Source organism: Equus caballus, chromosome X (genome assembly GCF_041296265.1).
Source record: "Equus caballus isolate H_3958 breed thoroughbred chromosome X, TB-T2T, whole genome shotgun sequence".
In the NCBI taxonomy this organism is placed as follows: domain Eukaryota; kingdom Metazoa; phylum Chordata; class Mammalia; order Perissodactyla; family Equidae; genus Equus; species Equus caballus.
Genome location: NC_091715.1, coordinates 28408154 through 28480242, shown reverse-complemented (window position 1 = coordinate 28480242; position 72089 = coordinate 28408154). Strand labels below are relative to the sequence as shown.

The 72089-nt window shown below is 40.9% G+C and overlaps 1 pseudogene; it reads left to right on the top strand.

Moving 5' to 3' along the window:
• Window positions 1-39243: 39243 nt before the first annotated feature.
• Window positions 39244-40758, top strand: LOC102148295 (zinc finger protein 772 pseudogene; annotated as a pseudogene).
• Window positions 40759-72089: the final 31331 nt, after the last annotated feature.

Here is a 72089-nt window from a genome sequence, read left to right as displayed (position 1 = left end):
TCATCAAAGTACAAATGGTGGAGACAGAGAGCTTCACATGAGTGACATCCCCAGACCACTGAGGAGGCACTGTCACAGTGAATACAGGAATGTCGCTGAAGGCGGGGTAGGGAAAAGCAAGAGAAAGAGATGAGAAGTCAGTGGTGCCTGTGTTTAGAGTGACTGGAAGGCCATACCCAAGAAGTTGAATATCATTCAGCCCCTACTTATTCCAGTATGGATCTCTAAAAAGTTAGGGGCATTTTTATGTGAATGTAGTGAAACTATCACAACTATAAAAACTGAAGTGATTACTTTGTATCATCTAATACCCTTCCCATTATCACGTTTCCCAATTTTGCAACATTTCTCCCAATAGTTTTTTTTGTTTGAGCCAGGATTCAAACAAGATCTCCACTTCTCATTTTGTCCTCATGTTTCCTAAGCATTTTCAATCAAGAGCAATACCCTCTCTACCCTTTTTTCTTCATGATATTGATGTGAATCAGAACCTGGAAAAGTTGCCCTGTATGATGTCCCAGAACCTGGATTTATCTGATTGCTTCCTTGTGGACCCTCTATCATAGTTCCCTAAAATGGAAGCGAGACCTAGAGGTTTGATTTGATTCGGAATTCATATTTTTGACAAGAACACTTCACAGGTGGTGGTTGAGTGTCATGTTCATCATGTCAGGTGTATACAATGTTGTTTCAATGATCTTTAGTGAAAAGGCTGATAAGAGTATAGTGATAGTTAGGGTGAGGACAGCCTGATCCCTTTATGGGAAAAGTTCATTCCTAATACATTGTCTGATGGTTTCATTCACTCAAGATAGTTTCCTGAATCAATTATTGTATTCAAGATTGCAAAGTGGTGAGTTTCTAATTTTATCATTTCCTGCACAATTATTAACTGGAATTCTTCTATAAGGAAGGTCTTTACCTCATCAAATGAAATAAAATTCAGATAGGAAGGGAAGAATAAATGTTTATTCCTTTTTTGTCTTCCTGCTATTGTTCATTGTAAGGAATTGGAACCCTAATTAGTATTTTTTGTTGGAAACTAAAACTCTGCTGTTGTCTATCTTTTTATTTGCTTTCATAATGGCCTTCTAGCCAATTTCTAAAATTCAAAGGCTTTTACATTCTTAATCAAACAAAAAATTACTTGTAGTTGTTTCTATTGCATACCTACTTTGAGATATTTGAGATAATTTGAGAAGTGTAAGAACTTAACTAACTACTGATAACTCACAGATAGTCTTGTTACAATTTTACAAATGTCAACACTAGAAACGGAGTTAGCTACCTACACATTGTAGAGAGCTTTTATCAAATGTAGGTGGATGCTTTGAAATTTTATCCTCTAGTATAAACTTTTATTAAGTACATCCTTATAACAGGTAAGCATAAACAGGAAATGTCATTCAAATATTTGGTTTTCATCAAATAAGAATTCTTTCTTGAATTGTATCTTAAAAATAATAATTAGAACATTAAGTAAATCTCCAGGGTTCCTTAAGCAATGATTACTAATGTTCCTACTAAAAATCAATTTCGAGAACTCTCATCAACTACTGGTGGGAGTACAACTTTGGGAAAGCCACTCTGGAAGACAGTTTGGCAGTTTCTTACACAACTAAACATATTCTTACCATACGATCCAGCATTCGCACTCCTTGATACTTACTCAAATGAACTGAAAACTTACGTCCACACAAAAACTTGCACATGGACATTTATAACAGCTTTATTCATAATTCCCCAAACTTGGAAGCAATCAAGGTGTCCTTCAGTAGGTGAACTGATAAATAAACTATGGTACATCCAGACAATTGAATGCTATTCAGTGCTAAAAGGAAATGAGCTATTAAACCATGAAAAGACATGGTGGAACCTTAAATGCATATTACTAAGTGAAAGAAGCCGATATGAAAAGGCTACATACCGTATGATTCCAACTATATGACATTCTGGAAAAGGCTATGGAGACAGTAAAAAGATCAGTGGTTGCCAGGAATTAGTGGGGAGGGATGAATGGATAAATGGAGGACAGAGGATTTTGGGGGCAGTAGAACTATTTAAGGGCAAAAGAACTATTCTTTTTGATGGATACATGTCATGATACATTTGTCAAAACTCATAGAATGTGCAACACCAAGAATGAACCCTAATATAAACCATGGACTTTGGATGATAATGACGTGTCAATGTAGGTGCAGGATATTGATAGTGGGGAAAGCTGTGCATGTGGTGGGGGAGGGGCAGGGAACTCTGTACTTTCCCCTCAACCTTGCATTGAACCTAAAACTGCTCTTTTCAAAAAGTCTATTTAAAAAAAATTCAATGTCAGCAGTGATACCTGTGGACAGAGTCTATTCACTAGCAAGCTACAAGTTTGGAGTGCATCACTCCTTTCTTACTGTAAAATTAACCCTAAGATATGTAAGAACATTTGAGTTTATGTCTGATAATGAAGAGTAAATGATATTTGAAATTCCTTGCAATATCTGACTACAGTAGGTGTTCAATAGATGTGCATCGAAAAGTCAGTAAGACATCTATACAAATCACTTGGGAAGCTTGTGAATACGAAGATTCCAATTCAGCTAGTCTGGGGTGGGGTCTGAGATTCTGCTTTTTGAACAATCTCCCAGGTAATGCTGATGCTGCTGGTTCCTTGAACCACACTTTTTGTGGCAAGGACCGCTTTACAAACTGATATGTCTCCAAAGAGTATTCCCAATTAGTGCTGTCTGGCAAAGGAAAAATTCCTCTAATGAAATTGGTTTGGAAAATGATGAAGATATGGCCGCCTTCTTGCAGAGCTTGATATACACAGAAATATTAAAAGCTCTGGGTAAAGTAAACTGTTGAACTTTGCATAATTCAGCATTCTACAATCAATCTGCAATCTACAAAGCTATTAATCATCCTAATATTCCACAGTACACATTTCACAGCACACATTTCACAGCATGCTGATTTATACAGGTTAAGAAGATAAAAAGCACACAATTTTAGCATAAAGATAATATTTGGAGTCTAAATTACCCAGCCTCATTTGTCTGATTCTCTTTAAATAAAGGAAATGACCACAGCAGGTTAAGCATAGATAACAGTGACCTCACTTAACTATACATCAGGAGAACAGGCAGGAGACACAAGTGGATTTCAGACTCTCAGTCAGTATGCTTGCTGCAGAATACTGAAGACACAACATCCCAGATTGGGTGGCCAGGTACATGTCAGAGATGATTAGTGAAGGAAAAGAGGGGAGCAAAGTTCTGCATTTTCTTGACATAAACTGTCCGGTAAAGGAGAATGGGAACACCTGTTTCTGCTGAGTCAGAAATGCTCTTTGCCGTATATCTCTTCTTCTCCAAGCAAAGCTACCAGTACATACTTTCCTTAAGGTTACAAGCCAAAGAGGCATGGCTGTCTGGCCCTGCCCTTCTTTCAACTTGATTGGAGCTAGAAGATAGTTATAGTTTTCCTGTGTGTATCCAAAAGAGTAAGTATGCAATTATGTCGGCTTACCTACTGTCAACCAGACGTGGGTAGGCCAATAATATCTTCGGCTACTATAGTCTGACAATGATATTAGCACCTTACCTTCCCACCAAAGGTAAAGAGGGAAAATCCATTGTGAGGAGAGCCCTCAAAGCTATTCCCAACAGACCACAAGAATGAGCTTGAGCTTTACACATAAATACTGTTAGTTTCTAAAGCTGTATGTCTCCTTTTTGGAAAAATGAAGTTTGGTAAAAAGTATTCGAGAAAACAGAAAAAATGAGCAAACAGAAGAAAAATACAGGGTGACCCACCTCATTTTCTAAAATAATGTTTTTGTATTTATTTTTTAAAAATGCACCATAGAAAATACAAAAAGTTAAGCAAAATGAACTATAAAATTCTTCCAACCTTACAAGTATGTTTAAAATTTTTCATAATAAAATTTGGGGACAATAAAAGATAATCACAATCAATAAATTAAACATCACTTCTAATCCTACTACTCAGAGATAATCACTATTAATATTTTGGTGTATTTCCTTTCAGAGATTTGTTTTTCTCTGCATTACACATTATTTCCTTTATATAAATGGGCTCATGCTGTGTAAAGAATATTTTCTATGTTATTAAGTATATATTTAGAATATAATTTTATGCCATGTAGTATGTGTGAATTGTATATAAAAGAATTTATTTGACCATAATATTATCATTTTCACACAGGGTTTCACAGTTTCATAAACAATCAAATCCTTCCTCAAATGACCATGGGAATAAAAATAATTATTTAAATATTTTTCAACTTTGCAGGTGTTTTCAGGTAGCAGCAAATTTTAGGGGAGGATGAGAACATCAACAATAGGCCTAAGAGACTCTGTATGGCTTTTTTAACTGTGTATTTTTCTCATATCGCTATATAGAAGGAAGAGAGAGTGGATTGTAGTGATGAGGATCCATACTTTCTTTAGAATCAGGTAAAACGTGGTTTCATTTCTTGGTTTGTCACTTACTGCATGACTTCGGGCAACATGTTAACATTCCTAGGCCTCAGTTTTCACATCTGCAAATTCTGAATAATAATAGCATATTCCCCATAGAGGTTCTGAGCTGATCAAATGAAATCAAGTTGTACTCAGGCACCATTGTGTACTTGGTGCTGCTTGCCAGGCTTTGCCTGCTCTTTCCTGAAGAACTCAGGCAAGGTCAATCCGGGTAGGTATGAATCAGTGACAGTGTCCGGGGCTCTGCTTAAAATAAAGAGTTTACGGGACCGGCCTGGTGGCGCAGTGATTAAGTGCGCACGTTCCGCTTTAGTGGTCTGCGGTTCGCTGGTTTGGATCCCAGGTGTGGACATGGCACCGCATGGCAAGCCATGCTGTGGCAGGCGTCCCACATATAAAGTAGAGGAAGATGGGCACAGATGTTAGCTCAGGGTCTGTCTTCCTCAGCAAAAAAGAGGAGGATTGGCAGCGGATGTTAGCTCAAGGTTAATCTTCCTCAAAAAAACAAAAATAAAAAAAAAAAATAAAGCGCTTACAATGATAAAAGGATTGGTGATAATGACTGAATCTATAACTTGATTTGAGAGCTACATAAATAATCAAACTACTCAGAAAAATATGTGCAGCCACAAAAGACATATAAGTGGGGTTCCAATATCAACATCCACTTTTCCCTCTGTAAAGACTTGGTAATAACCTGTATACCACGTGGAGAGAGACCCATCTCTGGACTGCTGGCTAGATTTATTTCCCTCACTCCAGGTCCTGTTGACCTTTTTCTATGTGTCCCATTTCACTCTTGAATCACAGAAGCTTTTTCTGGAATGCTACTTTCCTGGTTGAGGGCTCTATTTACTGTATACACAGAGTCTTTTCCCTTTCTCTTATAAAGTGCCCCTGACATGGCCTACAAGGACTGTCTGCATCTTTTGCTTCCTATGGCAATACACTCCATCCAGAGACTATGCAAAATGCAGATTGCCTCCTGTCATCCAGCCAGCCCAGGGCAGATTTCTGCTGTAACTCTTGGTCTTGATCCTTCCTTCAGCTACCTCGGTATTCCAATGCTATATTTTCTAGCTTGTTGCAACGCATATAGGTACATTTTACCTTTCTTTTAGTTAAAAAAATTCATAAATAAATAAAATTAAAATCAATTCCTAACTGGAATCTGAATCAGCTGCATAAATGCCACCAAATCTTCTGCGTAAGTGCCCTGAACATCTCTTTTAGGCAGCAGCCACTCCAGGACTGTTCCCATGGAAACTAGCATGTTCAATATTACCTCAAGTGCATTAGTGCTATGCCTAGTCTCAAAGTCAATTATATTTGGCTGAGGATAATCTGCCTTAACTCCCATTAAATTAGCTCTCCTTTTCATTAATAATGCTAACATTTATAATATCTGATTATAATATATATTCGCATTTCTTCTAAACTACGGAGTCATAGTTTATATTTAAAAGTAAATAGATACAGTACATTTCTAGACAATTTACAACTCCTGTTTTTTTTAATCTTCTCTTAGATTCTAAAAATATTCCTAAATATGTTTAAGAATGTGACTTTTGCAATTTATAAAATGACATGACCTCTCGGTATTTCAAACAATCATGTCCCCACTGCTTTAGAGAGTAATAAACTCAGTTAATCTTCAATATATACAAAAGAGGCAGGCCATGGAACAGTGGTGTCTAGTAGAACTTTCTGCAATGATATAAATGTTCTGTATCTGTTCTGTCCAATATAGTAGCCACCAGATATGAAGGGCACTTGAAATGTGACTAGTGCCACTGAGGAATTGAAATTTTTTATTTCAATTAATTTCCATTTAAATAGCCACATGTGGCTAGTCACTACCACATTATACAGCACAGTTTCTAGAAAACTTCTGATAGAAATGTCTAGCATTAAACACACTCTGTTTAATATCTTACGTGATAACAGTAATGTTTCAATATGGAACCTTGAAGCTCTTTTCTTCTTGATTCAGAGTGCACATTCAGCCATTCTCATTCTGCAGCTCATTATCTCCTATGCATCAGAGTTATTTATAAGGACATACATCTTCTCCAAGAGATTATAAACTCCTAGAGTGAAGGAAGCACATCTTTCTCAATTCTGTACGCCTCGCTGACCTTACTACAGTACATTGCATATTATACGTACTCAGTGTTTGCAAATAATAATGATAGCTCTTTCTCATTTCAGTTTTCAAAACACATTCTGATGGCATACTTCCCTTAGTACTGCTCTGTGACCTGGCATAACTTAGCTCCTCCAGAATTTAAACTTTGTTCTCTGTGCTGTGTTATAAGCCTCCCAGAGAGTACATTTTATTGCTCTGGGAATAATCTAAATCAGAACTCTAGAAGAAAAATCTCAAAGTTTTTATCTTTGCTGTCATGATATATTTTGAAAGAACCAGAGTAGACATTTTTTGCAACGTTGCATCAAGAAAAAGAACTAATGGTGGACTAAAGGAGTCTACAACCAGGGAATTGAAAAATTAGTTCTTTAAATGCACCCTTCCTTTTCTTAGCTCTGTCTTGAGGCATTGTTTTCACTGCTCCCTTGTGACAGAAACACAAGGGAGCACCGGCTGGAGGACTACATGCAACTCAGTATAAAGGCACATTCAGAACAATTCCAGAGAGAAGGAGGCCAGAAGCAAGAATCCGTTTTACCACGATAAATTTTAAAATAACTTCACTAGAGACAACTATTTAGGAAACTCACATTTAGGACTAAGGGACATTAGCTTGAATTATTGATTGTTCCGGATTTCTGGTATCAATACGAAGGAAATAAGGTTTTAAGTTTAAAATAAAAGCTCTAGATAGAATTAACAGTCCAGAAATGGTAACAATAAATCCGTCAAGGATTTTATGAATCTATTTATCTATTTTACAGAAAGCTGGCTTTATAAGGAATTCTGTTTGGGGAAGGAGGGAAGTAAGAATCTAGATTGTTAAAACACACATCACGTTTGGCTGATTAGTTAAATTTTATTTGTATACAATTTCATTTTTCATTTTATTTTTTACTCTGTGGACAAAATGTGTGGGAACTTGATAGTGACTTTACTCGTCTATAGAGTCTTGTGTAGTTACATGAGAATAAGGGCCTTCTATAGCTTAGAAATCAGGGGGCACAGCTAATGAAATTAAGCACTACTTCAAAAATATTTTGATTAGGCTCTCTCTATTCTATTCATTTTTTAGGTCCTAGGTTGTATGTCTATGTTTATCAGAAAACTCTAGGTTTGTTTATGGTAGAAAAGAACTTGTGCTTCCCTTAGCATAGGAGGACTATAAAATCAGAACAGGTATCAAATTTATACACCCTGTCTTTAAATTCATGAACTAGGGTCCCAGGCTTTGCATTTGTCATGTCCTTCATCATTTGCAATTATAAGGTAAGGAAGAATTGGTTAGTGGATGAATAAATCCTTTTCACTAAAAATGTCTTCTGACTATATAAAAACACACTAGTTTTAAATCAGAATGAAGCATATCATAGAGCGCTTCCCCTCAAGGAAGGAAAATCCCTATCAGTTTACTATTTTCCAAATTTGGTTTGGCACTTTGTAGCCTTGAAATTGAAGAAAATGGCCAAAGATTTGCAATCAACCATAAAATTCAGGCTTCTGCTTCATTGTCCTATGAGTAACAAAGGGGCCAGTTGATAAAAATGATTATGGGCTACTCTATTCACTATATCTCTAGATAATGGAATGCGATAACTCTATTACCCATAGATATTGTCTGCACTTTTTGAAAATCACGTAATTGATATTTACTGTCATAAAGGAAAATATTAAAAAATCAAAGCTTAAGATTTTTCCAGGGCCTAAGTCCCTATTCTTTAGGATAAGCACATACAAATCAGCTTGTGAAGATAAATAAACTGTCTATTTAATAGTTAAAAAGTTTACTTGTTTTTGGATATTTATTTATTTATCTTAAGCATGTCAGTTCTACTGTTAAACCTGGATATAGGCTTTGATTCTGCTAACAAACAAACAAAACAGAACAAAAGAGCCCAAGTATATCGACAAGTATTCTATTCTAACAGAAACTACTAGACACTCCAACAAAATCACAGTTGCGCACCCCTATTCCCACGACGATGTACTGCCTTTCACTTCTCATCTTCATGTCTATTCCAGCACTGTGTTTAGAATGTTTCAGTAACAGACCCAGCAGGAAAAGCATGTGGGCTTTAGAAATTACTTTGAGTAAAAACAACAAAATTGCATTAAAAGGGTGTCCATTTATTACAGTTTAGTATGGTAAGAGGTTTAGGGGAGATGAAATAAATATTTCTGCCTTATTATGCTTTTAATTTTATAGTAAACAATGTTAAAGTGTGTACTTTAGCTATTCTACTGATCAGATTCACATTTTACTAGAGGAGTTAGCATTTACGAATTGAAATGCCAGCATCATTTGCTAGTAATATAATAGAGAACGACCATTCCCACTTTATGCCTGAAACAAATCACCACACTGTCAAAGGTCAGATTCACACAAGTGAACTTTTGAGAATATATTTTCCATTCTGCTTAGAAACAGACTCTGTTACTTTTTCCTTTCACGTTTGGGTAGCATCCAAATCTCAGCTGTAGGAGTGATATCACTAAAAGGGCGAAGTAGAAGACCCCGGCCTCCACATCCTCTCACAAAGATCAACAACTAGACAACTATCCACAGACAAAAACAGCTCTGGCAGAGCTCCAGAGTCCTATTAACGAATTTTAGCAACACAATGGAACAAAAAACCCTGAAAAACAATCTCACAAGAAGAGAAGGAAGACAGCTCCATTCTGCCCTCATCAACCCATCCCCCAAGCCAGAACCGTCCAGTGCCAAGAGGGAACTTCCCAGCTAAAAAGAGTTTCTCTCGCCAGGAAAGAATGAGTGGGGTGCGCGACCAGCTTCCTCAGCTTTTGGGGCACTACACAAGGGTCCTGCTTTGGTTTAACCCTACCCAGACCAGAAAGCTGAGATGTATAGAGAGCAAGCTAGGAACAAGGAAGAAAAGCAGGAGATACTAATAGCAGCCACACAGTGGGAGCAACTGCAGTCCACAGCGACCTGCTCTCCAGCAAACACGGCAGATTTTGCCATTGATGAAACCAATGGCCAGCACAGCCACCAGGGACTACCTGCAGATCTCATCAGCTTTCACCGCACAGGTATTTACATTCACTGATGCCGGCCACCTGAGTCCCTCTCTTTTTCCTCTCCACCAGCCCCCGTCAGAACCCAAGAACAACAATGGCAACCAGTTCAGCTTCTGCAGCTGCGAGAGTGCACGACACCCGCCTACATCCTTACAGCTGGCCCCCATTGCCCTGCGAGTGCTCAGAGCTAGCTCTCCAGCTGTGCACTTGAACAAACCTGGCCCAACTCCTGTCACCAGCCTTCACTGCAGCAAGTACACCTGAGGGGACAGGGTGTAGCCACAGGAGAGCATGCCAACAGCCAGAGCCCCCACAGCTGCTTGGGGGCCCAGATTGATGTGGATTAAGGCTGCCCCAGCTAGAGAAGCCCAAGGTGACCTGGCCTACATGCCAAACTATACGACCCAGTGGACTTTTTTATGGTATGAATTAGGACTGCCCCAGGGAGAGAAGCCCAGGGCATCCTCACCTACATGCCGATCTATATGGCCAGATTCGTATCTAAAGTTATATGACCGCACAATAACCAGACCCCATCTGCACTGAAATCATTTAATGACTTTTTACATCATCTTTTCTTTTCTCCACTAAAAATAAGTCACGTACCCATGCCTTATAAAATTAGCCCTAACCCTCAACTCGGGGCAGCAGCAGGAGCTCTGACCGCCCATGGGTCCTGTCCCCACGCACCAGCTCTGCCTGTCCATGGGTCCTGTCCCCATGCCAGCGGGGGCAGCAGCAGCTGCTCTGCCTGCCCATGGGCCCTGTCCCCATGCCAGTGGGGGCAGCAGAAGCGGCGGCAGCAGAAGCTCTGACTGCCCATGGGTCCTGTCCCCATGCTATTCCACACTATTCTCTAAATAAAAGAGCACTACTGCCAGATCTTGAGAGTCTAAGAAATCTTTCTTTTGACTCCTCGGCTCACCGATCCCGCATCAAGATCAGACCCTGTCTTCTGTCACTGGCTTGCACCACTACACTCACTTGTAGTTAGCCCCTCCAGAGGAGCACCTGCACACTCCCACACAGACTACCATCACAAGCCTTCACTGCAGTATGAGTACACAAAGGAATAGTGTGTGGCCTTCAGAAAGCATGCTGGTGGCCAGGGCCCCTGCAGCTGCCAGTGAGCTCTTAGTTGGCCCCTACCTTTGCGGTTGGCCTTGGACCCCCCCACCATGTGTACATCTGCAACTGGCCCCTGCAGCTGGCCACCACAGCTGAGTGTGTGAAAACCAAGAGCTCAGGCCACCTCCACTGCCTGCCTTGGTACCTAGCTGCTGATCCTGGAAGTGCCATGAAGACCTCAACAGCACTTGCAATCACTGTGGACATCCCACAGTGCTCACGAATTGGGTCCACATAATTGCCAATGCTGTGGACCCAAGCAGCCTGAGCCAGAGACATCATGCCTCCCAGGATCCAGTGCCACCACATGCCCCCACACTAGGTGTCCTGCACCACTAGACCCAGAATCACAGCATGCTCCAGTGTGTCCGCTTCCACAGGTGAAAGTCTTCCCTAGCCAATGTCAACAAATTGGATAACCTAAAAGAAATAGATAAATTCCTAGAAACATACAACCTACTAAGCTTGCATCATGAAGAAATAGGAAATCTAAACAGACTAACAATGAGTAAAGAGTTTGAATCAGTAATAAAAACCCACCCAACACAGAAACGTCCAGGACCAGACGGTTTCACTAGTGAATTTTACCAAATATTTAAGGAAAAATTAATGCCAATCCTTCTCAAACTCTTCCAAAAATTGAAGAGGAAGGAATACTCTCAAACTCACTTTATGAGGCCAGCATTACCCTGATACCAAAGCAAGATAAGGACACCACCAGAAAAGAAAGCTGTAGACTAAAATACCTGATGAATACACATGCAAAAATTCCCAACAAAATATCAGCAAACCAAATTCAACAGCACATTAAAACGATCATACACCCTGATCAAGTGGGATTTATCCCTGGGATGTAAGGATGGTTCAACATACAAAAATCACTAAATATTATACACCACATTAAGAGAAGGAAAGATAAAATTAATATGATCATCTCAATAGATGTAGAAAAAGCATTTGAAAAAACACAACTCCTTTCATGATAAAAACCCTCAACAAGGTGAGTACATAAAGAACATACACACAAGAAAGGTCATCTATGTATGACAAACTCACAGCCAGCATCATACTCAATGGTAAAAGGTTGAAAGCTTTTCTTCTAAGATCAGGAACTAGACAAGGGTGCCCACTCTCGCCACTCCTAGTCAACAGTAGTACTGGAAGTCCTAGCCAGAGCAATCAGGCAAGAAAAAGAAATAAATGGTATTCGAATTTGAAATAAAGAAATGAAATTGTCTTTGTTTGCAGATGATATGATCTTATATATAGAAAATCCTAAAGACTCCACCAAAAAACTGTTATAACAAATCAACAAATTAGTAAAGTTGCAAGATACAAAATCAACATATAAAAATCAGCTGCATTTTGATACACCAAGATATCTGAAAAAGAAATGAAGAAAATAGTCCCACTTACAATAGCATCAAAAATAATAAAATACTGGGGCCAGCCCAGTGGTGCAGCGGTTAAGTGTGCACATTCCACTTCGGCAGCCCAGGGTTTGCTGGTTCGGATCCCGGGTGTGGACATGGCACTGCTTGTCAAGCCATGCTGTGGCAGGCGTCCCACATACAAAGTAGAGGAAGATGGGCACAGATATTAGCTCAGGGCCAGTCTTCCTTGGCAAAAAGAGGAGAATTGGTGGCAGATGTTAGCTCAGGGCTAATCATCCTCAAAATAATAATAATAATAAAATACTTAGGAATAAATTTAACCAAGGAGGTGAAAGATCTGTACACTGAAAACTACAAAACTTTGAGGAAAGAAATTGGAGAAGATACAAACAAATGGAAAGATATCACATGTTCATGGATCAGAACTAATATTGTTAAAAGGCCCATACCACCTAAAGCCATCTACAGATTCAATGCAATCTCTATCAAAATTCCAATAGCATTTGTCACAGAAATAGAACAAACAGTGCAAAAATTTGTATCAAACTACGAAAGATCCCAAATAGCCAAAGCAATCCTGAGTAAAAAGAACAAAGCTGGAGGCATCACACTTCCTGATTTCAAGCTATACTAGAAAGGTATAGTAATCAAAATGATAAGGTACAGGCATAAAGAGAGATACATAGATCAATGGAATAGAATCAAAAGCCCAGAAATAAACTCTCACATATACCTTCAACTAATATTTGACAAGGGAGCTAAAAATACTCAATAGGGGAAAAAACAGTCTCTTCAAAAATTGGTGCTGGGAAAATTGGATAACCACATACAGAAAAATGAAACAGTACCTTATGAGGCACCACTCACAAAAACTGACTCATGGGCCGGCCTGGTGGCACAGCAGTTAAGTGCTCACATTCCACTTTGGCGGCCTGGGGTTCGCCAGTTCGGATCCCAGATGTGGACATGGCACTGCTTGGCATGCCATGCTGTGGTAGGCGTCCACATATAAAGTAGAGGAAGATGGGCACAGATGTTAGCTCAGGGCCAGTCTTCCTCAGCAAAACGAGGAGGATTGGCAGCCGATGTTAGCCAGGGCTAATCTTCCTCACAAAAAAAAAAAAAAAAAGGACTCAAAGTGGATTAAAAACTTAAACATAAGAACTGAAACCATAAACCACCTAGAAGAAAACATAGGGAAAAAGTTCCTTGACATTTTTCTTGACGATCTTTTGGATAGAAGAGCAAAAGCCTAAGCAACAAAAGCAAAAATAAACAGGTAGGACTGCATCAAACTAAAAAACTTCTGCACAGCCCAAGGGAACCATCAACAAAAGGAATAGGAAACGTACCAAATGGGAGAAAATACTTGTAAGTCATGTATCTGATAAGAGTTTAATACTGAAAATATGTAAAGAAATCATAAAAATAGCAAAAAAGCAAACAATCTGATTTTTAAAATGCACAGAGGATCTGAACAGGCATTTCTCCAAAGAAGACATACAAATGGCCAACAGGTACATGAAAAGGGGCTCAACATCACTAAGCATCCAAAAATGCAAATCAAAACGACAATGAGGTATCACCTCACACCTGTTCAAATGGCTAACATCGAAAAGTCAAGCGATAGCAAGTGTTGGCAAGGATATGGAGAAAAGGGAACCCTTGAGTATTGTTGGTGTGAATGTAAGTTGGTGCAGCCAGTACAGAAAACAGTATGGAGGCTCCTCAAAATATTAAAAATAGAACAACCACATGATCTAGCAATCCCACTTCTGGGTATACATGCAAAGGAAATAAAAACTGGCTCTCAAAGAGATATCTGCACTACCATCTTCATTGCAGCATTATTCATAATAGCCAACATGTGAAAACAACCTAAGTGTCTGTCAACAGATGAACAGATACAGAAGGTGTGGTATATATTTACAATGGAATATTATTCCGCCATGAGAAAGAAGGAATTCCTGCCATTTGTGACAACCTGAATGAACCTCGAAGGCATTATGTTAAGTGAAATGTCAGACAGAAAAAAAAGAAATCCTGTATAATCTCACTTATATATGGAATCTAAAAATACTGAACTCAGAAACAGAGAGCAGAGTGGCGATTACCAGGGGCTGGGGTGTGGGGTAAATAGGGAGATGTATTCAAAGATTACAAATTTACAGTTATAAGATGAATAAGTTCTGAGGGTGTAATGTATGGTATGGTGATTATAGTTAATGATACCATATTAAATATCTGAAAGGTGCTAAGAGAGTAGATTTACATATTCTCATCACAAAAAAGAAATGGTAATTATGTGATGTGATGGGGTGTTAGCTGTCAATTTAGGAAAAAAAGGCAACTGCAAAACAAAAGGAGAGTGTTTATTTGGGGTCTTAGAATTGCAATTCGGGGAACAGAGGTGCTGGCAGCAGCCAGATAAGTGTCCCCCTAAGAAGTTAAAGTCGGAGGTTTTTATTAGCAAAAAGGGAAGCTTAGAACAATTACCTCAGTTGTTTATTAACAATTACGATGGGAGGGTAAATTTATGTAACAGTTCACTGGCTTACTTAAGGACATCTTGTTGTGACCAGAAAAAAAGTATATTTTTGCACAGTCCTCCAGAAAGTCCTTTCTCAGCAAAAACTTCCCTTTTGGCAACCCAGCAAGGTCAGCACAGTTTCAAATTTTTAACAAGATGGAGTCTTGTATAAAATGGAGTCACTGCTGACAACTCGTTTCACATTCCCCCCTTTTGCTCATGATTTTTCCAGAAGAAAACATCAACAGAGCGACATTAGTTCCTTAAAGCCAAAGTGGCTTGATTACTTGCTCGGGTGCCATCCAGTCCCTTGATGGGGGGTCTTGTGAAAGAGTCAACAGTAATTTTCTCTAAAACTTCTGATCCATAAAATTCGTCTCGAAAAAGGCTATCTAACATGGTCATCTGGGCAAACATAAGCTGCATACTTGAGTGAATTACAGTAGAGGCTGCAATTTTTAGTAAGCACTTGATTAACATAACAAATCATATTATTAAGTTTAACAACAATAATCCAGTTTGTAATACCATCCTTAACCATAACCCTATTCCTGCTGGTAAGCAGCTAAAGAGATGGAAATAATCCTCAAGTCCTGGCATGTATCCTATTTGAGCCAAAAAATTGATATTATCCTTCATTGTTTTTAGTTCCTGTGTCACCTTGCCAGATGGTTAACATAAAAACAACATTCTACACCTGTGTATAGGGCACAGGTGCCTTCTTTTTGGGCCATTGAGATATCTAGTGCCCTTCTATTTTGTAGGACAAATTCTGCCAGTCTATCAATTTGAGTTTGTTGTTATTTAAACCCTTGAACAGAAGCACTGAAAGTGGTGGCCATGACAACTGGGAGGTTGCAGACTGCTCTTTCAAGATCCATTACTCCAAACCAAGGAGAAAATGCTCTGGTGAAAACATGACCAAACCCCTTTCTATCCACAACTGAGTTATTGGTCGGCATCCATCCAAAATTATAACTGTCCCAGCTTCGCCGAGGTCTCTTTAATTGATATGAGAAGGATCCTAGATTTGATATGTGAGCAGGGGAGGGAAGAATCTTTCTAATGGTGGTGTCAGGGGCAAAAGCAACAGCTCCAGAATGCCTTTCCATTTTACAGAGACAGTAAATGTTTGTTCCACATAGGAAGAAATATCCAGAACCTTATAAGGATAAGGCATAAGTAGGTCCCCTTGCCCAGATTCATTTATTAGCTACCAAAGAAGAAACCTCATGGTCAGAAATATAATCACCCTCACAGAGTACATGATAATCTGTTATACTGGAATTGTGTGAGTGACTGTAAGAGCATCTTATATTTCTATATTCTTGAAGCAGCAAATGAGTTTGATTCTTGTTAAATCAAATTTTGGCTAAGATATGGAGAGTCTCTGGGGAAAAGGCAGGTGAAACTAAGCTCCTACTCTTCTCCAGACTTTTGATCAATTCCCTACATTGTTCCATTTAGGGGGAGCACATTTGCTTTCCAGTGTCCCATTCCATTGTCTATCGCATTGTGCCACCATAATGATACATCATGAGTAATTACATTGTAGTCACATAGACTCTAACGAGGAATGAAGTCATATCATCTGGATCATATAAGAGTGTACAGTTACAGACATTCAATGGAAGGCAACCTAAAGTTTTGGGAATTCCATTAATGTTTTTGAAACAAAGGGAAAGGTTTTTGGTCAGTGGCAAAATTGGAGTAAGGGGTATTCCCTTATGAGCAGGAGGTACTCAGTGAAAGGTGGCAATGCTGGGGGCTTGCTTCCCAGAGGGAAGCTTGTAGGTGCATTCAAAAACCCCAGAGGAGAAACCAGCATTTTGACCAGGCAAATTTATCCATCCTTGCAAGGATAGTGGCCAAGTCACTAATTCAGGTGTATCATGAGTTTATTTGCTCTAGCACAAATCCAGCAATCAGTGAGGTTTGCAGAACTGGAAAATTTCTGCAGGGTAGGAATAAAAGGGTGTGACAAGGCATGACAATTAGCAATGAGTTATGAGAAAAACTAAAAGGCTAACCTGAGACCCAAAATTACCCCTAACAACAACAGCCACTGTAAGAAGAACTTCAGAAAAATGATTTTATATGTCAACTAAGCAGGAGGTTCAATACATAAGGCAATAACCAGAAGTTTTTTTGATTTCATAGGGTTTTACCACCATCTAAGAATTCCTAATGCGTGCATTAGAGCAAAAAGCATTAATATACCTATCAAGACAAACAACAGCCCAAATCCAACAATCCTTCATGTCCAGCTTCCCAAAGGATCTGCAGGATGCTTTCTAGGTTAAGATGCCAAGCATAAACCCCTTCTTGGAAGGGAATTCTTCACTTCGTGTAAAGAGATCCACAAGAAGGAGTACAAAGGTACAAGTTACAAATGGGGGTCACATGCTTTCAGTATATAGAAAAATAGATAAGAGTTCTCCTAATAGGATGATTAAGAGAAAGGTACAAAGGGAATAAATTGTTCAGTGGGAAAGGACATAAAAATATACAGGCCTGGTCCAGAACCTTGGGAAAGCTGTCTGCTCAGCTGTCATCTGCTTCAGTTCCTGGAAATCTTGACTTTTGGGTCACCGGTTGATGTGCAGGTCCAGTCAGGGTTTGGTGCTTTCTTTAGATGTGATTTCTTGGAGTGTGGCGATGCAAGGGTTGGTTAACGGTACCTGATAAGGTCCCTTTCAACCCTTGTTGCAAAGACACACTTTACCAAATTGCTGTAAGTTACAGATAGCTTAAAAGAGAGGAGACAAAGGAGTTCTTTAAATCTGGAAAATAAAATATCAAAGTAGTCAGTTTCCCATTAGGATTTTGGAAATGCCCACCCAGTTCAGCGCCATGATCTTAAAATTATCAAAAACTTGGATTCTAGAGTACTTTTCCAAGTCTTTTCCATGAATCTCCTTGAAGATGAAGTACTTTTGCAGGCACAATTTTTTTGCCAAAGTATCAGAGTAAAACAATAACTCTCCATAAATGACAAAAGACTTAAAAATGCCCATTATTAAAGATTTGATGCCAGTTCATTATAATGCAATTGACAAGAGAATTTAGTTATTTTTGTGGCATACAACATTTTAAGATAATTATTGGAGTTACGATTGATAACATTATATTAGGATGTATCCGATTTCCAGGGATTTCACATAACTTCTGGAACACATAACATATATCTATATAGACACAGTGTAAAGAAGGCTTAGTATTACTTATTCGATAAAGCTTCCCATGTAATTTAACATATCAAATAAGCCTAACTAGTTTAATATCTCTCAGGTCAAAAGGTTTATTTAGAATTTGATTTCAGGGAAGTTTGTCAAAAATATCAAAAGGTTTTGGAAACTTGACCAATAGGATCACAGATTTTTATGAAACAGTACTTAATTATCCATTTAACTCCCATGGATAGAAAGGCAGCACAGAGACATCAGAATAGGGAGGAGCTGAGGCTGAAGGTGAAAGCAAAGCGGTCTTGAGATGTTTTTCTTGAGAAGGCAAGTGCTCAGAAAGACTTCTATTAGCTGTAGTCAATTTAGAGAAAGTATCTCATAAGGAAGCAAGTTCAGACTCTTGAATTCTTTCGGAGGCCTCAGCATACCAATCAAAATAAGCTTCCCTTTCCACTTGCTTAGTTTTGGATCCCTTATTTTCCAACCATGCATGCAAATAAACTAATTTAGGTATTTCAAATGAGCCCCATTGGGGCCAAGCAAGTTTTAAATCATCCTTGGTATACCAGTGCCATTTCTCTAAAAATCCACATGCAAAGGACCCATAATTTTTATTTATTTGTTATGCTGAGGAAGATTTGCCCTGAGCTAATATCTGTGCCAATCTCCCTCTATTTTGTGTGTAGGTAGCTGCCACAGCATGGCCACCAACAACTGGTGTAGGTCCACGCCCTGGAACCAAACCTGGGCTGCCCAACTGGAGCACACCGAACTTAACCACTAGGCCACAGGGCTGGCAAAGAGCCCATAATTTTTAAACATGAATCCAGTGGGAGTCTCAAACAAAGGTTGGTTAAGACTGTGTACTTCCCGTTACAAGTACGTACTCATCAAAAGAGAATGTAAATTCTCTTAAACCGATTCCAAAAGACAACTAGAATAAAAACTAGAACCTCAACCAAGGTGGGCCGTTTGGGAACAGCAGGACTCAGCACCTGGGCCTGGGGCCATCAGGAAGATGACAGAGCACAAGAGGCTCATGCAGATACCTGGCTTGAAACCAACTGTGGCGCTGGAAATAGGTGGAAAGTTGCTTCGGGTCCGACTTCAGACACCAAATATGTCAACTCAGAAAAAAGAGGCAACTGCAAAACAAAAGGAGTGTTTATTTGGGGTCTTAGAATTGCAATTCAGGGAACACAGGCTCTGGCAGCAGCCAAAAAAGTGTCCCCCTAAGGAGTAAAATTTGGAGGAGGTTTTATTAGGAAAAAGGGGAGCTTAGAACAATTACCTCAGTTGTTTGTTAAGAACTACGATGGCGGCCGGCCCGTGGCACAGCAGTTAAGTTCGGACGTTCCGCTTCTCGGCAGCCCGGGGTTTGCCGGTTCGGATCCCGGGTGCGGACATGGCACTGCTTGGCAAGCCATGCTGTGGTAGGCGTCCCACATATAAAGTAGAGGAAGATGGGCACGATGTTAGCTCAGGGCCAGGCTTCCTCAGCAGAAAGAGGAGGACTGGCAGTAGTTAGCTCAGGGCTAATCTTCCTCAAAAAAAAAAAAAAAATTACGGTGGGAGGGTAAATTCATGCTACAGTTCACTGGCTTACTCAAGGACATCTTGTTGTGACCAGAAAAAGTATAGCTTTGCACAGTCCTCCAGAAAGCCCTTTTTCAGCAAAAAACTCCCTTTTGGCAAGCCAGCAGGACCAGCACAGTTTCCTATTTTTAACAAGATGGAGTCCAGAGCACAAAATGGAGTCACTGCTGACAACTCATTCCATGTAGCTAAGGCTATGGTGGTAGTCATTTTGCAATATACAAGTACATTAAATCAACCTGGTGTACAAGCATACCTTGGAGATACTGCAGGTTTGCTTCCAGATCACCTCAATTAAGCAAATATGGCAATAAAGTGAGTAACATGAATTTTTTGGTTTCCCAGTGCATATAAAAGCTTTGTTTACACTATACTGTAGTCTATTAAGTGTGCAATAGCATTATGTCTTAAAAAAGCAATGTACATACCTTAATTAAGAAATATTTTATTGCTAAAAAATGCAGATGCTGTTGGAAAAATGGTCCCATCAGATTTGCTTGACACAGGGTTGCCACAAACCTTCAACTTGTAAAAAACACAATATTTGTGAAGCACAATAAAACAAGCTATGCCTCACACCTTCAACTTACAAAATGTTACACGTCAGTTATATCTCAATAAAACTGGAAAAGAACAAATATCATCTGTACTATGTAAAGACATTACAAGTCTAAAATATAAGAAAAATTGAATTCTTTTTCTCTAATAGGATAAAATTTTAAAGAACAAAAATACATTGGAACGATTAACAATGTACTTTCTGCCACTGATATCCTTTATCACAGCAAAGCATGAATAATTATTGCAATAAAATTTTTGTAGAAATATATATATGACATTCACATTAATGTCTAATGAATCCATTATGATTGGTGTTATTTTGATGAATACTAATTCACTTCAGAAGGCTAAGCTACTCAATTCAATAATATGTTTAATTAATGCTAAGCTACAGTGGAATTCTTATGAGATTAAATATGATAATTACATGATATCAAATATATCAATATTGATCAGTGCCTTGACATTGAATATGAGTAGGTGAAATTTTTATGATCAAATATGAAAAAGTCAGTAAAAATTATTTGCAGTATGTTTCAAATTACTACAAATCCATGGCAATATCAATAAATATGGAATAAATCAACATTTTACACAATTTAGTAACCTAGATTCGTATGCCCCTTTATAACAACAACAATGATGATGAATTATAGTTAACATCCTTTGACCACCTACTATGTGCCAGGAACTGTTCTATGCTCTAAGCAATTTACATGAATCAACTCATTTATGAGAAATAATTCTAGAACTCCCTACCTAATTTATATACAATTAAGAATACTATAGTGATGCTCCTTTGCAAGAAATGAGACCCATAACTCTTTATGAGCAGATATTGCACAGTTGTACCTGGAATTGAAGACTCGTCAGTATCACCATTAAAATCATCAAAGTAGTGAATGTTCATCCTCATTCAGAAAAACGTATTTTTAAAGAAATACTGAGACTGATATTTTCATTGTTCTTATCATGCAAAGAAAAAACATCTTTATAAATTACAATAGGGATAGACTCTACATTTCAATGCGATATTTTATTCATGCATTTTTATAAACTTACACGTAAGTAAATATACATCATATCCTTGGTTTCCCCATGTTTTTAGTTCTCGTACCACCTTTTAAAGTAACATTTCCCAAGATTCCAGAGTAGGTTCTCATTTCGTACCTCACAATTTCCTAGTTGATATGCATATCCACTCCCACAATATCATCTTATCCCTCAGGGCAGAACTTTCAAACCCTGAACTTTAGCCCTGACTTCTCTCTCAAGTTCCACATCCTCATGTACAACTGATTCTTTGACAGCTCCACCGAACATTTCTCAAGCACCAACTTAACATATCTTGAATTAAAAGGACTATTTTTCCAACCTTCAAATTTACCAATTACATTAAGTAATAGCAAAACAACAATATCCCACTATTCTCTGTCTTCTTTCTCTTTGTTGATGCCATTAATATTCTTTCAATTACCCAGGCCTAAAATTTAAAAATCATATTTAACTCTTCCTTCTCCCTTAACCCCCACTTCTATTCAGTTATCAAATCATTTGAATTTTTTGCCTCAACTCAATCAAATAAACAACCCACCTAAAAAACCTTCAGTGGCTTCCCTTTTCCTAAAGTCCACATGTTTCATTTGGGGCTCTCCATATCCTGGCTTCTACTTCTCTTTCTAGAACCATCTCATGCCACTCCTCTCCAAGTACCTTTCAACCAAATATGGTCTTCTTCCAAACTAGCTAATTTTTCTTGTTTCCATGACGTTGTTCATACTGCTCCCTTGGCCCGAAATCCCTCCCTTCACATTCATTTGTGCATTCATCAATTCATTTAGTGAGTACCTACCTACTCCATGCAAGATGCTGTTCTGGATGCTAGAGATGTGATGATGAAGAAAACGACGTCCCTACACTAATGGAGCCTGTATTCTAGTGAGAAGACAGAAATTCGGTAAGTGAACATATAATAAAATGTCAGGTATGAAAAACACAACAAAATAAAGAGATAGGGGTTATTCCCTCCATTCTAGCACTTGGGGAGGTATTCCCTGAGGGGAGCTACATCTGAACAGTAGTCGGAATGAAACAAGAGAGCTAGCCACATTATGTTGGGATCTGTATAACGGTAGATACAAACGCCCTTGACAGGTGCATGTGTGAGATATTAGAGGAATAGCAAGGAAACCAGTGTGGCTGATGCACCGGGAGTGAGGGGTTTTAAGAAAGAAGGTAGGAAATGAGGTCAGAGTAACCAGAAGCCAACCCCCCAAGGCTATGGACTATGATAAAGATATGGGTTTTATCCTCAGTGTGATGGAAAGTATTTGGAGGATTGAGAGCAGAGGAGTGATAATGATTTTACTTATTTTTCATGAGGTTCGCTTTGCAGGTGTATAGAGACTGTGGGGATAGTGGAAAGAGTGAACATAAGAGACCAGTTAGGAGGCTGTGGGACCAGCTGTGGCTTAGGCTGAGGAAACTGGGGTAAAGAGGTAAGAAATGAGAAAATTAAAGACTAATTTGGGACACAGTAACAAAGAGATGTGCTGATAACTGGGTATGGGAAAGGAAAGAATAAGAGGAATCCTGGATGACTCCTAGGTTTGGGCCCTGAGCAATGGGGTAAATTATGGCTTGTGCCATCTTCTGAGATAAGAAACACTGGAGAAGGAGCAGATTCAAATGCGGAATCAAAAGGTCAATTTTGGACATGCTAACTCTGAAATAGGCATTAGACAGGAAAGTAGAAATGTCTGCTAAGCCTTTAGTTATGAGTCTGGAGTTCAAGGGAGAGCTTCAGGCTGGAGAGCTCCATTTGAATCACCAGAGTTTTTGTGCCATTTGGGGTCAGTGAACCGGATGAGATCACTCCATTCAGTGATTCTCAACTCTGCCACACATTAAAATCACTGATTGAGCTTTAAAATAAAATACTGATGTCCCAATCCCCAGACCAACTGAATCCGAGTCTCTACAGGGGGACCGGGGTACTGGTGAATTTTTAAATCTCCTCTTATGTGCAACCAGGTTTAAAAACCACTCATGTATTGAAATGGCGTGGATAGAGGTCTGAGTACTCAGCTCTGGAGGATGCCAAAATTTAGAGATCTGTAAAAGCAGGTTGCAACAAAGGAAGCTAGAAACAAGTGGCCACCGAGGCATGGGGAAAATCAGGAGAGTAGTGTAGTGTGCCATAAGCCAAGAAAAAAAAGTGATTCAAGAAGGACAAATGAACTCAATCAAATGCCACTGAGAGTTCAGTTAAGGTGAAGACTGAGAGTTGACCACCAGGTTTGTTACTGAGAAGGTAGCTATAACAAGTGGATTTAAACAATAGGTAGGGACTAAAGACTGATGCCTTGCATTCAAGAGAGTAGAAGGGGAAGTAAAGAGAGCAAGTAACAGCAACTTTATGCCATATCCATCTGTCAGGGCTTTGCCTACTTTCAAGGCCTAATTAAAAGACCCAGAAGCCTCCTCTACCCTCACCAGTTGGAGGCACTCTCTCTATTGTTCAATTTCCACTTGCCTTTTTCGTTGAGAGACCAACCTAACTCTCCTTATTTATGCTCTTTGTGGAAAAGGATCACATTGAGTTAATCTTTCTATGCTCTGCAGTAAAGGAGTAATAGGTTCTCAGTAATTGTTGGCTCAAAATTTAGGAAAGAGGGGCTGGCCTGGTGGTTCAGTGGTTAAGTTTGCACATTCTGCTTTGGCAGCCTGGGGTTCGCCTGTTCGGATCCCAGGTGCAGACCTACGCACCGCTTGTCAAGCCATGCTGTGGCAAGCATCCCACATATAAAGTAGAGGAAGATGGGCACGGATGTTAGCTCAGGGCCAGTCTTCCTCAGCAAAAAAAAAAAAAAAAAAAAGAGGAGGGGATTGGTGGCAGATGTTAGCTCAGGGCTGGTCTTCCTCAAAAAGAAATTAGGAAATAAAAAGCTTTGAAATATGCTGGAAAAGCAGTGAGTGTTACTGAAGTACTAAGTGAGCAGCGTTCTATGTCACATACCAGAAAAGGAAGATGTTGAAATTCACTCGGCTATTTCGAGTAAATGTGAAGTATTGGGAGATAAAGGCAGAAGCAAGCAAAGAGCTGAAAAAACAGTTTCCTTAATTATCTCTAATGCTATCTTTGTTATTGTGCACTACGAGGTACTAAATGACAGTTATATGACAAGCCATTGACGCATGCATAGATGATAAGAAACCATGCATCCTCCTCTTCCTCATTCATAGCTGGCAAGGCTCACCTGAATTGCCAGCCCTGCCTATAATAAGGTAATCACCCAGAAAATGCTGATGCTGTACTTAAGGAGCTGCATGGGCATCATTTTTGTTCATTTTTATTTTTTTAATAATATAAATTTTACAACACAGAAGATGTTTGTAAAATCTGCCTACGTAAGTCAGTGAAAAATAGCAATATGGAAGACATGGAGATCCCTTAGAGTGGGTATATATTCTGTCACAAAAACATGGTGGGTATTGGATTTGCAGTGGTTTTGAATCCCCCAGAAGTGCTTAGTATTTAAATAATTTCCTCTTTTAGTGGTCTCTAGTCTATACCTATTCACTCGACACAATAACAATGTCCAGTTTAAATGCTTTATAAATCAAATATGTCTCAAATATATGAACTATACATAGTAAGAGACCTTGGAAGATTTCGGTTTTTAAAAGTCTTACATCAACTTACATCCATCAGAAGGGCTATAATTAACAAGACAAGAAATAACAAATGTTGGGGAGGATGTAGAGAAAAGGGAACTCTCAAACAGTGCTAGCAGGAATGCAAACTAGTGCAGCCACTATGGAAAACAGTATAGAAATTTCTCAAACAATTAAAAATAGAAATACCATATGATCCAGCTATTCCACGACTGGGTATGTATCCAAAGAACATGAAATCAACAGTTCAAAGAGATTTATGCACCCCTATGTGCATCGCAGCGCTATTCACAATAGCCAAGACATGGAAGCAACCCAAGTGCCCATCAACAGATGAATGGATGAAGATGATGTGGCATATATATACACACAATGGAATATACTGGGCCATAAAAAAAGACAAAATCGTGCCATTTGCGACAACATGGATGGACCTTGAGGGTATTATGCTAAGCAAAATAAGCCAGACAGAGAAAGACAAATACAGTATGATTTCATTCGTATGTGGAAGGTAAGCAAACACATGGATAAGAAAAACAGATTAGTGCTTATCAGAGGAAAGGAGGTTGGGGGAGGGCGAAAGGGGTAAAGAGGCACATATGTATGGTGACAGATAAAAACTAGACTACCGATAGTGAACACAATGCAGTCTATACAGAAACTGATATATAGTAATGTATATCTGAAATTACACAATGTTATAAGCCAATATGACCCCAATAAAATAATTTTTTAAAAGTCTTGCAGATCTTGATTTCCCCTGTCAACCTCCTGAGGCTATTAGCTCCCCACAGACCTGAGTACAATTGCCTCAGCTGTCATCTTTGAGCTTTCTCCCCACGAAATCAACAATGTTCCCCAAACTGACGAATAAGCCCCAATGTGTGGAGCAAAGATGATTTCTTCTATCTTCCCTTTAAAAAGTGAGGGGCCGGCTCCGTGGCCGAGTGGTTAAGTTCGTGTGCTTCACTGTGGCGGCCCAGGGTTCGGATCCTGGGCGCAGACATGGCACCCCTCATCAGGCCACGTTGAGGTGGCAGCATCCCACATCCCACAACTGGAAGGAACTGCAACTAAGATATACAACTATGTATGGGGGGGGGGAGTAGATAAAGCAGAAAAAAAAAGATTGGCAACAGTTGTTAGCTCAGGTGCCAATCTTTAAAAAAAAAAGAAAAAAAAAAGAAGATTGGCAACAGTTGTTAACACAGGTGCCAATCTTTAAAAAAAAAAAAAAGTGAGATACATGAAAACTGAGCCAGAAAAAGAATATTTTCCCCCCGTGGAAAAAAACTGAGATTTCTTTTTCTTTTTTCTTCCCAAAGCCCCAGTACATAGCTATATATCCTAGTTGTAAGTCATTCTAGTTCTTCTATGTGGGACGCCTGCCTCAGCATGGCCTGATGAGTGGCGCTAGGTCCGTGCCCACGATCTGAACCAGTGAACTCCAGGCTGCCGAATTGGAGCATGTGAACCTAACCACTAGGCCACAGGGCCAGCCCCAAGAATGCATTTCTTATGAAAGAGCTCCATGGAAAAGAAAAGTAACTGCTAACTAAAACTACAGATAAAACTTAACTTTCTTTTTCTAAATCAAGATAAATACATATTACTTATTTCAACATATGTTTATTTGCAAGACTATGTTGAATCTGGTTAATGATGAAGGACTATATTTTCTGAATCAGAGCCATGAATTTGCCTTCTGGTGTTTCTCAGAATGTAGATAAAATTATATACTGCACAACACAGTGTTTACTATAATTATAGAGAAAGAAAGGGGAGAGTATTACTAATTAGAAATAATTTTCAAGGGCCAGCCCCATGGCCAAGTGGTTAAGTTTTTGCACTCCACTTCAGCAGCCCAGGGTTTCGCCAGTTCAGATGCTGGGCACGGACCAAGTACTGCTTATCAAGCCATGCTGAGGCAGTGTCCCACATAGCACAACCAGAAGAACCTACAACTAAAATATACAACTACATACTGGGGGGCTTTGGGAAGAAGAAGAAGAAAAACAAAACTGAAAGAATTTTCAATGCTTAGACACGTATCTATTATAAAGGACATAGCTATTCCTAAGAACAGAAAACACCCACAAAGCCAACAAAGATATGACTTTCAAGCACTTTTTTCTGGTAAACCTTCACATGAAAAGAAAATCTTAGGCTCCTGTGAAAGACTACAGTATAAGTCACTGCCTCACAAAGATCTTAAGTTCTTTCTGCTTTTATTAAATCTGTGGTTTTTCATAATATTGAAGAATCACTTGCGTATCTTGGAAAACACTTACTTTTTATCCAGTCCAGCCTCAAAATCAGTAAGGAATCCCCCTAAAGCAACCTTGAAAGGTAGTATTCATATAGCACCTTCTTGAACCTTCCCAGCAACATGTAGTTCATGACTTTGTTAGGCAGTTTGATCCATTGTTAAAATCTGTAATTGTTAGAACATTCTACCGCAAATATCAAAATCATGAGTCTGAGTTACAGTTAAGGAAGCCACACCAGATGGCATAGGCCTTCATCCCCTAACATGATCCTAAAACTAAGGAAATATCCTCAAGTCCTTTGTTGTCAAGGAAGTGCAGTCAGGAGGTCCTGAGATACGAAGATTCTTTTTTAACAAACCCTGAACTTAAAACTGTTGCTTGGATTTTTTCATTTTGTTTTGTTTTTTGAACATTGCCATGTGATAGAAAAATGATTTATTAGAACAAAATCCATGAAAAATCATATAAAATAAACATTTTCTGAAAGACATCCATAAGACCACCTGAGGACAAATGTACAGAGGTGCCTCTGAGAAGCCAGACAGATAAGTTACCAATCCCAAGTGGAAGGCTGGAAGGGGGCAGGTGGGAGATGAATTTGCAAGTAAAAACAACTGTACGATAATGTCTTACAGTTTTCACCATATAGGTCTTTCACCTCCTTGGTTAAATTTATTCCTAGGTCATTTATTCTCTGTTGCAATTGTAAACGGGATTGTATTCTTGAAATCGAAAAAGATATTTAAAAAATGGAAAGATATTCCACACTTATGGATTGGAAGAATAAACGTAGTTAAAATATCCATATTACCTAAAGCAATCTACACATTCAATGCAATCCCAATCAGAATCCCAGTGACATTCCTCATGGAAATAGAACAAAGAATCCTAAAATTTAGATGGAACAACGAAGTCCCCAAATAGCCAAAGCAATCCTGAGAATAAAGAACAAAGTTGGAGGTATCAAACTCCCTGACTTCAAAATATGCTACAAAGCGATAGTAATCAAAACAGCATGGTCGGGGGTCCAGCCTGTGGCACAGGGGTTAAGTTCACACATTCCACTTCAGCTGCGTGGGTTCACTGGTTTGGATCCCGGGTGTGGACATGGCACCGCTTGGCAATCCATGCTGTGGTAGGTGTCCCACATATAAAGTGGAGGAAGATGGGCATGGATGTTAGCTCAGGGCCAGTCTTCCTCAGCAAAAAAGAGGAGGATTGGCAGCAGATGTTAGCTCAGGGCTAATCTTCCTCAAAAAAAGAAAAATTAAACAGCATCCTGGGGCTCCATGGCGGAGTGGTTAAACTCAGTGCTTTGGCAGCCTGGGTTTATGGGTTCAGATCCCAGGTGTGGACCTACACCACTTGTCAGCCATGCTGTGGCAGCGACACACATAGAAAATAGAAGAAGACTGGCACAGATGTTAGCTCATGGCTAATCTTCCTCAAACAAAAAAACAGCAAGATTAGCAACAGATGTTAGTTCATGATAACTCTTCCTCAACAAAAAAAAAAAAAAAAAAAAAAAAAAGCTTGGTACTGGGAGAAAAACAGACACACAGATCAATGGAACAGAATTGAGACCCCAGAAATAAAACCACATATCTATGAACAGCTAATTTTCAACAGGAGAGCTAAGAACATACAATGGAGAAAGGAAAATCTCTTCAATAAAGGTGTTGGGAAAACCGGACAGCCATATGCAAAAGAATGAAACTGGACCACTATCTTACATCATATGCAAAAATTAACTCAAACTGGGTCAAAGAATTGAACATAAGATGTGAAACCATAAAACTACCAGAAGAAAATATAGGCAGCACACTCTGACATCTGTCTTAGCAGTACCTTTTTGAATACCTTGTTTACTCAGGCAAGGGAAACAAAAGAAAAAATAAACAAATGAGACTACATCAGACTAAGAAGCTTCTGTGAAGCAAAGGAAACCATGAACAAAATGAAAAGACAACCAACCCACCAGCTGGGAGAAAACATTTACAAATCATATATCTGACATGAGGTTAATTTCCAAAATACATAAAGAACTCATACAACTCAACAACAAAAAAATGAACAACTCAATCAAAAAATGGGCAGAGGATATGAACCAACATTTTTCCAAAGAAGATATACAGATGGCCAACAGGCACATGAAAAGAAGTTCAACATCACTAATTATCAGGGAAATGCAAATCCAAACTACAGTGAGATATCATCTCACACCCATCGAAATGTCTATAATTAACAAGAAAAGAAATAAGTGTTGGAGAGGATGTGGAGAAAAGGGAACACTCATGCACTGCTGGTGGGAATGCAACCTCGTGCAGCCACTGTGGATAATAGTGTGGAGAATTCTCAAAAAATTAAAAATAGAAATACCATATTATCTAGCTATTCCACTTCTGGGTATTATTCAAAGAACATGAAATCAGTAATTCAAAAAGATTTATGCACTCCCATGCTCACTGCAGCATTATTCACAATAACCAAGATGTGGAAGCAACCCAAGTGCCCATAAATGGATAAACGGATAAAGAAGATGTGGTATATATATACACAAGGGAATAGTACTGAGGCATAAAAAAGACAAAACTGTGCCATTTTCAACAACATGGCTAGAGCTGGAGGGTATTAGGCTAAGCAAAATAAGTTAGAGAAAGAGAAATACCGTATGATTTTTCTCACGGACAAAATACCATATGATTTTTCTCATGTGAAAGGTAAACACATAGACAAGGAGAACATACTAGTGATTAACAGAGGGGAAGGGGGGAGGGCAAAAGAGGTAAAGGGGCACATATGTATGGCGACAGATTAAAAACTAGAGTATTGCTGATGAACACAATGCAGTCTATACAGAAACTTAAATATAATAACGTAACCTGAAATTTACACCTTATAAGCCAATGTGACCTCAATAAAATAATTTTTAAAAAATTGTACAGCAACCACCAAGGGTGGGTGTGGATGGAGAAAGATGTCCTGGAGAAAAGAGAATGGCCACTACTTGCTTCCTAGAGACAGGCTGTGAGCAACTGTGCAGGGCATGGGCATGTGGGGGAATACAGGGGATGGGGAGATGGGGGGTAGGAGAGGGCTACACGGCCACCGGGATGGGGGCAGACCTGAAAGGGGGAGACTGGGAAAGGGGAGACGGGGGACAGGAGGTAGATAATGGGGGAGACAGTGGGGGGAGATGGGGAAGACTGGGGGAAGATGAGGAGAGAGGGGGGAGGGGTATGGGGAGGAAGACCGTGTGGTAGAGGGGAGACAGTGGGAAGGGAGGGAGATAGGGAAGGGGGAGAGGGAGTGGGGGAGGACTGGGGGGCAGACAGAGGAGGGGAGATGGGGGAGGGGGGAATAGGGACAGGGATAAGATGGGGAAACCAGGGATGGGAGAGAGACTGGGGGGTGGGCAGAGGAGGAGATAGGGAACAGGGGACGGAGGACATGGGGGACAGGAGGGGAAAGGGGGAGGGAGACAGGGAGGGGAGGAGGACGGGTGAGGGAGAAGGGGGGTGATGAGGGAGGGAGACTGGGGACGGGAGAGAGGGAGACACCTAGGGGATGGAGACTGAGGAGATGGGAGAGAAGGGGGGACGGGGAAGGGGTGGTGGGGGGACAGGGAAGGAGGGAGAAAGAGGGGAAATGAGGATGGGGATGAGAGATGGGGGATGAGAGAGAAAGGGGCAACAGGGAGGAGAAGGGAGATAGCGGAGACAGGGGACTGGGGGGTAACGGGAGATGGAAGGGGATGGGGAGAGGAGAAATTGGGGGAAGGGGGAGATGGGGAGGAGGGTAGGGAGGAGACGGAGACAGGGGATGGGGATAGAAGGAGATGGGGGACAGTGGGGTAGACGGGGGAGACGGGAGGAAGGGAGGGAGACAGGTGGGGGTGGGAGGAGATGGGAGGACTGGGGACAGGAGGGGTGACAAAGTGCAGGAAGAGACAGGATGGGGGACAGGGATGGGGGTAGATGCCTGGGTGGGGGAGACAACAGGGGAAGATGGGGAACAGAGGGAGGGGGAGATGGGGGACAGAGGAAGGGGGATACAGAGGAGGGGGGGAGATGGGGAAGGGGGAGCGGCGTGGCCGAGACAGGGTGGGAGGGGGTAAGGGGAAGGTGAGGACGACCGCCTACGACGGAGGAGAGATGGGGGATGGGAGGAGAAGGGGGGCACAAGGGGGAGATGCGGGGACGGGCAGACGGGGTACAGGGGTAAGGGGGGAGATGGAGGAAGATGAGGGAGGGGGAGATGGGAAGGGGGAAGATGGGGGAAGGAGATGGGGATGGAGAGATGGGCAAAGAGAGGGCAGACTGGGACATGGGGGTAAGAGAGGGAGAAGGGAGATGGGAAATTGGGGGAGGGGAGGACTGGAGGGGTGACAAGGGGATGACGTGACTGGGAAAGGGAGAGACGGGGGACAGGGGAGATGGAGGGGGTGTTAGACGGGGGAGACATCGGGGATACGGAGGAGGGGGGAGGAGTGGGGGGATACCGGCAGAGGAGAGGGCAATGGGGGCGACTGGTAGGGGTGAAGGGGAAGAGAGGGACACAGCAGGGGGTGATGTAGACAACGGGGGATGGGGAAGGAGGGATAGAGGAGAGCCACGGAAGGGGGCGGGGGGGGGGTGGGAAGACGGGGGGAGGGGCGAAGGGGAGACCATGAGGGGGAGAGATGTGGGATGGGAGGGGGAGAGATGGGGGATGGGAGAAGAGGGGGACAGTGGGGAGATGGGCTGACAGGGGAGACGGGAGACTGGAGAGAACCGGGGAGAGAGGGACTGACAGGGGAGACAGACGGCGGACTGGGGAGAAGGCGGACTGGGGAGAACCCGGGAGATGCAGAAGGATGGGGGAGGGGAAGATAGGGAAGGGGAGAGAGGAAGATGGGGGAAGGGGGCAGATGGGAGGAAGGAAATGGAGGATGGGGAACATAGGGGACCGGGGGCAGCACACGGGGGGAGACGGTGGGGGAGGGGGACGGGAGGGGGACGAGGGATATGGGGGAGGGGGCAGGACGGGAGGGGTGACGCCACGCTGCCGTGAATAGCCTGGAGACATGGGAAATGGCGGCTGGAGACAGGGGGGGTGCGGACGGGTAAATGGAGGAGCCAGGGAGATGCGGGTGACTTGGGCTGGGGTGAGAGAACCAGACGCAGGAAATGGGGGGCACTAGACGATGGGGCAGGAAGGAGGAGGAAGAAGAAGGAGGGGGAGGAGGATGGTGGGGAGACAGGGCGGGAGGGGAGAAAGGGGAGACGATGGGGAAGAGATGCGGGATGGGAGGAGGGGAAAGACGCGGGGTGGCCAAGAGGATGGGGAGGACGGGGGTCGGGGAGAAGGTGGCGGGGACAACGTGAAGGAGACAACAGGGGTAGATGGGAGACGGGGCAGGGTGCGGACTGTGGGGGAGACGGGGCGGGGCGGGGGGGGTGTCTGTGGGGGAGACAGAGGAGACGGAAGGAAGACGGGGGGGCTAGGACTAAGGATGGGGGTGGGGTGTGAGAGTGGGAGACGAAGGAGGGGGGAAGAGATGACGGGGGAGACGGGAGACGGGTGAGGGGGGAGACAGGAGAGGGAAGATGGGGGAGGGCAGGCAGACCGCAGGGGACACATGGAGACATGGGGGGAGACGTCAGGGGGGGACCGGGCGATGAGGGAGGTGGAAATGGGGGTGACGAGGGGAGTCAGGGGACAAGGGGACGGGGCAGAGGCCGAGACAGGGTCGGGGGCCAACGGGGTGGGGGGAGGTGGGGTGGGGAGATGAGGGAGGCGTGGGGGGGGCGAAGGGGGAGGACGAAGAGGGGACGGGGGATAGAAGATAGACGAGGAGGGAAGATGGGGGAACTGGTGACGACAGACAACGGAGGGACTAAGACTAGCACCTCCTTTATAGGAACACACCAGGCCCCTGGGGTAGGGGCTGGGCAGGGACGCCACTGCCACTCATACACACAGAAACATGAGGTGGGGGAGAGGCACAGGCACACAGGAGTCGTGCACTCTACTCCACATCAACTAACTGTAAGCACAGAGACAGGCATCACTCACTATGGCCCAGACTCGCCCCCACTGGTGTCTGGGTCTGGGCCTCAGTGACCTCTCCCCAAGTAGTTGGTCCCCTCTCGCAATCGACACACACACATGCAGTATTCGGGGAGCACTTATACCCAGCTCATTTGTTTCATCTCCTACTTCACCATGGCACTCAGTCCTTAGCTTCATAATATGTGCGTGTGCAACGCGTGCATACATACATAGATAAATGTGGGTATATACATGTTGAAGTTGTAAGAATATTTATTATTTGGGAAAGCTTTGATTTACTTCAGGTAATTGGTGTATGGAAACAGCAACTGGATATTACATTTATATATGCAGTTTTAAAATTGTTCCAAGGTGTTTTTAAATAAGACCAAGCATTTTCCAAAGTCCTTTTAAAAGTGATTGTTAAATTATCTAGATTCCAAATAGTAAAATAATAAGATTTTAAAGTGGAACCTAAAGCCTATGGAAGAATCAAATGTTTTCATTTCTGACTGTAATAAATTAAACATTAGTGTTAAAAAACAAAATTAACCTATTACGTATTATTTTCAGAATATAAAGGCCACCTTCAGAATTCATGCACTGACATGGACATACATGCAAACAGCCTCACATTTTACATCTCATTAGTAGGACAGTTTAAGGGCAGTAACTATTTTTTCTTTTACTTTCTCCTCATAGCTTCTAGACCAGTAGTTTGACTTCAGTGTCCTCCTTGTTGATGCTAAATGAATGAAGCTCCCAGGAGACTGGCTGGTGAGCTCTTCACTATGGTGCCACTGTGACCTGCACAGCTATTTGTGCTTCCCCTGCTCTGACTCTGTGTTGGGGAGAGGGACTTATGTCTTTACTCCTCCCTCCATCAACGGGAGCACTGTTCTTTCTGGTATGTAGAGGGCAGGCTGTATGCATCCTGCTTTATGCAAGGTTGTATTTGCAGTGTGTGGGGACTTTAATGATTGCCCATAAATTTCAGCCAAAAGTCCACAGGCAAATCCAGCCTTAATCATCTACCATGCTAACTCAGAGTCTGTAATATAGGTATGAAGATTTACTGTGTGACTGGACCAAACATCGAGTAAGCTAATAGCTTTATTACTTTCTGGTAAAACAAAACAAACTAAATCAATTTGTTTTCTTCCTAAGAGCTCTAAGATTTTTTGAAAGAATATAACCAATGTCCCCTAGAATCTTTGCTGAAAAATCAAAGAATCCTGTTTCTATTCCTTACATCATTGTTCTGTGTTAATTCCCTTGGGCTATACCCTAGGATGAATTCAGAAAAGAAGTTTCTGACCAGTATAGTGGCACTCTCCCGTCCTGTGAACTGAACACTATTTCTTTTAAGGCAGCCTAAGATGGAGGCAGACGGGCTGTGGCATTAAGCATTGCCAGATGTTTCCTGGCTTATATTCTGAGAGTCATCACTGCGACTCCGCTAATTCTCAATGGAAGTGTACTCAGAAATAGCTAAGCTGCAGTTGTAGTTGGCCACAGTTCCGATGTGCCCTTAGAGCTCTTCACCCAAAATCACTGCCAATTACGGCAAGTGACTGCCTGGTCTACGTCCTGGGTCTGAGAAAATACCTTTGCTCTCTCTTATGTTAAACAGTGATCATTTCTTGCCTCATAACTTCTAAAATTATCTTTCTATTTCCCCTTATACCCAGGACCTTGGAGGGTTCTATTTTTGTAAAGTCAATGCCTTTTTCTAAATATGTTATCTTTTTAGTCCCTAAAAGATGTCTTTAAAAGGCTCTTAGGACAAATGTCCTTGCGGGAAAAAAAAAGACATAGCCTTTCTTTAAAACAACAATTGCTTTAACTCTATCCAAAGTGAAAACATATGTGGAAAAATTACTGATTTTATTTGGTAGTAAATTACATTAATATCCAATTGGCTGGAAAAGCAATAAGCCACCTTAAATTGCATATCTTAGCTGTATTAACTATAAATCTGATAGTTTCAAAATGATGTCAGAGAACTTTTCAGAGTCCTTGATAACATTATTTATCAATGACTAAAAATACTGGTAGAAAGTATGCTTTATCTCCTAACTACTTTCCACCCCTCTGCTATAAAGCAGGATGGTGGTTTTCTTAGCACTGTCAAAAGAATGCAGAGTATAGACCTTATATGTTCCTAATAATACCATAAAATAGTCTGAGTAACTTTTTTAGATAATAATATTTTCAAATCTTTATGCAATTGTACTCAGTCTAAAATATGAGATTCATTTTCCTACAAGCTCAATTAAATATGCAATTAAAAGTTACTCTGCATGTCATCCTCCCATGACTGTCAGTGCAAATTCTCCAGGGTCATCATCTCTCCACCGATTTGTGCATCGTACAGAATCATCCATGCGAACTGTATTCCAAATGGCTTTAAAATATTAAAAGTTCCATTTTACAATTTCTTCTGCTCAGTGATCAGTGTGGTGAATCTCCTTCATTTTTATAAAGGTCATAAAGTTTTTTATTCTTCAAAGTGCCTGATTTTGTGGGTTGTGGCAGGAGAAAGGAGTGAAGTGTCTGAGAGACGGCAGGTCGTGAGAGAGAAACAGTGCAGTCAGCACCAGAAAAGTGACAGAATTCTATTTAAGAAGAAATAAACAAGTTTCCCCTCATTCGAGATATTTCTTTCAACCCTTTGACTATAACTTATTCAGTCAGATGGCCATGGTGCATGAGTCAGCAGAAATGGAAAGAGGGAGACATTAAACTAATCAAATTTTCTCCTTATAATTTAAAACATCTAGGTTCAGAGGAATAGGAATAACTTTTATTCAGTCAATATATTTAGGAAAAGTTATGACCAGTCGAAAAAATGTAATAGCTTCCCTCCTACTTTTCCACTTCCCCATGGTGAAAAAAAATCCCTGATTTGGAGAAGACTAGTGATAGAAGAAGTATGAAGAGTGGGAAAAGTCTGTGAGAGATTGGAATTAGGAAAAAAGGAGGCAACCTGAAATGAACAATAGACAGAAACAGAGACTAGTAGAGACCAGCAACCTAAGGGGTGATTTAGATATCTTATTGTTGGTAAATGGTGAAGATTTAAAACAAACTCCATGTCGGATAATCAGCCCTAAGTGAAACTTTCCATTCTAAGTTTAATTAGGCAAAACTTAGTAGAACTATAAAGAGGAACTGAAAGTGGGAAAAAGTAACACATCTATCTCAGAAACCATCAATTCAAAGAACTGGGTGAAGGACACAAGTGACCCAACACCAGCCTTAAGCTAATACAGCTATTATATGTGTACCCAGATGAGGGAACTAAAATTTATTTTCGAGCGCTTGCAGAAATTTACACAAATGTGAATAAAAGCAAAAACAAAGTTTTAAGTTTCTCCAAAACTATCATATGAGTCAGAAACAAAATACAGTCAAATAATATTAGAAAAATCAGTGACAAAAAGGTAATGTATACAGCACACTAACCTAAATATTTCAAAAAATAAATGCACCATTTTGAATAATTTGTAGGTAAAAGTGGAACTCAAAATGGAAATTACAAAATTTTTGTAAATAAAAATCCATAATGAACCACACTACATTTCAAACCTGAGTGTTTCAGCTAACGCAATAACAAAAGGGAGCTATGTAGCTTTAACTGCATTTACTAGAAGATTAGAAGGCCTGAAAATAAATGAATTAAGATTTCACTGAAAGAAGGTAGAAAAAGAACAAGAAAATAAAACACTCTAAATAGAAGAAAAATAATTATTCAACAAAATGACAAAAGGAAAAATACAACCATAGATTCAATTAACAGATACATAAATTTTTTACAAGAATAATAAAACTTTGTCTAGTGTGATTTTATCTTTAAAGAGAAGGAAGGCGTAAATAAACAACATCGGTTATGAAAAATGAGTAACTGTTAAGTAATCTATTACTTATGATTAAATACCATAAGATTCAGCAATCCCATCCAAAAGAAAGAAAATCAGTATCTCAAAGACATTTCTGCACTCCAATGTTCACTGCAACATTATTCACAACAGCCAAGATAGAGAAACAACCTAAATGTCCACCAATGGATGAACAGATAAAGAAAATGTGGTGTATGTATATACACAATGAAATATTATTCAGCCATAAAAAAGAAGGAAATCCTCCCATTTGTGACAATATGGATGAACCTGAAGGATCTTATGCTAAATGAAATAAGCCAGAGACAGAAAGGCAAATACTGTACATATTCCCTCATATGTGAAATCTAAAAAAAAAAAAAAATGTCAAACTCATAGAAACAGACAGTAGAATGGCAGCTGCCAGGGGCTAGATGGTCTAGACAGTGAGGGAAATAGGAGGATGTTGGTCAAAGGGTCAAACTTTCAGTTATGAGACGAATAAGCCCTTGGGATGTAATGTACAACATAGTGACTATACTTGATAATACTGTATTGTATAGTTGAAATTTGCTAAGGGTGTAGATCTTAAGCATTCTCACCATGCACGCAAAAAAGATAACTATATAAGGTGGTGGATGTGTTAAGTAATTTGATTGTGGTAATCATTTGACAATACTATACATATGTCAAATCTTCACATTGTACACTTTAAACATGTACAATTTTATTTGCCAGTTATACCTCAATAAAGCTGGAAAAAAGATTAACTAAAGGTAAAAACAATATAATACAATGATTGACATGCTAGGAATAAATATGAAAATCTGGATAATCAGAAAAAAATTCTAGGGAAATATAAACCACCAAAGTGGCCTATTGAGAAGACAATCATAAAATCAAAGAAAGGATAGCTAAATTTCTTCAACCACAAAGATATCAGACCTATTAAACTTCTTTTTTTAAAAGCTAATTTCAATTGTATAAAAATGGTTCCAATATATAGAACAGAAAATAGATAATTCCTCACTTTCTGAGTTTAACAATGTGGCACCCGAGACAGAAAAGTACAAGAAAGTAAAAAGTATATTAATCATAAACACAGAAGCAAAAATTATAAATGGAGCATCAGCAAATCGCAATCAGCACTTCACTATAATAATGACATCATGACCAAGGGTTAAATCTCAAGATTGCAAGGATTGCACAATTTAAGAAAATTTACCAATAAAGTTAATTCACTAAAATAATCTATCTAAATGAGAAAAAATATATAATCAACTGAATATATGTCAATATACCATTAAATGATACCTAGCAATCATTCATGATAAAAAAAATCTTGACAAACAACTTTCATAAATGGATCTATCAGATAACTATAGCAAAGTACAGTCTAAGATGCAAAGTCTAGAATAATTTGCTTTAAGTTCAGAAATAAAAGAGTCACCTCTTGTTACCACTATTAATCAACACTGTCCTAAAGGTTTCACACTCTGCAATAAGACGAAACAAAAAAATAAGTGGAGAATAGATGTAAAAGTTAGAAATAAACTATTATTTGCAGAAGATATGATCATCTATATAACCAATCCAAGATAATCAACTAACAAACAATTAGAAATAGAATTCAACAGTGCCTGAATACAAGATCAACACAGAAAAAAAAATTAATAGATACCCAGTGGAGCAACAACGAGATGCATAAAAAACAAAAAACTGATTCATATTATCAATACTTGCTATGAAGTACAGGTGGGACTGAAAATAGCACTATGAAATTTGGAATGTAGACATTTGGATGGACTTGAATGACGCTCAGAATTAGGAACTTTAGAATTACCTCAAGTCATCTCTGCCAGCCGAAGCCGCCTTTCCTCTCTCCGGTCTAAGAAACCCAGCCGCTCGTGGGTTAAAAAAAAAAATCTTTACGGCAGCGTAGGGGCGGGACTTCCGGTCTCGGCACATTGGAACCGGCTCTTTTCTTCTTCTTTGTTTCCGGTCTATCCCGGAAACGTGGCTGGGAGCGCTGGGCGGAGGTTGCTTCTCCGCTCGCTCTTCCACACCGAGCGGAGTTTGCTTCCCTGCAGGCTCTTCCACACCCAGGAGAGGACAGTTTCGAGGTTGGGACCTACTTTCATGCTTTGCAGGAGCTGTGATGCCCCAGCTCTAGCTTCCTATCGGTGAGATTTGGTTTACCCGGACTGTGGTGCAGACAACCTTGCTGTTGCACAGACGAACTTTTGCCTCGTGTTTGCTGGCACCCACTTGGGCGCCCCCTACAGGGGCCTCAGTACCTTGATGATGGTAGACGTAGCCGTACAGACGGAGCCCCCTGAGGGGTTTGTGTCTTTAGATGATGTGTTAATATTCTTCTCCCGGGAGGAGTGGGAGTTACTTGATGAGGCTCAGAAACGCCTATACTATAGAGTGATGCTAGAGACAGTTGGACTGGCGATCTCAGTGAGACTTGGAAATTCCAAATTCCCTGAGATTACTCAGCCCGAGCCAGAGAGAGTTTTCAGGGTTCCTGACTGTGTAGACACAGCTCCAGGCAAGACAGAGATGACCTGGGGGAACCTTAACACTAGCTCTTGGCATACAGTGGAGGCTGAAGATGCATCTTCTGAGCAGGGTGTTACTGTAAGAGTGTCACAGGAGAGCTCTCTTGAGGTGGGTCCTTCCATCCAAAACAGCCACCCATGTGACATGTGTGACCCCATCTTGAAACACATTTTGTGTGTGGCTGGGCATGAGGAAACATCCCCTGGGCAACCACCGTATCCCTGTATGTCATGTGGGAGATCCTTCTGGTTCAGTGCAAACCTTGACCAAATACAGAAGGAGCAGAGTGGAGAAGTATTGCCTAGAATAGAAAATGTCCGGACCATCTCTGTGGAGAGCTGGGAAAACGAAATGTCAGAGGACTTCCCTTTCGGAGAGGGTGAGGAGGACTTTTTGGCCAGCTCTGGACTTGCTCAGCTTGATGCCACTGAGGATGGGAAGACTCCACACAGGAGCGCTGAGAATGAGGAGGCCTTTCACACTGGGCAAATGGATTACAAGTGCAGTGAAAGTGGGGAAGCTTTCAGCCACAAAGATGAATTTGTTCAGCACCAGAACATCCACATGGGAGAAACGTATGATGAGTGCGGTGAATGTGGCAAATCATTTAGCCAGAGAGCCTACTTTCTATTACACAAGAAAAGTCACCTCAAAGCAAAACCTTACAAGTGCAGCGATTGTGGGAAAGCATTTTGCCACAAATTCAGCCTCAAAGTGCACCAGAGTCATCACACAGGATTCAGGCCTTATGAGTGTACTGAATGTGGGAAATCCTTTATCAAAAGATACCAGTTCGTTCAGCACCAGAGAATTCACACTGGAGCAAAACCATACAACTGCAGTGAATGTGGGAAAGTCTTCAGCCGAAGAGACACACTTACTGAACACCAGAGAATTCACAGTGGAATAAAGCCTTTTATGTGTGGCGTATGTGGGAAAGCCTTTCTCCGTAAAAGGGCGCTTGGTAAGCATGAGAAAATCCACACTGGAGAAAAGCCCTATGAATGTGATGAATGTGGGAAATTCTTTCGCCACCGTTCCTGCCTTTCAAGACATCAGAAGATTCACAGTAAAACAGAGCCTTCTGCCTATGCATGCGCTGAATGTGATAAAACCTTCATCACTAATTTCAACCTTATTCGACACAAGAAAATTCACACCAGAGCTCTTAGGCTTGTGGGTGAAGTGAAAGTGGAAAATTCTTTGGTGGCAACTTCAGCCTCATTCTACACGGGAGGTGTAACACCGGAGTAAGGCCTTATGTGTTCAGCAAATGTGGGAGAGCCTACAGAAGATGCTCTCACCTTATGTGGCATATGAAAGTTCACAGCAAAGAAAGGCCTCATGAGTGGAGCAGTTCTGGTGATCCTTTAGCTACGTTTATTTTTTTTTTAAAGATTGGCCTTGATCATCTGTTGCCAATCTTTTTTTTCTTTCCTCTTCTTCTCAAAGAAGAAGGTCGTTCTGGTTGTATTATGTGGGACGCTGCCTCAGCATGGCTTGACGAGCTATGCCATGTCTGCACCCAAGATCCAAATTGGCAAAACCCTGGGCTGCCGAAGAGGAGCGTGTGAACTTAGCCATGGGGCTGTCCCCTGAAAATTATTTCTAATTAGTAATAATTTCCCCTCTATGTCTCCCTAGTTATAGCAAGCACTGTGTTGTGCAGCCCCCTTTAGCTGCATTTTGAAGTTTGTTTAGCACCAGAATCTTCACACTGGAGAGGCTTTAAGAAAGCAGGGAACGTGTTTTCTCCTTGCTCTATGTTGCGTGACTCACAAAAGAGAAAAACTCTGTAAATAGCATTTGAGATGGAGCCAACAACCAGAAGTTGAACTTCATACATCCAGGTATCCACTCTGGAGACATAACTACAAGTGCCAGGTATGTGGGAAGCTTTCCAGGGCTACTTTACACTTTTCAACCTTCCCAGAGCCTTCCCCTGGCCTGAGTTATGTCATTACCAGTGTCTGTTGCAGACACCATTCCACTTCTACCAGCAGTCTGGGCCCCACACTGTATGTCATTCACCCCAGTGTACTCAGGTGTGGCTGACCTCTACTCTCTCTCCTACTTCCTGGAGGGAATGATGAGTGAGCTGCGCCCACTGGGGATCCTCATTCCCTCTCTGCTGATGGTTTCAGTGTGGACATGACCCAGCTCCTGCTGAAAAGATATGAGCTGGAATCTGCTGCAATTTGCCAGAGGTTTTTGTTTTCCATGGACAGCATTGACTCTACTTGAGATAGCTGAGATGGATTTCTCCAGTCTCTGAGTCACCTGACCTTGGAACTGCCTGCCCCACACTGATCTGATTTGTGCAATGAGAAAGCCTTATTGTTAAAGCATTTACTGTGTTCTGTTCACTGTGTGGGGTTGATTGAGAAAAGAAATGGGCTTTCAGAAAATAGGTCATGACTCAACTGAGCTCATTTCTTCCCTTCACACCTACAAGGGCATTGATTGCTTTCCACAGTTAGGAAGAAAGGTAGGACTGTGGACTGAGCTAAACTTCTAGAATTGTGCTGTAATACAGTAGGCACCAGTCACATTTGACTATAGAGCACTTGAAATGTCACTGCTGTGAGCTGAAATATGCTATAAATATAAAATGCACACTGGATATCCAAAACATAGTATAAGAAAAAGAGAAAGAATGTAAAACGTCTCCTAACAATTTTTATATTGGCTGGATGTTAAAATGATAATATTTGGGCATATTGAGTTAAATAAAATATGTTATTAAAATTATCAAGAAAAGAAATGGGTTTTGCTAGTGTGAAGAGAGGAACACCTTTTGTGGGGACCCTAAACTTTATGTGTCTCAGAAAATAGCAGAATGGCAGAACAGCTGTCAGCCTAATTTGGCATAGTTGGCAATGCTTAGAAGCCTTCTTAGGAAAAAAACTGTTTGGCCTTGTGGGGCTGATCCTATGACTTAGATGTCAGGATCTCCTATGAGCCTAAAGCTCACCCTGATGAAGGGGCAGTTGGTATGACAACCTACAGTGCTTCTGGGAACAGCATGAGTCAAGTCCCTCTTTCCCAGGGGATGTCTCTCATTCCTCAACATTATTGAGGTGTAGCTGTCTCCTGAGACCTACCAGAAGTTACGACCCCTGTAAAGTATAAAATCTGGAAGGCAGATAAGACCTACAGCGGCTAAATGGGAAACATAATTGATATATTTTTTGTTCTAATGCCTAGCATGTTGTCATCTTTCCTGGCATTCAAATTTATTGAAGGTAAAGATTCAAATTCTTTTTTTCTACTTTTTCTTTTTTTTTTTTGGTGAGGAAGATTGACCCTGAGAGGTAACATCTGTGCCAGTCTTCCTCTGTTTTGTTTGTGGGTCACTGCCACGGCATGGCTCAGTGAGTGGTGTACATGCATGCCCGGGATCCGAACCCCTGACCTTAACCACTACACCACTGGGCCAGCCCCTACTTTCTAAAATTCTTTTTTTCTACTTTTTTTTTTGGTGAGGAAGATTGACCCTGAGAGGTAACATCTGTGCCAGTCTTCCTATGTTTTGTATGTGGGTCACTGCCACGGCATGGCTCAATGAGTGGTGTACATGCATGCCTGGGGTCTGAACCTGTGAGCTTAACCACTACACCACCAGGCTGGCCCCTACTTTCTAGAATTAGTAAGGCTAACTCTGGTAAATATTGTTTTACTTAGAATCCTAAAATAGGTTTGATTATATGTTAGAGAGAAACAAATCTTTCAAAAAATAAAATTAACAAAGTACACATTTTAGATTAAAAAGACACCACAATATAGAAATACTGTGTACAGAAACATTGATTAGTTAGTAGGGAGTGGTGGAGATTGCAGCAAACTAAAAGTTGTGTCTGTTCTGAAGGGCATACACAAATTTCGTGTAACTACGACTCTGGGTTAAAGGTGTACAGAAATTCTCAGGACCTGCAGACCTCTTTATCTCCTGTGGCTGAGGTCAGTGTCACCAAATAATCTAAAGGTTTTCTGGATTCCTCTACCTCCCTGGGCTGTTTACCATCACTGCACAGGCAGGAACCCCAGGGCTGAGAAGAGAGATGCTGCAGTCTTGGCTGGGTCTTATGACCCAGTCAGTGTTTGGGTGGATATGGTCTTACTTGTTCTTCAGTTTTTGCTACCACTGAGGCAGGACTGACCCTACCAAGATATGGGAGATGGTTGAGTCAGTATAGGATTGATTTTCCAAGAGAAATGGGAGATCCAGATTTTTTTTAAGTTTTTTTTTTTTTCTGGAAAGATTCTCGCTGAGCTAGTATCTGTTGGCAATATTCCTTTTTTCTCTCTCTCTCTCTCTCTCCAAAGCCCAAGTATGATGGTTGTATTTTTTTTTTTTTTAGATTTTATTTTTTTTCTTTTTCTCCCCAAAGCCCCCAGTACATAGGTGTATGTTGTTTTGTTGTGGATCGTTCTAGTGGTAGCATGTGGGACACTGCCTCAGTGTGGCCCGATGAGCAGTGCCATGTCCGTGCCCAGGATTCAAACCATCAAAACACTGGGCCACCTGCAGCGGAGCTTGTGAACTCAACCACTCGGCCACAGGGCCAGCCCCTGATGGTTGTATATTTTTGTTTTAAGTCTTTCTGGGTCTTCCAGGTGAGCTGCCATCACAGCATGGCTCCTGACAGTCTAGTGGCGTGGTTCCGCACGTAAAACCAAATTCAGACCACCAAAGTGCAGTGTGCTAAACTCTAATCACCAGGTAATCAGGGCTGGCTCTGGGAGACCCAGATTTTTATGTGAAACCATTTTGTCTCTCAACAGCTTTATTGATGTATAATTGGAATATAATAAACTGCACATATTTGATTGTACAATTTGATGAATTTTGACATATGTATTCACCTGTGATACTGTCACCACAGTTAAGGTTATGAATATGTCATTACATCCAAATGCTTTGTCATGCCCCTTAATAATCTCTTCCTTTATCGCTCCCTAATCCCTCACCCCATGCAACCATTGATTTGTTTTATTCCACAATACATTGGTTTGAATTTTATAGAATTTTATATAAATGTAACACAGTATGGGCTTATTCTTTTTTCTGTTTCTTTTTGGTAAGCATAATTGTTTTGAGATTTTAATTACTATTACCAAGAATATCAATAGATTATTTCTTTTTTTTTTTGCTGAGTAATATTTCACTGTGTATGGATGTAATACAATTGTTTATCCATCAATTGTTGATGGACATTTAGGTTATTTCCAGGTTCTGGCTATTAAAAATAAAGTTTATTTGAAAGAAAAAAACAACGAACCTTTAATGATTTCACAGAAGCAGTGGCCTTGCAAAAGAAAGGCAACTCCTCAGGAGCAAGCCTCACCACTCATATTGTGTCTACATTGCCCTGAAGAGTCAGGTTCCAGCATGGCCCAGGGGAGAATTTCAAGATCTAGGGAGGAGATAGCACTTACAGCCAATGTAATTGCAAGTTCTTTCTAATTTTGTATAAGCAAGAAATCAGGCAGTATTGTGGGAATGGATTTTAAGTTTGCTGGACCGGGGAGAATAGAAAATAAGGTTAAATCAGATAAAATTTATCAAGATGGATAAACTTACCTGAAATTTGTCATTTAATGGGCAAGGTGAAGCAGCTAGAAGTGTATCTAAGGGTTTGCTAAAGCCTCGATTGAATGGTGTCTTCATAAGAGTTCAAATGCCCCAGGATTTCCTTGGCTAATTTTTCTGTATCTCAGAGGTATGACTCCTGCAAATTACATTTCCAAGTTTTCTTGTCCTTTGGCTTCCATGTAGGTTCAGCAAGTGGGAGGCACTTAAGGGAGGCTGGAGGGCAGGAAGCGGGAGAATCCAAGTTTCTTCTCCTCCCTCTGTGCTTCAGCTGGCTTCTCTGACAAGTCCGCATCTCCTTCTTTGCACTAGTAGCCCTTGCAGAGAGTTCTGCCATGGTTCCAGCAATTACCAAGTGATCTTGGGCCCTGGACACCCTTGACACCACCCTAGTTTTGTCCCTCTAGCCTAGGGGTGGTACTTGCTTCCTGTTGATACTAATCTCTGTGTTGCCTCACACACCCCACCCCCGCTCCATTTTGGATTCCCAAGAAATCCGTCAACTGGGTAGCCAATTCCCTGAATTAAACTCCCTTTAAATACTTCTTTAAAGTATTTTTTCTGGTTATATCCTAGCTAGTAAATAATTATATTTTAAAAAGTGGGAGGAATAAGAAATATGGGAGTAAATAGTCTTTATCATATTTTCTGCAGAAAACAGGTTATTCAAAAGGTAGTTGATGAGAATTTAATGAAAGAGTTATTTATAGAGTTGAGGGAAGGATTGAGGAACCCAATAGAAATGGCGATGCACCCAGAGACTAACAATATCAGGAAGCTGTTCCCAGCCTTACAAAAGAAGGTAAGGGAAAGAGCAGTGTTACTGGCACTGGCAAGACTTGTAACTGTGGGAAAGGGCCCTCCAACAGGAGTCGTGGCCATAGGTTGGGGAACACAGCCACTATTAAACTGTAAACTGGCAGGGAAGCATCATCAGGGAGGGGAAAAGGCTCCTGACCTCTCTTGGCTCCTGATCTTAGATCTGCCAGTACCTGTCATTGGCAAAATGCAGTTACAAGCCAAAGCTCAACGGGGTCTGGTGATCCAGTCCATAGAGGTCAGCCTCCGAGGGCATAGAACAGAGCAGAGAGAGACAGAGATTGGATCCAGAGAAGCAAATAGAGATTGATCAGCATACTCAACTTCTTTTTCTTTTTTTTTTTGAGGAAGATTAGCCCTGAGCTAACTACTGCCAGTCATCTTCTCAACTTCTGAATTGAAAGTTGAGAGCACTTGCTAAAACTGATACGAAATAGCTGTAAAAGCATGTGACTAGGGAAAAACACACTGTATTTTCCTTTACTTGCACACAACACTCCTGACACCAGATGTATGGATTTTTTTTCCACCCCGCAGTGACCAATTCTCCAACACCAGCTGAGTGTCCTGCAATTCAATTCAATTCTGATACTAACTGGAGGTAGCACAGACTGCACGTTAAGGGCTTAGTCCCACAAAACTGCCCCCCACTTCAGATACCACTTGCAAGCAGTAGGTCCCCAAGTTGCTCACAAATTCTGTCTGACTTGGCTACAAATCAGAGGTTCCCACAATCCCTTCCTGGGGTTTGATAATTTGCTACAATAGCTCACAGAACCCAGGAAAACAGTTTATTTACTAGTGCTGATTTATTGCAAAGTATCTTTTAAAGCTCACGGATGAACACCAGATGAAGAGATACATAGAGCAAGGCCTGGAGGGATCCTGAGCATAGGGGCTTCTGTCCCTGTGGAGTTGGGGTGTGCCACCCTCCCATCATGTGAATATGTTCACCAACCTGGAAGCTCCCCGATCCCCATACTTTTGGGATTTTTATCGAGGCTTCATCATGTAGGTGTGATCGATCATTAACTCAATCTCCAGTCTCTCTCTCCTTCCCAGAGAATGGGGAGGGGGGCTGAAAGTTCCAAGCTTCTAATCATGGCTTGGTCTTTTTGGTTAATAGCCCACATCCTGAAGCTATCCAGGAGCCCCTCCAAGGATTACCTCGCTAGAACAAAAGAACACTCCTGTCACCCAGGAAATTCCAGGGGATTTGGGAGCTGTGTGTCAGGAACTCGGATCAAAGACCAAATACTAGAACAAGAGATGCTCCTAGTGCTCTTATCACTTAGGAAATTCCAAGGGTTTCAGGACCCCTGTGCCAGGAATAAGGGGCAAAGACCAATATATATATTTTATATTATTTCACGGTATATTATATATAAAAATGATATAGCTAAAATGATCAGTTCTGAGTGAAATGTAAGAGCAAGAGAGGAGTTTTTTTTAATAAGCCATAATGAATTATTTGATTATGTAAACTATATATGTGTGTGTGTGTGTGTGTGTTTGTATACATATTGTTTTGTGTGCCTGTCTCAGCCTAACCATAACCAATGTTGTGGCTGGACTGGCCCTTGTGGTTCTTATTATGATTGCAAGATGCCCTTTGGCAATAACCTTCAGGAAACTTGGGGACAAAAAGTTTATTACTTATAAGTCCTGGAAATTAATGGCACACCTAGGGTCACACAGTGAGACTGCAGGTAGAGAGAAAGAGAGAGTGTGCAGGCCTGGGGTCCTGCCTTTTTTTTTTTTTTTTTTTTTTTTGAGGAAGATTAGCCCTGGGCTAACTGCTGCCAGTCCTCCTCTTTTTGCGGAGGAAGGGTGGCCTTGAGCTAACATCTGTGCCCATCTTCCTCTGCTTTATATGTGGGACACCTACCACAGCATGGCTTGCCAAGCAGTGCCATGTCCGCACCCAGGATCCGAACCGGCGAACCCCAGACCATCAAAGCAGAACGTGCACACTTAACCACTGTGCCACGGGGCCAGCCCCTGGGGTCCTGCTTTTATTGGGGTTGAGGGTGGGGTCCCTAGAGTTTCAGGAGTTCACTCTTTATTGGTGAGTTTAAAACATGAGAGTGGGAATTTAAAGCTCAGGAAGAGAAAAAACAAGTAGCCCAAATGGTCAGTTATGGAAATCAACCAAGATCTCTAAAACAAAGGAGGCGGGGTGGGGGGGGAGGGGCGTGGGGGGTGGAGGGAGGGTGGGCAGGGCCTGGCTCTTTATCTGGTCATAGCTGGCAATGTGTTTATTCCAGATAGCCACTGTGAAGCGGATGCCTCTTTGAAGTGGCTGGCTCAGCAATCAAAGCTTAAGTCAGGCACTTGCAATACAAAAAAGAAAAAACCAACTGTCAGGGCTTACACTACACATATGTATACACTATATATATAAATATATACATATCATGTAATTTAATTAAAAACTAAGGTTCTTAGAACAAAGAAAATTGAAAACATTTTGGTGCCTGTATATAGGAAGTATTTGAGTGTCAAAGGTTATCTGAGTATATTTGCGGGTATGTGGGCATGTTCACAGACTAAAAAGAGGAAATAGAAAGCAGGAGAGATGGGGAAAATTTTTGAAAGATGAGAGGTTGTCAGAAAGCAAAGAAAATATAGGAGGAAATTGGGTCAAGAGCGCAAGTGTGGGGCTAATTCTTCCAGAGCAGCAAAAGGGAGATGAAGATTAATAATATTCATGAAGATTATGGGCAAATTGGAGGCCAAACATTGAGAAATTTGTTATCTGAACATGCCCATTTACTGGTTAACTAGATGTTATATTCATCAGCTGAGAGTGAAGGGAAATGGGTAGAAGGGGACGTAAGGACAGTCAAGGAGTGGTGCAGTAGCTGAGATGGAGACAGAGTGACCACATAATTTATCTTCCATAATGGGACACTTTTGACAATGTGTTAGTTTCCCGTAGCTGTTGTAATAAATTACCGTAAACTTGGTTGCCTTAAAAAAACAGAAATTTGTTCTCTCACAGTTCTGGAGGCCAGAAGTCCTATATCAGTTTCATGGGGCTGAAATCAAGATGTCAGCAAGGAGGCAATTGTCCTTGAGATAGAGGCGGGAAGCTGCTGGGCCACACAACACACCTGCGTGTGCCTCCTGGTGGATGCAGCCCAGCACCAGGGTGTATGGATCTAGTCGTTCTGCAGTAAGCAGTCCTCAGAGCCATATGCAGTAGCCCTAGATAGACATCAGGTTCATAGAAGATAAGGCATTAAAAGTGTTTGCGAAGAGATTTGGAATTCAAAGAAGAGAGGTTGAATTTGAATCACTGATAAATGCAGATACAGAAAATGTGGTGGAAATAGCTGATTTCAAATTTCCTAATGGATGTTTGTTATGAACTTAAGACACCACAGAATTTTCTTCATGATCAGTGGGCACCAAAATTTCCAATGCAATATTTTCCCAGTGTTTCTGCTAGCTTCTTCCTCTTGCCTTATCTCGGTTCCTCCACTGCCCAGATTTCTGTGGGGGGATCACAACCTGGTATAAGCTATAATCTCTTCCCAATGGGAACATTGAGATCTGACTTTTTTCTTAGATTGCCTATTTAAACTCAAATCCATTAGATAATTTCAACTATTTCAACTTTATGCTGTGCAGATGCAGCTTAAATGTGAATTTCCTAATTGGAAAAAAACAATTAAAATAAGAAAATTAAATATAAAGCAGACGTATCCTTCCTTCTTTTTCTTTTTAAATTTTGTATATACTGCTCCCCAAGGTTCAGTTGAACATATCCTAAAAGGAGCAGAAATTAGTTTCCTTAATGAAACAGGCTGTCCTATTTAAGAAAAATAATTTCTTCAGTTCTCCTATTCAAAGGGACCTATTTAGTTAAAGAACGATAGGGAATGATGAAATTATTTGGGGTGAAAAACAAACCCGGCCCTGTTAGAGATGCTACTTCAAGAATAATATATAATCTTTATTACTCTGTTGATAGATAGTTATGACAATATATAAGCATTGTTTTGAGTTGATAACAGCATTCTGTCAGTTCCAGGATGTATATATTGTATCATGTAGTTTCTTGATTTAATGCACACGTAAATAAAAAACAAATCAAGGCAAAACATTTTTTATATGGAAATGAAAAGGAATGAAAAAATAGAGGTAAGTAAACACGCTTTGCTCAACCCCACTTAAAGGATTGCATTACATTGTAAACATTTCTATTAGATTTTAAGCCTGTTGATTGGTGAGCTACTTTTGCTATTGTTTCCCTTGGAGATGCACCAGGTATGCACACGCATAATCCAGTTCATGTCTCATAAGCACAAACACTTAAAATTGAGTGAAAACAAACAGCCTTCAAATCTCAGGACATTTGGAAAACAGCATGTGGAAAAGAAATTACAGTATGGATTTGGCAGTAAAATAAAATGACAGAAGAGGATTCTCTCATCTATTCTTCTTCAGCTTGAGGGAGATCTAAATTAAGAAGGTGGTAAAGAAGGTAAAATGAGCCAACCATAAACACAGCAACCTATTTCAAAAGCATTTCATTCTGAAATGTGCCCGTGATTCATTTATCTATCTATTCTTCCAACATTTTTCCATAACTTGTAAATTTTGAAAGTTTGCCTTTGAGACGAGTTACTGACAATGAGCTCAATGTCTTTCAATTTAGGAAAATCGAGTCTATGCAAAGTGGCCTGTACTTAGAACTTTGCATTTTGAAAGGTAGCAGGCCGTTAGAAAAAATGAAATCTCGCCTCTATGGTAATGGAGTTGGAAGCCTCCCATGCGACAGTGCTAATAATAAGATTCTGCAGCAATTTAACCCACAAAGTCAAGCAATGACCTGTCAGAGTGATTCTGCTTCACTGGGGGTGTGTTAATGTGTCATTTCTTTGGGTTTCAGAAATAACAGACTTACTTCGCTATAAAAATAAAACAGAACTCAACTCTGGTTTTAAATTACTAAATTATTTCATGACTATTTTATGAAATATTGTTTAGAATTAGATTCCTGGGGACTGCTTTAACGTGTAGGGTTAACTTTGTGCAGCTCCTAACAGTATAGCTTCTATTGGCCAAATGCCTTATTTTAATCTATTGTTATATAAAAATGCTCCTTATGTTGATAGAGCACGTGTGTAAATTCCACTTTCTAAGTTGACATTAAAACATTATTTAGCCTTCTCATAATGAGAACAGAAGTTGATCATGTTGCTGTTCAGGGAAAATAAGAAATAGTTTCTTTTTCTTTTCCCTTCTTCTCCCCAAGGCCCCCCAGTACATAGCTGTGTATTCTAGTTGTGAGTGCCTCTGGTTGTGCTATGTGGGACGCTGCCTCTGCATGGCTTGATGAGCAGTGCCCTGTCTGTGCCCAGGATCCAAACCAGCGAAACCCTGGGCCACCAAAGCGGTGGGAGTTCATGAACTTAGCCACTCGGCCACGGGGCCAGCCCCAGAAATAGCTTCTATATTCGTGAATATTAACTGCAAAAGAGAAAAAAAACAAAACATGGTAGCACACGAGTTTATATCTTTTTTTTTAAAGATTTTATTTTTTCTTGTTTCTCCCCAAAGCCCCCCGGTACATAGTAGTATATTTTCAGTTGTGGGTCCTTCTAGTTGTGGCATGTGGGATGCAGCATCAGCATGGCTTGATGAGTGGTGCCATGTCCGCGCCCAGGATCCGAACCAGCAACACCCTGGGCCTCCAAAGCGGAGCGCATGAACTTAGCCACTCGGCCACGGGGCCGGCCCCCAGTTTATATCTTTAAAAAGTAGATATATTCCACCAAGCTCTCAAGGAAACACTATTTTCTCATTGCTATTTTATAGAATGGGTGGTGGCTACATTCAAAATTGAATGATTTTAATGAGACAATCAAGATAACAGCCAGATTTATGGCCTGCTGGGAGGTTATGGTTTTGAGAATACCTATTTTTATCCCCATCTCTCCTTCTCTGTCACTCACTGTCTCATTCTTAACCCTTCCTGTGTCCTAAAAGTTTCTAAACATTGGGCTTAACCCTGTCATTTTTGTTTTCATCTTATAAATTTTGAAATTTTATAAAGTAGGATTGTCATCACATATTTTCCATAGTTGCTGCCATCTAGTTTGTGATGCTCTAATCTGTGATGAACAGGCTTCATTTGTGAAATAATTTATTAATATCATGCCTGTTGTAAAATTAATTGATTGCCTATACCAGATAAATTTTATGAATTCGAAATTCTGGGTTAAAAGGAACTGAGGTGGAGTGAATTACTCAATCTACTATATATGAGGCCTACAGTTGTTGTCGATTTTTAAATAGCAGCTTTAATGACAATTCCAAGCTTGTCTTCTTAAAATTGTGGAGGAAATATTAAGGATAAATGTCTAACTCTTCTCCTTATGATAAAACACAGGCCTGGGGCCTTAGGCTATAACTGGAAGAGTGGGGATAAACTACACAACAATAATGCCTTCAGGATCATTTTACACCTAAAATTTTATATTAAATATAATTGTTTTATCAAATCAACTCATTTTATATACAAATACAAAAACGACATGTATATTATTCTCCTAATTCAGATTTTATGCAGGCGTTCCCCATTAGCCATCAGGAAGTAAAACTCCAATAGAGCTGGATTGAAAAACTGATCCCCTGTACTCTGTATAGTAAAGTCAGTTTATTTACCAAAGCACAGAAGAGAATTGATATTCTGAAAAAGTAGAGGTACATCTTGGACAATGTCATTCAACATAAGTGTCAATGCACTAACCACTGGATAGGAGAAACTCCTAAAACCTACATAGCCTTTTTATTGTATTGCAGAATAAGAAGGGAGGACCTATGGTCTCCACTTGATGTATTCTCTTCTTTTCTAATGCCATTGAAGTGTAATAGAATAGCTATGGTTGGGCTATTTTCTGCCTGTAATAGAATCTTTGATTTATAAAGGCACTGAATCAAGCATTAGCCTTATTTCTCAGTGTACACACACAAGTCATTTCAACCAGAACTGAAGGGCTACAGCCATGATAGAACACAGCAGCTGTTTAACACCACACGACATAACCATGCATATGAAAGAGCAGCAAGGGTTCCACTTTATTGATTTAATTTCAGAACGTTTACACCTTACAGTGGGAATCATACCAAGATTTTTTTCATTTTAGGGGACATCACTGGTCCAAGTTTAATGAGAGTCTATCCTCAATAGAATTTAAGGGTCATACAATTTCCAAGTTAGAAAATTCTTTAGAGAATCTATTCCCTTCCCCCTCGACTTATACATTAAGAAACCAAAGCCCGAGGGGCTGGCCCCGTGGCCAAGCGGTTAAGTTCGCGCGCTCCGCTGCAGGCGGCCCAGTGTTTCGTTGGTTCGAATCCTGGGCGCGGACATGGCACTGCTCATCAAACCACGCTGAGGCAGCGTCCCACATGCCACAGCTAGAAAGACCCACAACGAAATATACAACTATGTACCGGGGGACTTTGGGGAGAAAAAGGAGAAAAATAAAAAATCTTTAAAAAGCTTCAGTTTCTCAAGATACTGTCCTGTTTGAGACCATTTCACTCTTTAAAAAAAAAAAAAGAAACCAAAGCCCGAAAGAGGTTAAATGATTTGACCAAGATCACATGGCTAGTAAACAGCTCTGACTAGAGCCCAATTCTGAGCTCCTTAATATTTTTATAGCACGATTATTGAAGAGAAAAATATTATGTAATTCAGTCCTTTGTATGTTCCACACAAAATCTGATGTTCAAAATGTACATTAGGAACCAGTTATTAGCAATTATGTGGCATGAAATAGAACGGATGGGAATCAGTGGCGTTTGTCTCACTGAAAATTCCTATAGATTTTCTAGGTTTGAATACTTGACCACATCAAGAAATCCAACACGGTGAAAGTGGATTCAAGGAGGGACACAAGGAACATTCGTTCTGAGTAGGATTTCTTTAAGTAATTTTCTCAGTTCCCTGGGTCCTTATTTTGCTAGTATTCTAATTTCACACAATCTTAGTTAGACTCATCAACGTACTCAAATCTGATGGAGAAAAAGAAACATTTTTTAAAAAGTAAAAAGTGGTTTAAGAAAACTGTAGCAGAATAAAACCATTAGCCAAGTATTCATATTTTCCGAAGCATTCCATAATGACTGACGTAACAGATAGTGGCTAAGATCAAGTGAAAGGAGCGGACTTTATTTTAGCTTAATTGGTCATTTCCGTTAAAGACTATCCATGCCCAGGTTTGACGTTAACACTAGAGGCACCAAGCACATGCCACTTTCAGCTGCCATAGATGAAAAATCCTGGTTGCCTGGAACCCAAGCTATTGGCACTGTGAGCACCTGGCAAGTCAAGAAATACCAAAACACAGAGAAAAGGTTAAATGTCTGAAAATATAAGCAACAAATAATTCCAAAAAATGTCTAATGCTAAAACTCAACCTTTAATGCCTGCTGTGATTGGTAGATGACTGATCTAAGGGGTTTAAAAATGTACCCAGAAGCCAATTAAAAGTAGTGGAGGTCCCAGAAAGTGAAAGGAGAAAGCAAAGCCAGATCAGGGAAAGTGAGAGAGGTGCCCCCCCCCCCACCCACAATGTAACAATATTTTAAATATAGAAAACACCGTTACTTGAATGTGCCCACATAAACCATAAATGTTCACTATTAAAGAATTGCTTATAACAAATTGAAAATGACATGAATATGCATCAATGGGTAAGTGACTAAATGAATAACTTCACATCGATACTCCGAAATACCACCTTTCTATTATAGTGAATGTGGTAGAGCCAAATGTATTGACTTGAAAGGATATCCTTGATACAGTGTTAAATTTAAAAATATACACATAATAATATGTATTTTATCATACTAATTTCATAAAATCTGTTTTCTTAACGCCCAACCATTTAAGGGTATATTTGTTTTTATACATGTGCATGAAAAAGAAAAAAGGATGAAAGAAAACACATTATATTCCAAACAATGGTTACATTGCAGGGGTGGAATTGGAGTGTGGTGAAAGGGGAGATCACTGACTTCACTTTAGACCCTCTGATAGTATCAACATAATGAGCATATGTAATTTATTCAATTAAGTGACGAGTTTTTCAAAACTGAGATTCAAAATAAGTTTCTAGAAACACATACTATTTCCTTATAAAGACCCAAATAAAATACTCGGCAACTCCTATATAGACTACTAAAATGCAAATACTTAACAAAGATATATATATGGACATACAACCAAGAATAAAGAACAATGAATTGAAAATCAATGGTGTTGTTTAAAAGTTAATAGTCTTAAACTTTGGTTCTCTCAAGCTCTTTACAACCGTGGTCTTAAGCAAGCTTTAAACAACACTCCCTTTATGGAGTCTCTGTAAAATGCAAGACAAAAGTTGAGCAAAGGGAGTTACACATTTTTTTGAGATCCCTTTGAACCGAAAGCCAAGATATTTGATAAAACAGTGATGAAATGCAAAATTGTGCAATATTATTGCGTGACCAGGACCTTAGTAAGTCTGTGTAACAGATCCGTATGAACTGGCCTGACCGAAGCAAGTTAACATCAAGTAAGGAGACTTAACTGGGCTTTGAAAGTTTCACCTCCAGACTTTACATTGAAAAATCTGGGAAACTGATTTCATGTTATCAAATCCAATAGATATTTTGCTGGATTTTGATGCTCTATTTGGCACCAATTATCACGTTTCTTTGGTTAAACTATCAACTACCTTCAATTTCATGGTATCATTCTCATTTCTCCTGTTCCTCAACCTAACTCCGACTGTTCTCTCTCTTTTTTTTTTTTTTTTTTGAGGAAGATTAGCCCTGAGCTAACTACTGCCAGTCCTCCTCTTTTTGCTGAGGAAGACTGGCCCTGAGCTAACATCCATGCCCATCTTCCTCTACTTTATATGTGGGACGCCTGCCACAGCATGGCTTTTGCCAAACGGTGCCAAGTCCGCACCCGGGATCCGAATCGGCGAACCCCGGGCCTCCAAGAAGCGGCACGTGCGAACTTAACCGGTGCACCACCGGGCCAGCCCCCCGCCTATTCTCTTTTGAAGTCTATAGTGAACTTCCCCATCTCCTGCTTTATCTTTCATATCCCAAGGGCTCCATCCAGACCATGGCTCTGTCTATTCTATATGCTGTGCCTGAGTGAATTCAACCACTCCTTTCTTCCTCATAACTACCATTTAAACACCAATGGCCCTTGGTTCTAATCTCATTCCAGAGCTTCAGATTTATATATCCAACTGTTTGTTGCACACATCCACTCAAATGTTCCATAAAATACTCAAACTCAGCATGTCATCTTCCTTCTTCTTCACTATACAATACTTAGACCTGCGCCTCTTCCTTTGTTCCATTTTTCAGCTAATGCTTCTACCATTTATAAATTTAGCCAAGCCAGAAACATGTTCTTCCTAGATTTCTTTTTCCTCCACACCTTCAAAAATATTCAAAGTACATCCCCAATTCATTTATTTCTCTCTTTCTTCTCTGAAAACACCCTAAGGACCACTGTAACTTTCACATGCTATGGTTCAATGATTCCAAGACTGGCTCAGATCACATCTTACAAAAGTAAAGACTGGAATTACCTATGGCAGCGCTTCTCAACTGGAGATGATTTTGCCTCTCATTGGACATTTGACAATGTCTGGAGACATTTTCGGTTGTCACAACTAGGGCAAGGAGTACTACTGCCATGTAGGTGGTAGAGGCCAGAGTTGCTGCAAAACATCTTACAATGCATAGGACAGTCCTCCACAACGAAGAACCCTCTGACCAAAATGTCAGTAGTACCCGGACTGAGAAACTCTGATCTATAGTTTTATGCACTAATCAGAGGGCTTCTTAAGCTGATATTCACAGATTGGATTGTAGAACCAGTGTATAGCCGTTCTCAAGAGCATACCCCAATATTATTCTTATATGACTAATGTTTGAGTCACGGAGATCATTTATTTTGGGTCAGTATTAGTAGTATTGTAGTGGACACACCCTAAGAGGCCCTCAATGAGTCATACGTTGTATAATCCCCTCCCCTTGAGGTCAGCTGGAACCTGTGACTTGCTCCTGTTACAGGCTCTTAACATCAGCCCTGATATCAGTTCCCCCACGTTGAACCCAGCATATATGGGGTTAAAACTAAAACCCACCACCCCCTTTCCTGCTGCTTTAGCTCCACTCATATGTAAATACCTGTTTCTTTAAACTTGGACTCCTTGAGCTTTACAACTAAATGGGAGTTACAAATTGTTAAAAGCCCAGGGGGCCTGGAGTTGGAGGCCCACTAAAGTTTAGCTAATCATGTGTCCTTGAGTTTGCCAGGAAAGCCGCTGTCTCAAGAGTATCAAGGAGCGGAGGCTTCCCAGACCTCAACTCCTCACTCCCGGCGCTTGAACCCGCCTCAAACAAGAAGACGAGACAATGGCGAAGGACGCCCACCTGCCATCCTCCTGTCTCACCCTCCCCCCTGCCTGGCTGCAAGCAGCCTCTCAAGGCCAAACGCAGGCTGGTGGGAAAGCACCCAGCTGCACAAGCTACATGTTCCCCCCTCCCCTACCCAAAACCCCAAATAAAAATCCCTACCCATTCCTCATCGGGGAGCTAGCAATTTTTGAGGCATGAGCCCTTGCTTTGCTCCCTGTGCCTGGCATGGTAAAAACCTTTCCTCTTCCACTCAAGACTCTGTTCTCGTTATTTGGATTGGCATCGGGTTCAGAGACCGAACTTTCGGTTACACTCCCAGCCAACTGAATACAGCAAAGGTGATGAGACCGTCACTCCCTTGATTATGTTACACTACATAAAACTCCCTCTTAGCGCACTGGAGCAAGAAGGGGTCTCCTGCTGGCCTTGAAGAAGTAAGCTGCTGTGTTTTGAGAGGGCCATTGACCAAGGAACTGTGGGGGCCCTAGGAACCGAGGGTGACCTCTAGCCAACAAGCCACCAGAAAGTAGAAACCTCAGTCCTGAAATCACAAGGAACCACAAGGAATTGAATTCTGCCAACAACCATGTGAGTTTGGAAGAGGACGCCAAGCTCCAGATCAGAACACAGGCCAGCCTACACCTTGACTGCAGCCTTTGGAGACTAAGAGCAGGGAACCCAGCTAAGCTGCGCCTGGACTCCTGATCCACAAAAACTATGAGGTGAGAAATGTGTGTGTTGTGTTAAGCCATTATGCTTCCGATAATTTATTGTGCAGCAATAGATAACTAATATAAGTACCATTAGGGGGAAAAAAAGGAAAGAAACACAGGAAAAATGAACACAAATACCTTGAGTTAATATAATATAATTTATAAGTTTTTTCTTTTCTTTTTTTTTGAGGAAGATTAGGCCTGAGCTAACTGCTGCCAATCTTCCTCTTTCTGCTGAGGAAGACTGGCCCTGAGATAACATCCGTGCCAAGCTTCCTCTACTTTATATGTGGGACGCCTGCCACAGCATGGCTTGCCAAGCGGTGCCATGTCCACACCCGGGATCCAAACCGGTGAACCCCAGGCAGCTGAAGTGGAACGTGTGCACTTTTAACCGACAATTTATGTTTGATTTTTACATTTTCTTGTTTTCTTTTCTAGTCATTGATTTCTTTCAAACCATTTGCTTCTTTGTATTTGGGGAACTAGATTAATACACATATTAATCTAATATATATGCCTTAAGATTTTCCCAAGTTTTCACTTTAAAACTCTAGCAATGAGATAGTTGTGGTGAAGAGAATTTTGGCCGAAGGAATGTAATTAAATAAAATACTTCAGCAAATGGAAGGCTGGGTGTGATGACGTATATGATAAGGACATGATATGAAGTTCTTTGCTTTTAGCTTTATTTAATAATTTAGATTTGATAGCCATTTATTGTAGCTATTTTCAATACGTGGTATTAAATTTCAAATGGAGGCGATGACTCTTTGGTGCAAAATAGTTTTAAAAAATAGTCAAAATTGCAGGTAACTTGGCAAAGGATGGCAAATATGCTGAGGAAACATAAATAATATAGAGCTACTTTGTGATTAGTTTAGCACCCTAAAATAGCCACATTCACTACAATGAGTGAATTATGTTGAGTATTGGGAGATTTCCTCAAATTTAAAACACTTTCTTCTTCTTCTTCTTTTTTTCGGTGAGGAAGATTGGCCCTGAGCTGACGTCCTTTGCCAATCTTCCTCTTTTTGCTTGAGGAAATTTGTCCCTGAGCTAACATCTGTGCCCATCTTCTCCTATGTTGTATGTGGGACACCACCACAGCATAGCTTGATGAGCAGTGCATAGGTCCTTTCCCAACATCGAACCTGCAAAGTCTGGGCTGCCAAAGCAAATTATGTGCACTTAACCACTATGCCACCAGGCTGGCCCCTAAAACACTTTCAAATTTTAGATATCATAACGTTTTATTTTATGTCACGGACCCTGACCCTCTAAAGCAGGAATCAGCAAACTATGACCCGTGGACCAAATCCAGCTCACCACTTGTTTTCATATAGTCCACAAGCTCAGAATGGCTTTTACATTTTTAAATGGTTGAACAAAACGAAAAGAAGAATAATATCTAATGACATGAAAATTGTGATAGTCAAATGTCAGTGCGGATAAATAGCTATTGGAAGCCAGCCACACACATTCATTTACATATTGTTAATGGCTACTTTCGAGCCATACCAGTACAGATGACTAGTTGAAACAGAGCTTTGATGTAGCCTGCAAAACTTAAAATATATACTCTATTTCCCTTTTTAGAAAAAGATTGCTGATCCTTTCTCTAAAATGTTCTGTTTTGAAAACCACCCCTAAAAAGAAAGAATGCGTGTATATATTTAGTATGTGTAATGTATATGTTCATACGTGAGTGTATTTGATATATTATTTGTTCAATACTGGTTAAATATTATGTTTCATAAATACAGGATGTGATTCTTTTCTACAGCTTGACTCTTGAGGAATCTAGGGTACAGGCTTCAAGTTTGAACTCTGTTATTTTTTTCTTGATCCCTTTCTTCACGGACGGTTCACACCTCGTCCTGAGTGTTCAAAGCCTCCAAGCCACTCCTACCACCCACAGCCCTGCATCCTGCATTACACTGTTCAGGAATGTTTCACGCTGTCTGGGTGATTTCTTTACAAAGGCCCTGCAGGGGTGAGGAGTTGTAAATCATTACTTGGCATTTCCAAAGGGTTAACAAAAGGTATTGAGATTCTGTTAGCATTGCTTGAGGAGGACAGGCCAGCTCTCATCTTCGTCTTGAAATTTTGATAGCAGGATGTCCCTATAAAACGGAAATAAGCCCAAAAAGAAGATTAAGATGCCATTGGTAGAGGTTAGAAAACTCCAATAAAATTACTTTAAGAACCATGCAGATAGTATGGCTGCTTTTCACATGTGAAAAAGGAAGAACGGAACATCACAGGAGGGAATCAAATTGCTGTATTATTTACTGCTGTGGACATTAGGCTGCTATGCTTTTGACAAAATGATTCTAAAACATATTTGAGGGGCCAGCCCAGTGTGTAGTTGTTAAGTTCACATGCCCTGCTTTAGCGGCCCAGGGTTCGCAGGTTTGGATCCCAGGTGTGGACCTACACACCACTCATGAAGCCATGATGTGGGGGCATCTCACATATAAAATAGAGGAAGATTAGCACAGATTTTAGCTCAGTGACAATCTTCCTCAAGCAAAAAGAGGAAGATTGGTAACGGATGTTAGCTCAGGGCCAATCTTCCTTACACACACACAAAAAAATCCCCACAAAACATATTTGAGGTTTGTCTGATATTTATTTTCTCAGACTTCCTTGACACATAGACTTCATTTGTAATTTGGTTTGTGAAACATTGAGACATAAAATACATTTTAAGATACATTTTTTGCAGATATGCATTTAAATTTTTATTCCTCCCTCCATTTTCCAACCGTAATTTTACTAATATCTGCGATATGTGAAGATAATACAAAAAACCAATTCATACATAAATGAAATACTTTATAGAAACTTTACACAAGGCCTCTGCTCTAAAATCCCTGGCCCAATAGAAAATACTCTGCATCAACATTCCTGTCGATGTTTGTTGGGAAACAGAAATGATTGGGTTCCTGTAAAGGAATGGTGTTACATTGGTGCTGAGCCAGGCCCCTAGAATTATTTCGATCCTACCTAGCCCAGCAAGATCCTCCCTATCACCTTCCCAAGGAAGGTACATAAGAGATGCAGACAATAAAGAGATCCTTTATTCTTCGATGGGGCTTTGGCCCTACACCTCAAAGTAGGGCACTACTACAAGACAACCTGGACCAGGCTCCATCATCCTCTGGTCCAGATGAGGGATACTTAGAGCCCAGAATCAAAGCAGACCGAGTGGTCTTCTGGCTTCCATAGCTCCACAATCAAGAGCTTTGCTCACTATTTCAACTAGAAAAAAGGCTGCACCTGATTTTCTTTCATGTTAAATCCTCGCCCTTATACCGCACTTCTGTAAACAAGAAAAGACACGTGAATGGAGAAAAAGGATAGAGCTTCTCAGACGAGGCCAAACCATATGGCCGAGGAGGAAGAGAGAACATGAGGAAGGGAGAGAAAGACCAAGTTCATTTGAGAAAGCCGTTTAAGTACTTAAAACGCTAAATCCAATAAAGGATTGGCCCACCAAATGAAGATCACAACATTTTATTGAAGAAAGAATAATGAGGAAAAGAAACCCTGAGTTAAGGTGGGCAATGGTGATTTACTAATTAGGAAGTTACCTATTATTTTGAGATTTGAATATTTCTCCTTTTAATAATCCAAATTATGTCTCTCCTTAGTAACTTACTCTCAATGATGCATAAACAGGTAAAGCCAATGCAATAGTTGTTCATGAAGTGGCTAGAGTTACAGGATTTCCTCCCTTTACCACCTCAGGTGGAAAAATTTGTCACTACTCCCTCCCCACACACATACACAAAGAGGTAGCAAAAGGTAACATTTGAATGCATGCAGGAAACCACAGTCTTTTAGAGGGGACTGATAGCAAATCTACCCAGCCTTTACTCTTGAGGGAGATATTATCTTTTTTATTCTGGATGGCAAAAAAAATCTGTTTCCTGTCCCACAGGGAGACACTATTTCTATCCATTCTAGTCCAAAAAGAAAAAGCTGATATAAGATGTACAAAATGTTGGGGGGCCGGCCAGGTGGCACAGTGGTTAAGTTCACACATTCCGCTTCTCGGTGGCCCGGGGTTCACCAGTTTGGATCCCGGGTGTGGACATGGCACCACTTGGCAAAAAGCCATGGTGTGGTAGGCATCCCACGTATAAAATAGAGGAAGATGGGCATGGATGTTAGCTCAGGGCCAGTCTTCCTCAGCAAAAAGAGGAGGATTGGTGGTAGTTAGCTCAGGGCTAATCTTCCTCAAAACAAAAAAATAGATGTACAAAATGTGAGCGATCCGTGGATACTTGTCTCCCAAATATATGTATGTATGTATGTACACACACACATATATATAATATGTCCACTTTTCACAGTCACAAAAGTTAATTTTTGCACACATTGGATCAATTTTAATATATTTTGTGACATGCTTTTTTCATAGAAATCTTTCTTTGTCACTATACCTCATTCTTTTTAGCAACTACTTAGTATTCCATAGTATTTATACACCATGATTTATTAAAAGTTCTGAACCATTCCCTTATGAATGAAGTTTTGGATATTTCCCAATGTCTTACTATTACAAAAAATGCTGGGAAAAACAGCCTTTTTACATATATCTTTGTGCATATGTCTGAGTATTTCTGTAGGTAAAATAAATAGAAATAGAATTACTTAATCAAAAACAAGTGCACTGAAAACTTTGAAGGATATGTACAAGTTGTCTATGTCAATTTACATTCCTCCAATAGTATTTGAGACTGTCCAAATCCTGTTTTCCTATGTGTGCTAAAATACATATATGTCCCTACTAAGGATAAACCTATGGAAAGACATGATTTAAAATCATCATTGGATAGTACTTTGGATTTGAATGCAATTTTGTCCTCTGTTAAGCTTATCCCTACATAAACCCTGGAACCTGGCTATTATTAGTTCTAATTTTAGATGAGCAAAGCGAAGCATTTCAATAAATAAGGAAGCAATGGAAAGGAGAGCTATCAGAACTTTCAGTGCTAATTTCCTATATTTTTGTATTCAATGCTGCTGGTTTCCCCTGACACAAATAAGGTATGTGCATTCCAGGAGGTCATACATCAAAAGGAATACAAGAACTTCCTACTGGAGCATTTCTAAAATGTATTTCATTCCCCAAAGGCAACTTTACTATATAGCTTCATCATATTTTCCAAAATTGAGTTTCGTGGCAGTGGACTTGCAACCAGGGACTCATATTGAACTTGGAGTCAACTCAAACTTCAGGTTCTTTTTGTGCTGCTGTTGTAGTTATTGCTGTTGCTGCTTTAACATAATCCACCACTTATCAAGGTTTCCCCAATTTGTTTATATATGTAGTTGACCTTTTTATCCTGAGTGAAGAACTTCATATGTATCCTTGCAATATATAAATGCATCATCTTGCTAATTTTAGCTCATATTTCCAACTTGTCGATCTTTTTGACACTTGATTCTGTCATCTATCATATTAGCTGACTCTCTCTTTTCTGCATCATCCATGCATTTAACAAATACACATCCTTTCCCTGAATTCATTCAACCTACTTACTAAAATGTTGACCAGGACGCATCCAAGCCAAGCACGTCTGTGCCACCAGCATCTTGTTCGAAAGTGAACAGCATTCTGTTTATAACTCTGTCTTGCCTTTCCTCAGAAGAGCCATGGCCCTGAATTGAAATGAATCTGATGTCACTAGCCCAGGCGTGGGGTATATGAGATGACTGTGGCAGGAAGAAACACTAATGGAAGGGAGAAAGCTGCTATTTTTCACACAGATCTATAGTTAAACAGGCCTCATGAGAAAGGTAGTAGAGAAGGACAGCATATAAATTGAATTAAAATCTCATAAAATGAGATGCCCTTAATTTACTTTTTCCTGAGCATCAGTGTAATGAATAATTAAAAATGCCCTTTCTCTTCTTAGATTTGCAGAAAGCAGTGAATTTCTCATATCCAGTTGGCAGCCTTATTAGCTGCTATTGTTCCTTTTTTTTAAAGAGGTCATCCACCTGCTGAATTGGTTTTTTTAAATCATTTTGGTAATTATGTTTTGATGCTTATATTTGCATGATTATGTTCAAAGCTCTCATGTCTAATAAATGCACTGAATGCAAAAAAGGCAGAATTATACTATTGGATATGAAGGAAATGAGTACTTTAAGTGTCCATATGTAATTGTGGTCTTAATTAAAGACCAGTCCACCCAAGTTATATTTTTAAATATTATAATTAGGTCAATCCCCTAGTGGTCATAGCAAAGCAGCGATCAAGTTTGGAACATACCCAAGCTTGAGGGGGTAAAGCCATTACAACTGCACCCCCAAGGCACTGAGGAATATCATGTTAGTCAATATCAGACAGACAAGGCAGGCCCAAACCTTTCGGCGAAGGAGGAGGAAGCACCATTACAAGAGAGGTATGTGACCTTGGATGTTACTTGCATGGCTAATCTTCAATGCCAGGACCTGCTCAAGAGGGCAACAGTTCTTGGCCAGCTGCTGTTCTTTGCAGACTTCACTGCATGGTCCTATTGTGCACCTAAAATCTTATTCAAAATAGAAAACCCAGCCCTTGGTTACTCCACCAAATTCATTCATATTTCAAGACGTAACATCAATTTGACCAATCGTCTTGTCCATCATGATCAAGTCTCGTATTGAAATAGCAGTGGGGCACACTGCTACCATTTTTCTTGTATGCAAAAATTAAATAACAAATATACCTCCTGGATAATTTTTTCTTTACATTTCACTTTCTCATTTCAAATTAATAAACATATGCCTCATTAAATTGGAGTTGGGAGGCCAAAATGAGGAGTTCTCACACTCTGCCTTGATAGCAGAGCCCAACAGGAAGAAGAAAGACTCCTTCCTCTTCTTGACTGGCAAGAAGCCCAGCCAATGAGAGACTGTCACAACTCAGCCAATGAAAAGCCACTACACCTGAACTCTTTGTTACACTGGCACTCTCAACTTCTTCTTCCCCTCTGGAAAAGAGCTTTTCCTCCCTTGCTGCTCCTCGACTTGCATGTGGCTCACTGTGGTTGCAGACCCTGAATTGCAATTCTTTGTTGATCTTGAATAAACCTATTTTTGCTGGAGAAATAACTGGCTGTCTTTTAGTTTATTTTTTCCCTTCTTCTCCTCAAAGCCTCCCAGTACATAGTGGTATATTCTAGTTGTGAGTGACTCTGGTTGTGCTATGTGGGATGCACTCAGCATGGCCTGAGGAGTGGTGCCATGTCTGTGCCTGGGATCTGAACTGGTGAAACCCTGGGCTGCCAAAGCGGAGAGTGCGAACTTAACCACTTGGCCACAGGGCTGGCCCCTGTCTTTTAGTTTAAGGTCAACATTTTGGTGGCCCATACAGGGATCCAGAGTAGACTCCCAACAACTCCGAGGATGGGAGCAAACAGGTGTGGTACCCAAAATAGAGGCTATTGAGCTCACTGCTTTTCTCGCCAACCCTGGAGTTTGAGGGTAAGTCTTTCTCCTGGATTTGAGCTTCCGCCCTCTTTGCATTTGAGGCTCTCCAGGTTTTATTCAGGATCTATTTCAAGGCTTTGTGCTTTTCTGGTTAAGGCCTTGTTTGTCTGTGATTGCTGGGATGGCACTTCAGCCTGATTCTCATACTTGGAACTAGTTAGCCTTTGGTCCAACTTTCAGACTGTTCATTGGAACTGTGCCATCCAACCTTCGACCTGTTTCCCTTGGGAGCAGACTGTCCCTTGGCAGTGCATTGATCAAACTTCCGGCCAATTCTCTTGGGAACTGGACTGTTTTTTGGAACTGCATTCTTCTTTGAAACTATGTTGATTCAACCTTCAGTCTACCTTAATGAAATTGGACTGTTCTGTTGGGACCAGCTGGTATTAAGCCTGCAGGCTGTTTGAGTTGTTCAAGCTGTTTGAGTTACAAAGTGTTTAAGCTGTTTGAGCTGTTTAGGCTGTTTAAGAGTTATTTCTTTGCTCTGGAAGAAAGACCTCTAAGAAATGAGATCTCAGTTATCTAAATATTTTTAGGGCACCCCTCCCTACACAGACCCAGGCCAATTTTACATTTGAAAACCACAGTTATTCCTCATGCACATTTCTAACTAAATGGACCAATTTAACCAAAGTAATTTAGAATATCAATGGCCATAATGGGGAACATTTGAACTCCCTAAACTTGCTTTCTTTAAAACCAAATTGGACAACCATAGCTCTGTAATTTCCAAAATTGAATGGAATGCCTATTTCAATTGGTATTTTGAGGCTTCCAAATGTTATCAGGAATCTAAAATTTCCCCTTTGCAAAATAAAATGTCAAGGTTAACTGAGGAAAACAAACAATTAAAGAAAGATAAAATGGCTTCCGAAGCCTCATGTTCCTCTCCCCTGGGTCCTCATGCTCAGGACCCGCCTCCAGCCCCATCTTTCTCCCCTTCCATACCACCTACACCTTCTCTATACTCTCAGTTCCCCCATACTAACACTCTCCATGAACTTACCCTTTTCCCTGAACCTCTCTCCACTCTCTCTTCCTCTGAACCTATCAGATCCTGTCCCTTTAAAATTAAGCTTTCTGAGGACCCAAAGGCTAAACCCTTAATTTCTTATGTTCCCTGAACTGGAGCTAAAATGTAAGGCATAGTCAAAGATTTTGCCAAAGTAACTGAAGATCCTCACAGATTTACTGAAGAATTTAATATGGTCATTCAAACATATCAACCTGATTTACCTGACTTATACCAGCTACTCATGTGCTTGTCAGGGAGGGCCAGGCCCAGAATTGTTTGAAAGCTGCTAATTGGAAAAATCCTGAAAAATCCTCTAGAGTTACAACCAGGAGACCAACCCATTGACCTGTTGTCTGATTAGGCTCAGACAGTTGTTAGATGACTCCGTCAGGCAATTCCTAGGACTTTCTCAAAGCCTGTGAATTGGAACAAAATTCAGGCTTGTGCACGAAAACCTGATGAACCTGTTTATAAATATTACAATCAACTTCAGATGTTTTTTTTTTTTTTGAGGAAGATTAGCCCTGAGCTAACTGCTGCCAATCCTCCTCTTTTCACTGAGGAAGACTGGCCATGAGCTAACACCTGTGCCCATCTTCCTCTACTTCATATGTGGGACGCCTACCACAGCATAGAGTGCCAAGCAGTGCCATGTCCGAACCCGGGATCTGAACCCGTGAACCCCAGGCTGCCGAAGCGGAACGGGCAAACTTAACTGCTGCGCCACCGGGCTGGCCCCCCAGACGGTTTTTAAAGAAAATTCTGGTCTTCCTTCAAATGTTGATTCCACACGGGTAGCTTTTAACTCTATGCTTTTTAATGGGCTAAACTGGGACCTTTCCCAGGACTAGGATGGAACGGAAAACTATGTCCACTCCAGATTTAGTTAATCTGGCAAACCAACTCTCTCCCACTCCAGCTGAGTCACCTAAAAGAAAGTACTGAAATTCTTAATCTTCAACTCCTGCAAATGAAGTTCCCCTAAATGAAACCCGAAACCTTCTAGGTTTTGCTATTAATGCAAAGAGCCAGGACATTGGAAAGAGACTTACAAATTTAAGCACTTCAGATGCCTTCAGCCCTCTAACCAGCCTTCCTAATGTCCTCTAAATTCCCAATGACAAGGCTCCGAGGAACTACAGAGGCTCTTCGCAATCCTTCCTCTTAACTGACTTGAGGAAACATTTCTCCAGATTGGAGATGAATCTCTTTCTGTCCTAACTGACCCCAGAGCCACACTCTTGGTAGTCAACCCCACCACGATAAAACACCCCGACTTAGTGTACTAAAACAGTTTAAATAGTGAGGATTTCTAATAGACCTCAACAGATTCCTATCTCTGAACCTATTTCCTTTTGTGTAGGCCCTTTTAGAGACACAGGCCCTTTTCTCCTTAGTTCCTCTGCCCCTATTCCTTTATTAAGCCAGGATTTCTTAGAAAAGTATCAAGCTGGAATTTCTTTCTCCCAAAAGGGAAAATTCATTCTAAAATTTGAGTAGCCATCAAAACGGCCAACTAGGTGAATTCAATGACCTCTTGGCATCTTTTACTTGCTCCGTCTGTGAAGATACTAGAGCTGATTCTGGAGACATTGATCATTTGTCCCTGTTGAATCAGCTACCACCCTCCTTTGAGGCTCAATCTCCAATGGATATTGGTAAAATTCACAGTGCACCTCTGATCAAGATTCAGACACATCCCTCAAAACCTCTCCCCAGAATTAATTCCTACCCTATGAGTAAAAAAGCCCTTCAAGGCATAGAACTCACTACAGAAGATTATAAGGCTCAAGGCCTCAATACCCCTTGCACTAGTCCTGTAATACACATATTTTACCTGTAAAAAAACCCGAGGACCAAGGGTGGAGGTTTGTCCAGGACCTCCAAGCAATAAACAACATTGTTATCCCTCGACACTGTTGTTCCTATACCTCATACACTACTAACATCCAATCCCACTGGAAGCAAATTCTTTACGGTAATTGATTTATGCAGTGCATCCTTTAGCATTCCAGTTGATGAAGCTAGTCAATACCTTCCCGCCTTCACCTGAGAAGGAAAACAATTCACCTGGACAGTGATGGCTCTTTGTTTTTCTGAGAGCCCTTCTTATTTTTCACAAATCCTGAAGGCGGATCTGGATGCTGTGAATTTCCCCAGGGGTTCAACTTTGTTGCAATATGTGGATGATTTGCTTCTTTGTGTTCCTCCCAAGTCTCCTCACAGGAACATAACATCCACTCGCTAAGCTTTTGGCCTTAAAGGGCCATAAGGTCGCCAAAGAGAAATTGCAGTTTGCCCAAACCCAGGCTCAATATGTAGGGCATCTGACATCAGAACAAGAGCTATACCTAGATCCAGATAGGCTTCAGAATGTCCAAAGTTTCCCCAAATCCAAAACTAAGAGCCAACTGCAAGGTTTTCTTGGGCTAGTTGGTTATTGCCAAAATTGGATTCCGAACTTCTCTCTTATGACCAAACTTCTGTATGTTTTACTAAAGAACAGCAACCCCAACCCAATTATGAGAAGAACCAAACGACATAGCTTTTAAGGCCTTAAAGGAGAATCTGATGAACCCACTTGCCCTTGAACATCCTAATTATCAGATTCCCTTTTTCCTTTTTGTAGATGATAAAAAAGGAATGCCCTTGGGGTATTCACCCAAAAACATGGGACCACAATTGACCTATAGGTTATTACAGCCAGCAACCAGACCTTGTGGCACTGGGATACCCTCCCTTGCTTAGAGCCATTACTGCCACTGCCCTTTTGGTTAAGGCCACCAAGAAAATTGTTGTGGGATCCCCTCTAACCATTTTTGTATCTCATGCTGTAGAAGCCCTCCTGAATTCTCATCACACTCAACATTTCTCGGTCAGCTGCCTGACCTCCTATGAAATCCTTTTGTTGGCTGCTCCTCACATAACTCTTACATTGTGATAACCTTAACCCTGCTACTTTTCTGCCCTCCATTACCAATGAAGTTCCTCCCGACTGCTTAATGCTGACAGATCACCTGCTGACTCCTCGTGATGATATACGGGAAACTCTTTTGGGTAAGGCTGACCTCTCGTGGTTTACTGATGGTTCTTAAGAGATGGCAATGACTAATATTGTGCTGGGTATGCTATTGCAACTCCTTTCGATATTGTTGAAGCAGCACCGTTACCTGTGGCTACGTTGGCCCAATAGGCCAAATTGTACCCTCTTACCTGGGCTTGTACTTTAGCCAGGGGCAAAACTGCCAATATTTACACTGATAGTAGATACACTTTTAGAGCAGCTCGTGATTTTGGGATGTCGTGGAAGCAATGTGGCTTCCTTACTTCCAGTGGATATAAAATTAAAAATGTCCCCTATATTCAGACATTGTTGGATGCTATACTTTTACCTGCTGCTTTAGCTATTATTAAGATCCTGGGGCATTCTAAACTTGACTCTTTGAAAGCTGAAAGAAATCACATTGCTGGGGGCTGGCCCCGTGGCCGAGTGGTTAAGTTCGTGCGCTCCGCTGCAGGCGGCCCAGTGTTTCGTTGGTTCGAATCCTGGGCGCGGACATGGCACTGCTCATCGGACCACGCTGAGGCAGCGTCCCACATGCCACAACTAGAAGAACCCACAACGAAGAATACACAACTATGTACCGGGGGGCTTTGGGGAGAAAAAGGAAAAAATAAAATCTTTAAAAAAAAAAAAAAAAGAAATCACATTGCTAACATTTCCACATCGAATGCCGCCCTTAAAGGAACCAACAACAGCCAGGCCTCTCTCATGGTCCAAAGGGACATTTCCCAAATGGTAACTTAGAAAAGTGGGCTAGAGGAGCCCAAGGATTGGCCTCAGAAAAGGAAAAACGACAGCGAAATTCAACAATTGTTGGTTTGACAAAAAGAAAAAGCTCTGGTTCAGATCAAATGTTATTTGGGTTGTTAACCCAGTCCTACCAGAGGCTATAAAATTCCCACTGCTAACCACTGTACATACATTAAAGCCTTGGTCTACTAACAAAATGATAACGTTCATGAATCAATATTGGTGGGGAAATATTAACAAGGCCACAAAAAGTGCCTACCTCATTTGTCACACTTGTCCAAAATACAATCCAGGGAAGCCTGTTCGTACTGCTCCCAGACATTTTAAACTGCCTAATGGACCAGGTTTAGCAAATGGATTTCATACAACTTCCTGTCTCATGGATATAAATGTTTTAGTCATGGTCTGTATGCTTTCTCACTGGACCGAAGCGTTCCCTTACAGACAGGCTACTGACTCTTCTGTGGCTAAAGTCCTTTTGGAAAGGATTGTCCCTACCTGGGGAACTCCTCTCAAATTTCATAATGATCGAGGAAGCCATTTTACTGGTCAGGTACTTTAACAAGTCTGTGCTGTTTGGCCAGTTTTATGACACTTCGACTGTGCTTACCACCCTCAATCTCTGGTTTAGTCAAACACACCAATGGCATTATTAAGATTCAGTTGGCAAAATTTGTAGAGACCCTCCAAATACCTTGGTCAAAAGCATTGCTATTGGTCCTTCTAAGTCTCAGATCCACTCCCTTTGGAACTCATAAACTCTCACCCTTTGAGATAGTCACAGGACACCCAGTGTACTTGGCTCCTGCCTCTATTGACAGCTGATGAATGGAGATATGCTCCAACATTGCAAAGGCCTAACTGCTTCTAGGAAAAACAGAAGCATGTTTTGCTAGAGCAATCTTTTCACGTGCGCTCCAGGGAGGCAAAGACCTTGCGCATCACAGTTTGCAACCTGGAGACTTCATCTACTGGAAAAGACACCTCCAGAAGGACTCTCTGCAACCTCACTGGAAAGATTCCTATCAGGTGCTGCTAACTGACCCTTGTGCTGCAAATCTCTGGGGAATAGACTCTTGGATTCACGTGGCACACCTAAAGAAAGCACCTAACCCTGACTGAGCCTGAGCATCATCTGGTGACTCGAAAGGAAAGATATCCCGGAATTGAAGCAAATGACATCTGATGAGACAGCCTACCCAAGATGTCCAGATCAAGTCTGTTGGAATTTTGTCTGCCAAACCTTTGATGATGACATAACACTTCAGATGATCTCCAATGCCTATGATCTTGATAACATATGGACTTCAGAAAAAAAAAATGCCTGGGAGTTCTCCGTTTATGATCCTGAAGAAAGTCATCAAGAGATGAAAAGCTGCTGAAAGCAGAAAAACCTGACTCTTGATTGGCAATACTTTCAGAGAAAGATCTTAATCAAAAGGGGGAAATGTGGGGCTGGCCCTGTGGCATAGTGGTTGAGTTCACGTGCTCCTCATCAGTGGCCCAGGTTCGCAGGTTTGGATCCCGGGTGCGGACCTAGCACTGCTTGTCAAGCCACACTATGGTGGCATCCTACATAAAATAGAGGAAGATTGGCACAAATGTCAGCTCAGCAACAATCTTCCTCAAGCAAAAAGAGGAAGATTGGCAACGGATGTTAGTTCAGGGCCAATCTTCCTCACAAAAAAC